Genomic DNA, 71,802 nt, shown 5'->3' with positions numbered 1-71,802 from the left:
GACACTGTGTTGGGGGCCAGGGGAAAAAATAAATTTACATTTCAAATTTGAATAAATTTACGTAAATGAATATATTAGAGATGGAACATATATGAATGAATGAAGGTCTTGCAATAGCTCAAGACCTGTAAAACACCTTGCACAAAGCAAGGCCAGCCTTTCTTTCACTGCTGCATCACAGATGTGAAACAGCAAGCAGTGGATGGAGCCCTCATCCCACAGTTCACACGAGAGGCCAAATACTCACCCTCATGCTGAAAGCAGTTGTGTTGGGCCAGCACAGGCTCCAGCAAGTCTCTAGAGGGCCATAGGCTCATTGGAGACTGGGGGCTCCCCACGGACCAGATTAGGAGATCCTGAGGGCCTCAAATGGTCCCCAGGCCAGGGTTTGGGCACCCCTGTTCTAGAGGTAGCCCTATTTTCCTTGAGAATTAATTAATTCAGGATAAATGCAACTTGGAGTATCTGTTGAGGAAAATTCTGGATAATGACAGTACATTTCTATATATGCTATATATGCAGTAGGCGTGAGGGGGCAGGATGATAAACGTAAGAAAAACCAAGTATTAAAAGGCAAAGAATGCTGATCTGTTTAAACCAAAAAATACAACATTCTGGAAAGGTTTCTCCATAGCAGAGACGGTTTCTCCTTGTCATTTGGCCCTGGGCTAATCCTCCTTAGCTTCCTCCTTCCTTTATTCTGTCATTCCTCAAAATGAATGAGATGTTTTGTGAGAATAATGCAGAAAAAAATGTTTCATTTACAACCATTATTTTGTAACTTCTGACAGCAACACTTGCTAGTCTGTAATATAGTTAGTGAAAACCAGCTAACCAGTCAAAATTATGGCTGCTTCTAAAGTTAGGGTCTTATGAACTGTGTGTATCTGAAGGCCTTTTTCAATAAAGCAAGCACAACAGAACCAGGAGTTTGAAAAATTGTTGTAGGTTTTTGGGGGGGCTACCATAACAGAGGAGTGATCTGAAGAGACCTTCTGGTAAGCGTATACTTCTCTTTGTGCCTGAAAATCCAGGAAAAATGCAATGGTCCTGAAATGAGGGATATCCATTGTGTTATGCATAACATATTCACAATATATGCTGCTATATTCTGGAAAAAAAGACAGCCATGTAACATAAGGAAATCCCTTTGCATTGCAATAAGCAACATTTGATCATCCTGGTGACTAGAGTGGAATTATAGAACTCTTTGAAAGTACGTACCTTCCCCTAGATACGAATGGAGGTCCCTGAAGTACTGTATAGTGAAATTGGTATGTTTGGAGGACTCTGCAGAAAGAACTGCATTAATTTCCAGATGGGTATGGATCCTGGAAACATCTTCTTAGAAGCAATAGTTGCAGATCCTCTTACTTCTGACAGTGGCGTCACTAGGGGAGTGCAGGCCACACCGGGAGATGTGCACGGGGGGATGCCACTACTGGCCAAAATTTTTAAAATCTTAGTATTTTGGAATAATACCATCATGTTATATATCGTTCGATGCATACTTTCATGAGGAACATAATGAGACAAATGATATTGAAATATCTCTATTCTATCACAAGTTATAGCAAAAAAAAAACCAGGGGGCAGGGCAATAGTGCATTACCATGCTACCCTCCGAGAGCACTGCCCCGCCCACTGCAAGGGGGGAGGTCCATCATGGGGGTGACAGGGGGTGGCAGGAGGTCTGGCTCAGTTGGTAGAGCTGCCGCCTTGTATGCCTGAAGATCTGAGGCTGCCAGTTCGAAACAACCAGAAGTACCCGAGAACTGACACGCTGATATACTGATGAGCTGACCCTCAGTGCCAGAGAGGAGTTGCCGTCTAGTGGAGCATAGGAGGCAAAGGGCCAGAGAGAGGCCAGACTGCGAAGGAATCCAGCTGCAATGAGGAGTTCTATGAAAGACTAGAACTATTCGATTGTAAAAATCCCTATGGAGGTTCAGAACAGCCTGCCTATGTAAGCCGCCTTGGATTAAAGTCTGAGGAGAAATCTGATGACCAAAGAAAGGCAGTATATAAATACTTGTATAAATTTAAATAAATAGGTGACGCGCTGGCATCCTGCACTGAGTGATGCAAACCCTAATGATGCCACTGCTTCTGGAGGCTACCTATAAAATCCTTGGCCAGTCTGAGTAATGTAGTATTGCTGACGCAGCCTCTGCTGCACTCTACAGGCTAGCTGGGGACCAGGCCGCCAGGGAGAGTTAAGCAGGGATGGGAAAATCCAGCAGGGCTTGAGTCGAATCTAGAGTCACCGCCTCCCATGATTTGACTTGAAAGAGTCACAGCAGGGGCAATTTCCAAGTCACCAAGTCATCCCTTTGTGACTCTAAAGGACTCAAGTTGAGTCGTGTGTCCCCCTAAAAAAGCCAACTGCGGAAAAAATGGGGCTGCAGTTGGGCTCTGTGCGTGTGTGAGAGTGAGAGAGAGTTCATTTTAAAGACTCCCCTGTTGCCCCTTCCCATCTGTAAAGAGAGCAGGAAGGGGTAGGAGGGACTGCGAGAGAGCAGGTGGCAGAAGTGGCAAGAGGGAGCGCGGTCACATGCAGCAGCTTCGAGGCTTACCAGGATGACCCAATTCTTGGCAGCTCTACTCAGCTGTAGTTCCACTACAGCCAGTCATTCAATGAGGCTTCCTCCCCTCCTCCAAGTAACAATGGAACCATGCCATGCGGTGGAAAGCATGGTCGCTATGAACTGCCTCCCTTCCGCTCACTGGGGTTCTGCAGCCAATCATAAGGCAAGAACCCCCTTGGGCTCCTCCTCCTGCATCCAGTGATCATTTGTTTCTTTCTTCCTTCCTATCAGAGACCCACTCCTGCTTTCCCCTTTGCAAAAGCAAACATTAACCCCTCCCTGCCTCCCGGCTGGAACTTCCCTACTGCTCACCTGGTCTGAATGAAGGCCCCACAAGGTTTTTCACACCATGAAAACATTAAGCAAGCACACCCAGACACAGGCAGACTCGAGTCTGCATACATGGGGATTGAGAGCTGAGTCAAGAGGTCCTGACTTGAGTGTTTTTCAGAGCCTTGTGCACGTGTGATTCACAAGTCAATGAGTCACCAAAAAAGTGCATTTTTGCGACTCGAATCCAAGTCACTGACCCAAGTTCCCATCCCTGAAGTTAAGTAAAGAATTTTTTTATTTACCCCCTCCACTGCTTCCTGGTACCCAATGGGCCTATGCCTGTTATTTTGATAATGTAAATATGTTAGGTCCAAGAGGATGTGTGGACAGGGGCTCCAGACACTACTTTTGCCAAGATCTGCCCCTGACCCACCCTCGGCCCAGTTCAATCCCTACCCTAATCCACCCCTGCCACCACCTAACCAGCTCCAGTGACCTGTCTGCTGTCACTGTCAGCCACTGTCAGCATGAGGCTTACTGGCTTCTGCAGTGTTGGCAGCAAGTCACCCACATGTGTGGGCGGCAGCAGCAACAGCAGCAGCAGCAGCAGCAAGGAGAAACCCCTCTGATGTTGGTAAGTTGGCAGGTGGGTGAAACAGGGCAGGGGGTGGGTGGATCAGAGTGAATCAGGGGAGGGAAGGAGGTATGTTGGAGGTATATCCTGACATAAGTAACTTGAACCAGATACTGTCCCCTCTGGAGTCTCCCAACGTGCCCCCTTTGTCTCCTCAGACTTGCATCTGCTGGTGCAGGTCTAAGGAGACCTACTGGCAATAGAGGAGCTTATGGAGGGGTCCGTGAAAATATTTTCCCTTACCTCTTCTAAGCCACCTGAATGGCCTCCTCCACACACCATAGCATGCAGCATAACCTGTTTTGGTGTGCTGCATGCTATGGTGGGGAAAGGGTAGGATTTGGCAGTTAGATTCATGTTTGAAAGAGTTTGATAGGAAAAATCAATGTGTGAAGAAAGTTTTATGAAATCCTTCTCTGGAAGGATTAGAAGTGGTTGAATGGCCAGAGTAGGTTGTTTATGGAGAAAAAGAAGCACCCATAATCAGAGTGATGGATGAATGGAAGAAACAGACAGCGGAGGCAGGTTAAGGTGGAGTAAGGTGCATAGAACTATGGGGAATTAATAATGCTAATAACTCTGTCTGTGCATCTGATGTGAAAATCGTTTGACGAGGCAGTAAAGAGCATTTCCGTCATTTTCACACACCATGGAGAGATTATTATGTCTTCATTACAGCTGCATATCAGATAGTAGATGAGGTTGTGTTAAGCTGACTTGTCAGGCAACTTGATCTTGTAGAGCCATCATACTGTAGTTAAGCAGTTGGTTTGTGTTGCTTCAACTATTCCACCTGCTGTACCTCACTACTTAGTAAGTGAAGCAAAATCTTTGGAGTTTTCTGCTGCACAGAAGCACTGGCAAATACCACTGTACCAGAGTGAGATCTAGCTTTTTGCCATGCTCCAGAACAGTGGCTCCTGTTCTTTTTAGCATTGGGACCTACTTTTTTAAACTCTCTCTCAGGACCCATCTAGGTTTACTAGACTTTTTTTTAAAAAAGGAGATCTAGAAAGAAATAATATTATTTATAAGTAATGATAACCAGAAAAAAGACCCTCAGACATTTCTCTCCCTGTATTTACAGATGCTTGCAAACTGTAGGAGTTGAGCTTTTATCAGGGTAATTAGCAGCTACAATATCTGATTTTTTTGAATAGCCTCAGGACTTGAGGCAATTAGTTATCTGATCTTTCTATCAGCCTTTGGTGACCCACCAAAAATCAAGTTGTGACCCACCAGTGGGTCCTGACCCACAGTTTGGGAACCACTGCCCTGGAACCATCAGCTGATCAAAACCCACAGGGGGTTGGATACATGGAGGCATTAAGCAGTGGCAACCCATAATTAAAGGTCCTTAGTTAGAGCTGGCAAACATTGCAAAGGAGCCCTCTGCAAGAAGGAAGAAGGCAGTAAGGAGAAAGGAGCAGTTTGCTGGTTTGTGGACAACTTCCAGGTAACAAGCCATTTATTCCAGCAATGGAACCTTAAATAGCAGTATAAACTCTGTAGGCTGCTTTAAGCAAATTCCTCCACATTCTCCCATACACTGGCTCTCCAAGTTGCAGTCAGCTGCATTAGTGTTTCACGCAGATGCAGTATGTCCTTTGGTGGTGCTTTCACTCAGGCATGGTAGTGCTGGGCCAGTAACAGCTGGTAGTTTTAAGCTACGTATGTTCTGAATTCCATACTTCCTGAAACCAAACCAGTATGTACATGGGGGACATGCTGTACTGTCTGAATCTCCTAAAGAGACACTGCCTGACCTGCAGACAAGCATAATTTGACATTCTGTCTTCTTTTGGTGGGTCCACCTGGCATTCTAGAGAGCTGAAATGTGGTGAACATGGTAGCTTGGACAGCTGGTAAGGCAGCTACTCAGAAGGTTCTGTTTGCCCACTTGGGTGGTCTGAGTTGCTGGTTCCTGGGAGCAAGATAACTTCTTCTCATCACTGGCATCCTTCAGTCTCGGAAGACTATGGTATCGCGCTCTGAAAAGTGGTTCTGGAACAGCATCTAGTGTGGCTGAAAAGGCCAATTTGGATGTGACAATCCCTTCCACACTTGGAGCAAATGTAGTCTGTCCCTAGTGTGTCTCCCTGGCTGTGGGCCTTCCTTCTTTGCCTCTGTTGGGCAAGTGTCTCTCCAAACTGGGAGAGACCATGCTGCACAGCCTGCCTCCAAGTGGGACGCTCAGAGGCCAAGGTTTCCCATCTGTTGAGGTCCATTCCTAAGGCCTTCAGATCCCTCTTGCAGATGTCCTTGTATCGCAGCTGTGGTCTACCTGTAGTGCGCTTTCCCTGCACGAGTTTTCCATAGAGGAGATCCTTTGGGATCTGGCCATCGCCCATTCTCACGACATGACGAAGACAATGCAGGCGTTTCAGTTTCAGCAGTGCATACATGCTAGGGATTTCAGCTCATTCCAGAACTGTGTTGTTTGGAACTTTGTCCTGCCAGGTGATACCAAGGATGCGTTGGAGGCAGTGCATGTGGAAAGCGTTCAGTTTCCTCTTCTGTTGTGAGTGAAGAGTCCATGACTCGCTGCAATACAGAAGTGTACTCAAAACACAGGCTCTGTAGACCTGGATCTTGATATATTCCGTCAGCTTCTTGTTGGATCAGACACTCTTTATGAGACTGGAAAACGTGGTAGCTGCTTTACCGATGTGTTTGTTTAGCTCGGTATCAAGAGAAAGAGTGTCAGAGATCGTTGAGCCAAGGTACACAAAGTCATGGACAACCTCCAGTTCATGCGCAGAGATTGTAATGCAGGGAGGTGAGTCCACATCCTGAACCATGACCTGTGTTTTCTTCAGGCTGATTGTCAGTCCAAAGTCTTGGCAGGCCTTGCTAAAATGATTCATGAGCTGCTGGAGATCTTTGGCAGAGCGGGCTATGACAACTGCGTCTTCGGCAAAGAGAAAGTCACACAGACATTTCAGCTGGATTTTGGACTTTACTCTCAGTCTCGAGATGTTGAAGTGCTTTCTGTCTGATCTGGTCCGGAGATAGATGCCTTCTGTTGCAGTTCCAAAGGCATGCTTCAGCAGGACAGCCAAGAAAATCCCAAACAAGGTCGGTGCCAGAACACAGCCCTGCTTCACTCCGCTTTGGATGTCAAAGGGGTCTGATGTGGAGCCATCGAAGACTACAGTGCCCTTCATGTCCTTGTGGAAAGACCCAATGATGCTGAGGAGCCTGGGTGGACATCCAATCTTGGGGAGAATCTTGAAGAGGCCGTCCCTGCTGACCAGGTCGAAAGCCTTCGTGAGATCTATGAAGGCTATAAAGAGTGGTTGTTGTTGTGCTCTGCATTTCTCCTGCAGCTGTCTAAGGGAGAATACCATATCAGTGGTGAACCTATTGGCTTGGAATCTGCACTGCGATTCTGGATAGATGCTCTCTGCAAGTACTTGGAGCCTCTTTAGTGGAACTCGGGCAAGCAGTTTTCCTACAACGCTAAGGAGAGAGATGCTGCGGTAGTTTTTGCAGTCGCCCTGTCGCCTTTGTTCTTGTATAGCGTGATGATGTTTGCATCCCTCATGTCTTGAGATACTCCACCTTCTCTCCAGCAGAGTGAGAATTTCATGCAGCTCAGTGGCAATTATCTCTTTGCAGCACTTTAGGACCTCAGCAGGGATGCTGTCTTTCCCAGGTGCCTTACCAGAGGCAAGGGAGTCCAGGGCCACGTGAAGTTCTTCTAGGGTTGGTTCACTGTCAAGCTCCTCCAACACAGGCAGGCACTCAATGTTGTTCAGCACTTCTTCGGTAACTACATTTTCTCTGGAATACAGCTCAGAGTAGTGCTGCACCCAGCGTTCCATCTGCTGCGCCCGGTCCTGGATGACCTCGCCTGTGGCAGACTTCAGCGGTTCAGTTTTCTTCTGTGTTGGAGCTATAGCCTGCTTGATACCATCATACATCCACTTGATGTTGGCTATGTCAGCTGCTATCTGTATCTGGGAACAGAGTTGGAGCCAGTAGTCATTAGCACATCTCTTGGCAGTCTGCTGAACTTTGCTGCGAGCAGCTTGGAGGACCTTCAGGTTGCGCTCACTGGGACTGGCTTTGTATGCTGCTAGAGCTCTCCTCTTTTCCTCAATGACTGGTGTCAACTCCTCGGAGTGGGATTCAAACCAGTCTGCTGTCTTGTTGGTCTTCTTGCCGAATACGGACAAGGCAGTGTTGTAAACAGCATTCTTGAAATGTTCCCATCTGTTGGATGCATTTGCATCAGCCGGGCCTGGAAGGATTTCCTCAAGCGTGCCTGCAAATTCCTCCACTTTTCTCTGATCCTGGGTCTTGCTGGTGTCAAAGCGAGGTCTTCCTTCCCTTTTCCTGTGGTACAGTCGCTTTGTTCGCAGTTTCACTCTGCTGCACACCAGGGAGTGGTCAGTGTCGCAGGCAGCACCCTGATAACTGCGTGTGATCTTGATGCTGGGAAGGCTGGAGCGTCTGGTGAGAATCAGGTCGAGCTGGTGCCAGTGCTTTGACCTTGGGTGTCTCCAAGAGACTCTATGTTGGGGCTTCATGTTGAAGAATGTGTTGCGGACACAGAGACCGTGATGACAGCAAAACTCTAGCAGGCATTGGCCATTTTTGTTCATCTTCCCAGTGCCAAACTGACCTAAGCAAGTGGGCCACAAACTGTGATCAGCACCAACTCTAGCACTGAAATCGGCAAGGCTGAACAGTGGCTCTTTTCCGGGGGTCTTCTTGATAGTGGTGGCCAGGTCATCGAAGAATTTGTCTTTGGCTTCTGCTGGAGATGACAGAGTCGGTGCATATGCACTGATGAGAGTGATAGGTCCTGCTGATGAGTGGAGCTGCAGGGACAAAATTCTTTCACTTCCCACAGTAGGTGGGATGATGAATCCCAGCAGGGTATTTCTGACCACAAAGCCAACACCATGTTCCCTGGCCTCGTTTGGTGGTTTTCCCTGCCAGAAAAATGAGAAATTTATCTCCTTGACAGATCCTGAATCTAGCAGCCTCATCTCTTGGAGGGCAACGATGTACGTCTGCAGTCTGCTCAGCTCCATGTCGATGACAGCTGTTTTGCGTGTGTCGTCTATTTCTTGCAGGTCGTCAGAAAAACCAGGTGTCACTGCCTTACGTTCCAGGTGCCCAGCTTTAGGGCAGGAGTTTTCTGTTGCCTGGTGCAGAGTTGTCGATCCACTTGTCGATTTTCACCCTAAACCCCACACACCCCGTGAGGTTAATGGGCCATGGTGAGGCAGCACCTTACTGGCTGGGGACTGCCCAGCTTAAGGCGGGAGGTAGCCGCCCAATGGGATGCAATGACCTCTCCCACCATCAGAAGCAGCCCCTGGCATCATGCTCTACGCCAGTCGAGCGAAGACTTATAACCAGTAAACTGCTGCTTCCTGTGTTGTGCCGACGTCGTATGGCGAAGTTGGAGTGTCCTCTCCAGTGCGCGAAGCCTGGGTAAAGTAGGTATGGAGGATAGGCTGTTACCCATGTAGCAAATCCCCCCCTCTCCATGTCGCTGAAATGTTCCAATGGAAAGGCAGAAGCCAATACGGTTGGTTCCAGCGGCGTTGCAGGAGTTGCCAGACTGTCTCAGGGACTCCAACTCCTGATCTTACCTCAAGGTTGACTCCTGAAGCCTTTTCCATAACTGGATATAGCCACAAGGCAGTGGTGGTTTGAGGTCAGAGTTTCCTTCTCTTAGATGAGCTGCCTTCCCAGGCTGACGAGTCCCATCTACCTGGTGGCTGTTCTTCTATACAAAACAGATACAAAACTTCTTCTATACAAAACAGATAATGTTGAGGTCCACTAGGAACATGTGAGTTGTCCAGCTCCTTGACCTCTGAACCCACTACCGAGGGCTGGGGATGAAATCATGCCTTCTTCTGAATTGATGCCTGGATTGTTGGTCAAGGCCATGGTAGTTGGACTTTGTAGTGTGTGATTGCACATTGATTGAACACTGAGTGACAATCCTGCCTTTGCTATCATGTAATGTGTGACTGTTCCAGTGAGCAGTCTTGAACAAGTAAGAAGATCTTAGAAGGGAAAGGATCAATAGGCTGTCTTGAGGGTGGGAGGGGCCGTTCTTCTCACAACACGTAATTAACATGGACTTTGCTGCCACAAGGTGACAATAGCTATTGGCTTAGCTGATTTTAAATGGGGATTAGGCAACTTGACAGATGATAGGTTCATCAAAAGCTATTAGTCAAGAGAGCTAGAGGGAACCTCTATGTTCAGATGCAGTAAGGCTCTGAAAACCAGGTGCTGGTGACAAACATCTGGGCTCTTGCACCCTGCTTGTGGGCTTCCTGGAGGAATTTGACTGGCTGCTATTGGAAGCAAGATGCTGGACTAGATAGGTCCTTGGTCTGATCCAGCAGGACTCATAAATTCTTAATGGAGCATTCCGGGATCAATCCAAAGCAGGCCTAGCCCTAGCTGAGATGGTGTATGATGCAGCACCCAAATTTTCTCCCCCCTTTAAAACATGTTGAGGGTATATCTATCTCAAACCCATTGTCATCACTACCATCTCCTTGCCCATCCAGCTGCTTCTTCAAAGCAGCCTGGGAACATTCTGGGAGTGCAAGAGGAAGTCCCCTTCCCAGCTTACTCAGCCAGCCTGTTGAGAAAAAGTAACTGGAGAGCCAGGAGGAAGTGGTGCAGCAGAGTGACCCTCTTTCAGTCATCTCCTGGAAGGGGAGTTACCAGCACAGGATTTCAGAGCAGCAACACTGAAGGAAGAGTAGAGAAGATTATTGCTCCAGTCTTCTTCTCTCTCACTCTTATCAAGTGAGATGAGGATCAGAGGGCAAGCTGCAGTGGCTAGATGGATGGTGGGCTGGACAGTTGTGTGGTGCAGGGCACTCCACCAATTCACTGCCTGCCCCAGCTTGCTACTCAAAGCAGCCACTTTACCTGGCCTCATGGGTGGGCCAGCCGTGGTCAAAAGCATCATATAGCTGAGCTGGGAAAGACCCTCTGTTGGAATTCTTGGAGAGCTACTGCCAGCCAGAGTAGACACGGTCCTGACCCAAATGATCCGAAGGTCAGAGATAGTTTAAAACAGCTTCATCATATCATCCAATTCCTGCTGCACAGCAGGACCATCCAACCACACTTGTCCCAGATCACAGGTTGCCCTTATGCATTGTAATGCTGTCATTCATAACCTCCCTCCCTGGTTCCTTGTGGGCATGAACTGGATAAAAACTACAAAGTATTGTACTTGTTAAAATTGCTACGAAAATTAGCCACTGCCAGTCCCCAGTGTTCAGAATATTGACTCAAAATATCTCCTGCCTGCAGCTTCAGTTCCCATCTGTTAGAATTTCTTTGCACTCATGCATGAAGTTGTCTCTGTTGCTTGTTGACTGCTTTCCCCTGGAAGCGGCTCTCATGCGTTCCCTTCTTGTGTTCCCCTTTCATGTCAAGACTGCTTTGGTGCTTGGGTGGGGACAAACGTTTATTGATGGTGCGGCAAGAGTATGTTTCAGTGCTTTTGTGACTGACTGTGAGAGCGAAATTTGAGCAGAGCGAGAACTTAAACCACAACAGCTGGAAAAGCAGGCAGGTGAATTTTAAGAAGCTCCCATTGATTTGTGGCAGCTTGAGCACTTCTATGATGGGGGGGGAGTCCAACTACCTGTGCCAGTAGTTAAGGTCCCACGCTTAACCTGTGGTCCTGGGCTACACTGCCCTTTTTCAGATTGCTATCTTTGCCTTTTTCAGATTGCCAGCTTAGGATAAACTGGTTTTACTAACTAGGAGCCCAACCAGAACCACCATTAAGAGTAGATTTCTTTGCGTGCACTTTAACTCCACAGAAGTTGGCATTGTATGGTGTTCATTCAAAGATACATCTAAACCAGGGGTGTCAAACATAAGATCCGGGGGCCAGATGCGGCCCATGGAAGCTTTTTATATGGCCCTCAGGCTTTCAGCTGCTGAGTAATGCTGAGGTGTTACTGCTGAAAGGGCAGCCCACATGAAAATTGGGCTCTCCCATATCGTGAAATATGATCAAGATTTGTATAGTTTTTCTTTTGTTATTTGCAGCTAATGAGTTCCTAAGTGAGGAAAAAAGTGTTTATTTTTGGTTATGACCTGTTTAATGACATCACTTCTTGCCTAATGACATCACTTCCGGCCCTCATCATGCATCATGAATGCTATGTGGCCCTCCGTATGAAATGAGTTTGACACCCCTGATCTAAACTCTTCTCAGTATTTATGGTAACATAGTTATATATACTATGTCACAGAAAATCAGCTGTAGCCTGGTGTTGGTAGACATAATCCCAGACATTTGGGGTTACGGAGACTTCCGGGGACAATCAGGCTTCGTCCCAACCTCAGGCGTGCAGCTCCTCAGCTGCCCGGGTGGGAAGTCTTGGGACTGGAGGACATCATCCTGGAGAGGAGGGAAACAATCCCCTAGGGGGGACCCCTTCTCCAGGGGATGGGCCCGTATCTGAACGCACTCAGGATACTCCTCGGCGGGAGGGGGGCCAGGGGCTTCTCGTAGCGGGGGATTCGATTATTAGAAACATAGAGAGGGGGGTTTGCGACGGATCTGAGGACCGCATGGTGACTTGCCTGCCTGGTGCAAAGGTTGCGGACATCACTTCTCGTCTAGACAGGCTAGTAGACAGTGCTGGGGGAGAGGTAGCGGCTGTGGTGCATGTCGGCACCAACGACGTGGGCAAGTGTAGCTGGGAGGTCCTGGAGGCCAAATTTAGGCTTTTAGGCAGGAAGCTGAAAGCCAGGACCTCAAAGGTAGCGTTCTCTGAAGTGCTACCTGTTCCACGCACAGGACCAGCTAGGCAGGCGGAGATCAGGGGTCTCAATGCGTGGATGAGACGGTGGAGTAGGGAGGAGGGGTTTAGATTCGTTAGGCACTGGGGAACGTTTTGGGACAAGCGGGGCCTGTACAAGAGGGACGGGCTCCACTTGAACCAGAATGGAACCAGACTGCTGGCGCATAACATTAAAAAGGTGGCAGAGCAGCTTTTAAACTGATCCCTGGGGGAAGGCCGACAGGAGCTGAGGGGCATCCGGTTCGGGACTCCTCATCCCTATGGGATGAGGATGGGGAGGTTAGAGAACAACAAGACAAAGGCAGAGTAGGAGAAGAAATTGGGAAAGGTAGCGTGTTGGGATGTGATAGACGGTTTGGCACAATGAGAGGATGTGGGGACAAAGGAGCGAATAAGCAGCCCATCCTGGGGCATTCCGTGTACAAATGCTTTTATGCGAATGCCCGAAGTCTACGAGCAAAGGTGGGAGAACTGGAATGTCTGGTGACAAGGGAAAACATTGACATAGTGGGCATAACGGAAACCTGGTGGAATGCGGAGAATCAGTGGGATACCGCAATCCCGGGCTATAAACTCTACAGGAGGGACAGGCAGGGGCGTGTTGGAGGTGGGGTGGCTGTTTATGTTAAGGAAGGGATAGAATCCAGCAAAGTAGAGATTGAAGGTGGGTCCGACTCCACCGTAGAATCTCTGTGGGTTAAATTACCAGGCTTGTGCAGCGATGTAATACTGGGGGCGTGCTATTGTCCTCCAGACCAGAAATCGGATGGGGACCTTGAAATGAAGAAACAGATCAGGGAGGTGACAAGGAGGGACAGGGTTGTAATCATGGGGGACTTCAATTATCCTCATATTGACTGGGTCAATTTGTGTTCTGGTCACGATAAGGAAACCGGATTTCTTGACGTGCTAAATGACTGTGGCTTAGAGCAGCTGGTCACGGAGCCCACCAGAGGACAGGTGACTCTGGATTTAATATTGTGCGGTATGCAGGACCTGGTTAGAGATGTAAACGTTACTGAGCCATTGGGGAACAGTGATCATGCTGCGATCCGTTTTGAACATGCACGTTGGGGGAAGAATACCAGGCAAATCTCTAACAAAAACCCTTGACTTCCGACAGGCAGACTTCACCTAAATGAGGAGGCTGGTTAGAAGGAGGTTGAAAGGGAGGGTAAAAAGAGTCCAGTCTCTCCAGAGTGCATGGAGGCTGCTTAAAACAACAGTAATAGAGGCCCAGCAGAGGTGTATACCGCAAAGAAAGAAGGGTTCCACTAAATCCAGGAGGGTGCCTGCATGGCTAACCAGCCAAGTTAGAGAGGCTGTGAAGGGCAAGGAAGCTTCCTTCTGTAAATCGAAGTCTTGCCCTAATGAGGAGAGTAAAAAAGAACATAAACTGTGGCAAAAGAAATGTAAGAAGGTGATACGGGAGGCCAAGCGAGACTATGAGGAACGCATGGCCAGCAACATTAAGGGGAATAATAAAAGCTTCTTCAAATATGTTAGAAGCAGGAAACCCGCCAGAGAAGCGGTTGGCCCTCTGGATGGTGAGGGAGGGAAAGGGGAGATAAAAGGAGACTTAGAGATGGCAGAGAAATTAAATGAGTTCTTTGCATCCGTCTTCACGGCAGAAGACCTTGGGCAGATACCACTGCCCGAACGGCCCCTCCTGACCGAGGAGTTAAGTCAGATAGAGGTTAAAAGAGAAGATGTTTCAGACCTCATTGATAAATTAAAGATCAATAAGTCACCGGGCCCTGATGGCATCCACCCAAGAGTTATTAAGGAATTGAAGAATGAAGTTGCAGATCTCTTGACTAAGGTATGCAACTTGTCCCTCAAAACGGCCACAGTGCCAGAAGATTGGAGGATAGCAAATGTCACGCCTATTTTTAAAAAGGGAAAGAGGGGGGACCCGGGAAACTATAGGCCGGTCAGCCTAACATCCATACCGGGTAAGATGGTGGAATGCCTCATCAAAGATAGGATCTCAAAACACATAGACGAACAGGCCTTGCTGAGGGAGAGTCAGCATGGCTTCTGTAAGAGTAAGTCTTGCCTCACGAACCTTAAAGAATTCTTTGAAAAGGTCAACAGGCATGTGGATGTGGGAGAACCCGTGGACATTATATATCTGGACTTTCAGAAGGCATTTGACACGGTCCCTCACCAAAGGCTACTGAAAAAACTCCACAGTCAGGGAATTAGAGGACAGGTCCTCTCATGGATTGAGAACTGGTTGGAGGCCAGGAAGCAGAGAGTGGGTGTCAATGGGCAATTTTCACAATGGAGAGAGGTGAAAAGCGGTGTGCCCCAAGGATCTGTCCTGGGACCGGTGCTTTTCAACCTCTTCATAAATGACCTGGAGACAGGGTTGAGCAGTGAAGTGGCTAAGTTTGCAGACGACACCAAACTTTTCCGAGTGGTAAAGACCAGAAGTGATTGTGAGGAGCTCCAGACTGGCAGAATGGGCAGCAAAATGGCAGATGCGCTTCAATGTCAGTAAGTGTAAAGTCATGCACATTGGGGCAAAAAATCAAAACTTTAGATATAGGCTGATGGGTTCTGAGCTGTCTGTGACAGATCAGGAGAGAGATCTTGGGGTGGTGGTGGACAGGTCGATGAAAGTATTGACCCAATGTGCGGCATCAGTGAAGAAGGCCAATTCTATGCTTGGGATCATTAAGAAGGGTATTGAGAACAAAACAGCTAGTATTATAATGCCGTTGTACAAATCTATGGTAAGGCCACACCTGGAGTATTGTGTCCAGTTCTGGTCGCCAGAAAAGACATAGTGGAAATGGAAAAGGTGCAAAAGAGAGCAACTAAGATGATTACGGGGCTGGGGCACCTTCCTTTTGAGGAAAGGCTACGGCGTTTGGGCCTCTTCAGCCTAGAAAAGAGACGCCTGAGGGGGGACATGATTGAGACATACAAAATTATGCAGGGGATGGACAGAGTGGTTAGGGAAATGCTCTTTACACTCACACATAATACCAGAACCAGGAGACATCCACTAAAATTGAGTGTTGGGCGGGTTAGGACAGACAAAAGAAAATATTTCTTTACTCAGCGTGTGGTCGGTCTGTGGAACTCCTTGCCACAGGATGTGGTGCTGGCATCTAGCCTAGACGCCTTTAAAAGGGGATTGGACAAGTTTCTGGAGGAAAAATCCATTATGGGGTACAAGCCATGATGTGTATGTGCAACCTCCTGATTTTAGAAATGGGTTATGTCAGAATGCCAGATGCAAGGGAGGGCACCAGGATGAGACCTCTTGTTATCTGGTGTGCTCCCTGGGGCATTTGGTGGGCCGCTGTGAGATACAGGAAGCTGGACTAGATGGGCCTATGGCCTGATCCAGTGGGGCTGTTCTTATGTTTCTTATGTTACTCAATTCCGGGAGCATCAGAAAACCAAGAGCTTTTCCAGCAGCATAGAAAACCAAGGGCTTTCGCATGGCAAGTTATGTGCAAATCCATTTTCAACAGTTCTGCATGGAATGTACCCAATAAGCTGATGTCTCCCAGCCACAGGTATCTTTGCCATCCCCAGATGGGGAAGCTGCAAAGGTTCTGAATTCATGTTTACAATTGGTGAATGGCTGGATGTGGGCAAAGAAGATGAAATTAAATCCAACAAGACAGAGGATCTCCTGGTCATTGGTTCTGGCACAGAATTTAGCTGCAAGTGCTTGACTGGCACACGATACTGTGATCTATTCTAGCTATTGTTGCTCTTTCAGCTGCATTGGTTACCAGTGTGTTTTGGGGGCATGACTCAAAGGCTGGTTATGACCATTAAAGCCCTAAATGACTTGGGACTGTCTCCTTCCATATGAAGCTGCCCATCCCCTAAAAACCTCTGGGAGGGCCATGCTGCTTTCTGAGGCTTGACTGGCAGTGACTCACAGGGGAACCTTCTCAGTGTGGATCTCCCTCCCACATGATATGAGGCTGACTCCCTTCCTGTCTGTATTCCAACAGAAATTAAAGATGCTCTTGTTCCAGACCAGTCTATTTTTTGCAATGAGCCATGAGCAGCCGGCTTCACAGGCTTCGCTTTCCCGAAGTCAGTAGTTTGTCATCTAGGAGAGGATGAGGGTGCACACTTTACCCTCTGGCTGTTGCAGGCTGAGGTGCAGCATGTCATAAGAACAGCCCCGCTGGATCAGGCCATAGGCCCATCTAGTCCAGCATCCTGTATCTCACAGCGGCCACCAAATGCCCCAGAGAGCACATCAGATAACAAGAGACCTGCATCCTAGTGCCCTCCTTTGCATCTGGCATTCTGACATAGCCTATTTCTATGGGGGGGAGTCCGACTACCTGTGCCAGTGTCCCATGCTTAATCTGTTGTCCTGGGCTACACTGCCCTTTATCAGATTGCTATCTTTGACAATAAGCTTAGGATAAACTGGTTTGACTAACTAGGCGCCTGACCAGATCAACAATTAAGAGTAGATTACTTTGCATGCACTAACTTCACAGAAGCTGAAGGCTATATTGAAGGTCATACAAATTGAAGGTCATATTGAAGGCTATTTTCCAGATAATCCAGTGTCTGCCAGGAATTCTGAATGCCTAGCATGAATCTCTAGCATGAACCCTTCCCAAACAAGTGTTATAAGGAAGAATAAAATGTCCTTAGACCTGGAAGATCCAGGTTTCGAATCCCACCTCAGCCACGAAGCTTTCTGGGTGACCTTGGGCCAGTCACTTTCTCTCAGCCTCACCTACCTCACAGGGTTGTTATGAGGACAAAAGGAGGGAAGCAACTGTGTACACGGCCCTGAGCTCTTTGGAGGAAGGGCGGTATAAAAATCTGAAAAAAATAAATAAATAATAAAATAAAAACAAACATTTCTTCTCCCTGATTCTGTCTAATCTTTTGGGTATTCTTATTGTTTAAAATGAATGGCAATGCCAACTGCATTTGTCATTGGTAGCCCAACTCTGCATCCTTTCAATAATGGCAATATGGGGGGCGGAGAGATATAGAGGTATGTAAGGCAGGGCCTGCTTGGTGGCGGTACTTATATTATGGAACTCTCTCCCTTGAGAGGCCCATCTGGTCCAGTCAATGCCCGCATTTAAGTGGGCAGTGATACCTCACCCAATGTGTCTGGCATTTTATTGGTCAATTTGTGTTTGATTGACTTGCTGCCTTTAAAAATTTGTTTTCAGTGCCTTGCTTTGTGCTTTGCCTTTTGAGCTTGTGTTTAATTGCCTGCTTTTAAATGATTTTATCTTTATTTACTATGACTTTTTTTGCTTTTTAAAAATGTGTTGGGCACATTGATGAGGTTTTCAGTGGGATGGCAGGGCAAGATATAAATGTCTTTTTTTAAAAAAAAGAAAAAAAAGAAGGCAAAATGAATGTTCAATTGTAGATGCAAAAGAGGGCAAATACATATCTAGACCTGAGGGAACTGCCTTGCTCCACTTCCGAGTCTGAGGAATAGTTCTCCACTGTGTGCCTCAGCTTCCCACCAGTTGACAGGAGACGTTCTTTCTTAATGAGGTCTCCCTAATTTGGGAGTACTTTTTTAACCCAGAGGGATTTTCCATGTTTTCGTCAGAGAGTGATTACTAGCTGTGCTGTGCAAAATTTGAGAAGCTAAGCAGGGCTGTGCTTGGTTATTAGCATGATTAACACTGAATACATTCATGGTGTCTTTCTTCTGGGCATCTGACAGGGCAGCATAAATGCCAGTTAATTGTTGTTTGGCTATAGAGACCACCTAAGGGGAAACCATCTTATGGAACATTGTGCATCTTGTCCCCTGCAAGCCTCAGGCAGGCATATTTACATGAAGAATATACTCTTTCACTTAGAGATGAGTAATCCGGTTTAGTAAAGTTGTGTGGATGGTTTGCGTCTCTTAGCTGCTAGTCAGATTTCATTGTTGGCATTTGGGTTTCTGAAATGTCCAAAAGTCCCATTGCCTGATTTGGTGTCATTTAGATGCAAAGGGCAACCTCTTCTTGAGGTGCAGATAGCCAATGCTTTTGAAAAGCTGGAATAACAAGACTCCATCCTGGAAAATGGGTCAAATCTTCAGATCTACCAAGTCTGGTTTTAATAGTTCATCTAGTTTAATTACACAGTCCTACAAAATCTTTAAAAAAAAAAGTTGCCAAGGATGTTTGAACAAATTTAGGATATATTTGGGGTGCTGAATCCAAAAAATGGCATCTGTTTTGCCTGATTGGCTCCAGCTTTGGGGGTACAGCATAGTCACCTTATATGCTGATTCAAGCACTTCCTTGTGAGGAAGCTGATGCCATGCCTTCCTTATGAGGAAGCTCCTTGAATCAGCATATAAGATGGCTATGCCATATCCCTAAAACTAGAACCAGTCCAGCAAAACCGATGCCATTTTTTGATTCAGCATCCCAAATGTACCCACTAACTTTTAAGACAACAAAATGTGTGTAGATCTTTGCTATTCTAGGACTTTGCTTAACATAATTAGGCAGGCTGGGGGGTAGAAGAGAGGAAGGTGAGAAATACTTTTTTACTCTTAGTAGCTGTGTAAATAACTGTAAGTGAATGGTGTATAAACAATCAGAGTCCAAGGACTTTAGTGAGTTGGTATATGTATAGAAGAGATATTCTTGTATAAGATGCACTTGCTATTATGTGGTTCATATTGTTTACTGCTAAGTAGGTCTAGGTGGCTGTCTAGAGCCAATGCAGCAAATGTCACCTTTGAGGCTTATAGCAGACTTGGGGAGTCAGTGTAGAATTAAAGGGATAAAACCCTTAATATCTGCATTACAACCCCAATTAAAGTTGAACTGTGCAATTATTTTAAGATTTTAAAAATTCCCAAGCATTATGAGAGTATGCACCTGATGACATGTCTAGTTTGGCCACTAGGGCACGTTTTCTTAGGTCTGAATGGATGAGACTTTCTCTTGTGAGCATCGATGTGGTGTGGGGAAGTATTTCACTTCCACCACTCAAATCCACAGGGGGCTGAATGCCAAGGAGATGCAAAACCAGCCAAAGAATCCTGGCACCTCCAGGAGGGGACAAGCAAGAAGTTTTGACATGTATGGGCAAGTAGTAGCAGCTACCTGAAGGGATGTAGTCTAGAAGACCCCTATCATGGAGTGAGTGGCTGCAAGGGCCAGTTACAGAAGAGAGAGAGAGAGAGAGAGAGAGGCTCCTGTGGGATTTGACAAAGTGCATGGGTGTAATGGGTGAGGAAAACAGTGTGTGTACAGTTGTAATCTTTTGCCCAGGGTGTAGTTAATCTAAGGCAATTTCTGCAGAGATTAAGGAACACTTTCCCCCCATCTGCTCCACCCTCTTGATTTTTCTGACACAGAACAAGTGCTACTATTGAGCCCTGATGGTGTAGTGGTTCAGGAATTGGATTTTGACTTGGAAGAGCCAGATGCAAGTCCTCACTCAGCCATGAAGCTTCCTGGGTGACCTTAGGCCAATCACTCTCTCTCAGCCTCATCTACCTCACAGGGTTGTTGTGAGGGCAAAAGGAGGGGAGGAACTATGTATATCACCCTGAGCTCCTTAGAGCAGGGGCACCCAAACCCCAGCCCTGGGGCCGCTTGCAGCCCTCGAAGACTCCCAATGCGGCCCTTAGGGAGCCCCCAGTCTCCAATGAGCCTCTGGCCCTCTGGAGACTTGCTGGAGCCGGCACTGGCCCGCCGCAACTGCTCTCAGCATGAGGGCGACTGTTTGACCTCTCACGTGAGCTGTGGGATGAGGGCTCCCTCCACTGTTTGCTGTTCCACATCTGTGATGCAGTAGCGGCAACAAAGGAAAGGCCAGCCTTGCTTTGTGCAAGGCCTTTTATAGGCCTTGAGCTATTGCAAGACCTTCATTCATTCATATAAGTTCATCTTTAATATATTCGTTTATGTAAACTTATGTAAATTTATTCAAATTTTAAATGTAAATTAATTCTTTTTTTCCCCCGGCCCCCGACACAATGTCAGAGAGATGATGTGGCCCTCCTGCCAAAAACTTTGGCAGGGCACCCCTGCCTTAGAGGAAAGGTGATATACAAATGTGAAAAATAATAAATAAATATTGTATGCCTTCCAAGGGTGCAGAAAAATGGCTCTCCTTCTTCTGTAGTCTTGCAGTAAGGGCTTAATTCCACACCTTCAGGGAATGACAAAGTGCTATGTCACAAAATAGTACAAGAGAACTCTCTGCAAAACTCCTTCAGCCACCATCAGTCCACCAGCCTCTGCATTCTTTTTAGACTCATGAGGTGCTGCTGTAGAAGAAAATGGCTACAGGTGGAAGGGTTACAAGCTGACATGACCCTCCCACTCCCCTCCAATCACCATAGTCATGGCAACGGTTTTGCCTCTAGGAGCATGGCACACGCCTATCACTTTGCAGAGAAAAAGTCTCTGAGGTGCCCAGGAGGTGCTCTGGGAGGAGAAGGGAGTCAGATTCTGGACTTTGGCTTGCCTTTGGCCGAATGCCAGCCTTGCCTTGGTTGGCATCCATGACAGCACGGTAGGTGGAATCTGTGCAGGCTGGGGCTGTATTAGGATTTCGCAATCTGGGAGGGAACAAAGCTGGGCGGCAGGGTGGCTGCGTGCCTGTCTTGTTCTTTTTCAGTTTTCTGCACTTTGTTGACACTGCCAGACCAGGCCAGAGAGTCGGGGAAGCCCAACTCGCTGGGCAGGATCAGTGTGTAGTATAAAGACTGTTGTAAACAGAGAAAGGGGAAGCGGGTGGCACTGCACGCAGCCATCTCTGCCTCCCTCAGCCCCGGAGGCACCGCACCCATAACTGCTTTTGCGAGTTTATGCAGCTGACAAGGTTTGGGGCAGGGCAGGGCAGGGCAAGGCAGAGTCAGTGCTTGCATCCTTGGAATTCCACCTTAAAGCCACCACTTGCTAAATGCCTTACCTGCTTAAGGTGGAGCTGGCTGACCTGCTCTGCCTTAAGGCCTGCCTCCCTGCTGATGTCAGTTGTTAGGGAGAAGGGTGTAACCATGTAGGTGTGTTACCTACACACGCACAGCGAGAGGAGACTCCTGCCCTAGGAAACCAGCTCGTGCTCTGAGGAGAGATGGCGTGGGGTGGAGAAGGGGACGTCTGTGTGCTCTGAGTGAGGAGACTGTTTTTGAAAGAACTGCCCAGCTTAGGTGGAGGAAGGGCCTGACAGACACCTGGAATCACCTGTGAATACGCACTGGATTATCAACGTGCCATTTGGTATACCTAGGCTCAGAAAAAAAGGTGCAGCAAGAGCTGAAGGGCTCTGGGAAGCCTCTGAGGAACTTGCCCCAGTTCAGACAAGGCCTCAGTGTCTGGCAGGGTCAATCTGAGGAAGAGCCAGGCTGTTTAACATACCCCTTGCTGAGCTGCCATGCAGGAAAGTAACTTCTTCTTGTCGGCTCTGCAGCCAGAGGACGGCGTCTGCTCCTTGGCACTACCATCAGACCAGCAGCTGGACAGGAAAAACAAGGAGGCGCAGGACAGCGAGCTGTTCAAGAATGCCCGGGTTCAGGAGCAAGTCCGCTTGCGGATGCTGCAGAAGAGCCAAACGACCCCCAGGACCAATGGAGCCTTTCTGAGCTATGCAGAGCTGAAAGGTAGGCAGCCGGGTGGTGGGAGAAGGTCTGACAGTGGCAGGTTGGTTGGTTGGTTGGTTGGTTATGCTGTCCCTTTCCAGAGCGGAGGGTGCAAGAGGTGTCCTCACTTGTTTGTTCAGGTGTGCCACTGTGGCACAGGCATAATTGTACAGGGACAGCAACACTTGAAGGATGAAGAACTTTGGATTGATCTGATCAGGCATTTTTGACAGTATCAATGCACAATATTTCACACACATGAGAGAAATCTAAACAGTGTCCTTGTAGAGGCAAGTCAGTGTTACCACCACTTAGCCAGTGAGAAGGGGGCTGAGGCTGTGGAAGGCCACCCAGTGAGTTTGTGAGTGAAGTGAGATATGAACTAGGGACTTCACAGCTCACACTCTCAGTTGTCACAAAACCACACCAGCTGCTTTCACTGCTATGTGATTGCCCCTTATTCCCTCCTTCTTATTGTGCCTCAATTTTTCCTGACCTGTAAAATGGGGATGACACCCTGCTAACAATGGAGCTTCATTAATTTGAATGGTTTGTAAACATGGTACAGAGGGAGAATGAACTGTGGAGGAATGAGCTCAGCTTTTGATGATGCAAATGCTTCTTCCAGGAATATGCCATGTGGGGGTGGCAGGCTTAGTCAGTGTTGCAAGTTGATTCCAGCTACTATGTTGTGTCCTATACAGAAGGAGAAGCTGTTGCCAACAGTTTTGAAGGCAGCAAGAGTGGGTGTCATTGAGACACCTCCCTCTCTGGGAAAGTATTGTGAACCCTTTCAGAGGTCTACCCTGGCTCTCAGAAACTAAAGACACCAGAACCAGTCAAAGATAACTCAGCACTGATGATGACTAAGGCTGCATGCTTTCCTGGGATCATGCCCCACTAAACACAATGGGACAGTATTTCTAAGTAGACATACATACAGTTATGCTGTAAATGAAATGGGAGGTTAATTCTCTTCTTTTTTTACTCTGTATATTCTATAAAACATGAGGAAACCCCCCCCCCCCGCACACACACACTTTGACTAAGGCTTTGCTTCCTTCTGCTATTCATAAAACAGTCATTCTACCAGGTTCCATTGTTCCTGTAATTACATTATGCTACCCATATCAGGCTACACTAGTTTAGGTTGCCACTCCCCAGCAGATCTGATTCTGTGGACATATTCTCTAGAATACATATTCCATTTTGATTTAAAGAAATGATTAGTTTAGCCTGAGGGAACAAAGCCACCAGCCTGTTCCCTGGATTCATTATACTGTCATGGGCAATAGTTGCAGTCTGTCTCTGGTTATATTCTCCATCCACCTTGTATGTCTGTCTATAGCTAGTATAACTTGCTGAAGGAACAGGAGGGGCTGCTTCCAATGCTAATTGGTTTGTTTTATTATCACTGTATATTAGCTATTTAGGACAAGCTTATAATATGAGGCTGCAATGTGAAGCAAATTTTTCAGGCAGTTGGTCGCACTAAGCTCAATGGGGCTTACTGCTGAGTGAATGTATTTAGAGCTGGGTTACAAACTGTGAATTAAGTGAAACTGGCAGTCCAATCCTATGCATGTGTACTTAGGAAATTCCTAGGCACACTAAGTTCAACAGGACTTATTTTCAGGTAAGTGTGCTTAGGAATTACTGGGCAGAGTCCAGGGCAGAGAGATGAGTATGTGCATTCCACAGTCTGCTGATCACTAACTATTTTCCCTCATTGGATCAGGGAAATTGGATACAGTATATTCTCTTCTTAATGGAGCTAAAGGGCTGGGGATAAGAATAGGCCCTCAGTTTGGCTGTACTTGTCGTAAGAGGTGACTGAACAGCCACCGGGTAGATGGGACTCACTAGCCTGGGAAGGCAGCTCATCTGAGAGAAGGAAAACTCTGATCCCAAACCTCCGCTGCCTTGTGGCTACATCCAGTTATGGAAAAGGCTTCAGGAGTCAACCTCGAGGCAAAATCCGGAGCCGGAGTCCCTGAGGCAGTTCATGGCTGAACACAGTCATGTTCTGGCAACTCCTGCAACATCGCTGGAACCAACCGTATTGGCTTCTGCCTTTCCATTGGACCATTTCAGCGACGTGGAGAGGGGGGATTTGCTGCATGGGTAACAGTCTATCCTCCATATCTACTTTACCCAGGCTTTGCGCACTGGAGAGGACACTCTGTTCCAGAACACTATTCAGAGTGCGATACCATAGTCTTCCAAGACTGAAGGATGCCAACAAGAGTGGAGCTAACATCCTTCAGCAGTAGGGTTGTCACTTTTATTTTCCTGACAGAGGCTCTGTGCCTTTAGCTGCTGTGTAATAGGCAGAAACATAACAGGTGTAATATTCACTGCCACAGCCTCACTGCTCTGAGAAGCTGCACCTGTTGAATGCCTGTTGAATGACAACTGATCTTTATGCCTAATAAAGGTTTGATTGATTGATTGATTGACAACTGATCAGGTACTAATAAAGCCACAGAGCCTGGCGGGGAAGAGCTGGTATACCTTCCTTAAAAAGATTACAATCTTGAAATCCTCCCACTTTTGTAACATGTTCCAGTCATTACGATGTTGCTACAAATTACTATGTTCTGCTCTGTCACCCCTTGAAATAGTTACGAAGCTTGGAAAGAGTTAAGTGTGCTTCTTTTTAACATATGATGACTTAATTGCACTTTGGTCGCTTGTTTTTCATTTGGAGACCAATATTGTAATTCAGAGATTAGGACTGCAATCCTGTACAAACTTTCCTGAGAGTAAGCACCACTGAACACAATGGAACAAAATGGGACTTACTTCTCAGTAGACATGTATAGGATTGTGCTGTAGAAGAAGTTGCTTCTAATTTATGACCCCCAGTCAGACTGTAACAAGTATAGGCCTGTAAACACCCTGCCAACAAAACCGCGACTGGCGTTCAATATTGTACAGTCTCCTTGGCTGTTTCTTCACTGGGGTCCTGGCCTTGCAGCAGGGACTGAAATTTTTCCACATCATTTAGGCTTTGTTTTGGTTCTTCCTGAAAATCTTTGAAAAGTTGCCTCAACTGCCTCAGTTTGATTAGCTGAAAATGCTTCCTGGTAATAAGCCATTTGTAACTATTATTCAACCTCTTACTACAGAATGCATGTACTGAAGGGAACCACACAAGAGCTGATTCCTCCCATCAGAACATGATAGATCCTCTAATTTAAATTGGGGCTAGATGATGCATTGTTTCCATGTTGCTATGGAGGTGTTCATTTAAGACCTAGGTTTTGCATGCATCCCATTCCAATGGCTTCTCCAAGATGACCTAATTTAAGTCTCTTAATTGATTGTTTCCCAACCTGTAAAATAGGACTAGCCACATTCCTGAAATGAGTCACAATGACAGCTAACTTGATTAATGTCTATGCAATACTCAGAGACTGCTGGCTGGCAGCAGATCCGTGGCGCTGGATTGAGTTACTGTGAATCCTTTGAACTGTGCTTCAATTAATGCTTCATCACTAGAGGGTAGGCAGCTCCTGGGCACACCTGGAGCTCAGTTTATTTGTTACTGCTCCCTCCCTTTGATCTACCACTTCTGAATCTATAATTAGAGTCAAATCCCACACCCTGCCCTGATATGTCTCTCTGCTGTCCCACAAGATACTGTCCTGTAGCATGACAGGAGGAGGATGGTATTTGTTTCAGAAGGGAGAGGAAAGAACAAAAAGGAAGTCCCAGATTCTATCCATAATTCCATCATTAGGCACGTCTCAGTGCAAACTATCACGTTGTATGCTGAACTTAAAAAGCAGCAGTATGTTGAGTCAAGTTGATGTCCTGGTTTGCCCACGAATTCACAGAGATTGGACACCAATTCTGAGTCAGACAATTATTCTGAATCATGGTATCTGCAAAGGCACTTCTGCATAAACCACCCCCATCTACCTGCATCCAGCTTTCCTAGACTTAAATAAGAATTTGTTTATTACATTTTCATCCCTTGTTTTTTTCTGTGGAACAAGAGGAAAGATGTAGGGCTCCAAAGCAGTCACTCATCCAGGCGCTACCCACAGCTTTAATAACATTAATGGAGCATATACCTTTAAGTTTGCCCTTCCTTTGACAGAATGCTTTGTCTTTAATACTATGAGGTGAAAATTCAGCAGGGGCAGCTTTCCCAAATGAAGTAGGGAGGGATCAATTCAGTCCAACAGTGGTACTTTCCACTGGAAGGGTTTGAGTTTGGGCACTGCAAGCTGCAAACAATGTTGTTTGGGTGCTCTGAAATCTGATGTGGCAGAAGAATGAGAATCAGTAGGGAGGCTCCTTCTCATTCCACTACCATATAGTTTATCACCATTTTCTCACTGCTTTACTCTCTGGCTTGTAAAGCCAAGATGGTGATGGGGTCAGCAGCAGTTTACAGAGCTGGTTGAACCACCCATGTAGGAAGGCACTACCTTGAACAAGGTGAATCTGCCAAGAAAAGCCAAACCAGATGTCAACAAGTATCTGTCACCATCTTTCACTTGGCAGTGCAGTGATAGAGCAAGGGAAGAAGGCTGGGGGTCATGGGGTAGAAACTGCTGCAGGGGAGTCAGGAATAACAGTAATGAGAAGACAACCTGGAGCCTCTTGCCCCCAGATAAGCCCAGCCAAATCTATGTTACCATAGGTAATGTGCTGTTAACAGCAATGATCAAAACAGTCCTGGGCTGAACATATGAACGTAGGTCTGAACTCCTTTAACTTTGCTCCAGTGTTAGTTCAAACAGGGCAGTTTTGTACTTCATTATAGTTTTTTTCTTATTGGTCACAGGTGCCTGTGGCTAGCTTGTAATCAAGCACACTTTTGGAACTGTAGAATATAAATAAAATATATAAATATTAATAATGGACAGCGACATTTTTACCACTTCACTCTTTCCTCAGTAATCTTCAGATCCTTGTCATACCAGAATAAACTTGGAAGTCAATAAAAAAATCATTTTGAAGACGGCTATTATCCTTCTGCTGTGATTCATTTGCACACTTCCTTCCCTTCTTGCTACAGCCTGCTCTCACCCTGATCATAAGGGTCATTATTCTGAGATTTTTTTTTTAAGTGGCTGCCTCTTGTGCTGATGGGATTTTCCCCCAGTGTTTTTCAACCCCCCCCCCCCCAAAAAAAACCCCTTCTCTTTTTCTTGCTTTAATGGCTATGACTCCGGAACTTGTGGTTGTAACCAATTCTGCCTCTGGGCTTTTTGTGCTAGAAATCTCTGCAGCTTCTCCCTCCTCTTTGCACTTGTTGACATCAGTCTGTGCTGGGAAAGGGAGAGTGATGAGGCTGGAGAATCTGTTAGATACTGCAGAAGATGGGTTTGGAAATAATTGCAGTCATTTGGATTGGGACTAATGACTACATAAATGTAGTCATGTCATCATTAGGCTGTAATCATCCAAGGATCCACAGCTTCAAGGCCCTAGCTGGATGTGTGGGGTTAGTGGGAGGGGGCAGGAGACAAGTACAGGTTGAGTCTCATTATTGGTTGAGTCTCATTGAGGGTTTCCTTCCCAGAACTCACATGGATGGCAAAAATCACATTAAAGCAAATACATTTGAAAAACAATGTCCCTTTGCCAGGCAATTTAAAAACAGCCTTGCTGACCTTTGTAATGTAAGATGGAGTCATTAAGCAGACAATCCATCAATCAGTCTCTCCAGGCGCTTAGAAAGGCTTAACTCCGAGCCAGTGAGCCCTCCCTTCACCCAGAGCAAAGTGATTATCTTTCTTTCACCTGCTCAGGGGGAAGGGAGGGTTCTAAGTGCCTGAAGAGAGAATGATTGATGGATTGTCAGCCAGCTGCCCTCTCTCACATTAACAAGGCTATTTTTAAAGGACTGTTTTCCTTTAATTTAAAGGAAGCTTCTCATTGCGTTGCATGGGTGAAAAATCCATGGTTAATAGGTTATACCTGTAATTGCTTGCATGACTGTCTCTCTACAACAGTAAGAAAAGCAGTTTTTTTAAAACTGTGATTTTAAAGGGATGATTTCCCCCCCCCCCTTCTCCAGGGATCAGCACATTCCTTCTCATTTGCAGTGGCCATTTTGTTGAGTCAAATCCGTGTATAAAAAATTCATGCATAACAAGGTTGGACCTGTATATAGCTTGCACTGCTGTTTGCTACAAACGTATCTGGTCCAGCCATGGAGAAAGCAAGCATATTTGACCTGTAACTGAGCTACTACCCTACTTCAGAATATCAAATGTCTCCTGCTGATGCTGGGTCTAATCTCGCTTTGGAGATGTTCACTTGGTTAATACAAGCATTTCATCAGCTCGTGGCTCTCCTTTCTACTTACAGAGTCACATTTTTTTGCCTCCTCTGTACTATTCAGTGTTCCCCTTGGGAATCAATTAGTTTACCCAAAACCTTTTTCATATGACCGTGTGTGTACCCATGCATGCATGCTAAATTAACATTTCCTTTTATTGTTAACAGTTGACTCAATACTTCTTTGCTGTGCACAAAGCCACATGTCTAGCCAAACTTTTTAAAAACACAACCTATGTGCCACTGTTTATTATTTTTTTAACATTCAGACTTATGAAATTTGTGGTTTAATGCAGGGATTCTCTCACTCTCCTGAGGTAAGTCTTGGCAGTGGAGGGGCAATGCAGCAAAGGGGAGGGGGGAATGCAGCAATGCAATCCCCAGGATTGTGCTGCTTCTGGGAGGTAGGGACTTCCTTGCACTCAAAGAAGGCAGCAGCAGGCTCCCAGGTGCAGGGATCCTCGCAGAAGCCACTGCAGGGCTTCTCAAGTTGCAGAGACTATCAAAAGAATGATTGCAACCCACTTTGGGTTTCACAATTGCAAACTAGAAGTGACTCACAGTCGTTCTTTTGACAGTCTCCGCAGCTTGGAGAGCCCTGCGGAGGTTTCCATGGGGCTCCCCACATCCCCAGGAGCCTGCTGCTGTCTTCTGTGAGTGCAAGAAAGCCCCTGCCCCCCCCCCCGAAGTGGTGCAATCTTGGGGGTCATGTTGCTGCGTTCCCTCCTCCCTGCCCCTTAAAGGGATACAGGCAGGGGTCCTCAGTCCTGGGCATCGTGACACCCCAGAACTTCTGGTAGTGGTTTATTATTGAATTTATATATATTTGGAGGCTAGACTGTTGCTTTGCAGGAATGCCTGCTTAGCCAGACAGCTTTAAAGGAAGCCAGCCAGTCATTTTTAAGTCCCATTGATTTGAATGGGCAGGAGATAAGTGTGTGCACTAAATTCTCCCATTGGAATCAACTGAAAAACATGCTTAATTTTGACCCAGTGACATTCAGAATGGGGAAACAGCCACACAGCATATTCCCCACTCATCCCCACAGGCTGCCAGCTGTTCAGGAGGAAAAAAAAAGCATTCTGTAGTAGTAGTAGTAGTAGTAGTAGTAGTAGTAGTAGTAGTAATAATAATAATAATAATAATAATAATAATAAATAATTAATAACTTTATTTTTACCCCACCTTTCTCCCCGAAGGGACTCAAGGCGGCTTACAACAGATTAAAAACATAATTTAAAACAAATAAAAACATATTAACACATATCATAAAAAAAAACAGCAGTCAGAATAAAAACTAGGTAAAAAGAGCATAGAGCAGCAGCAAGTCATAAAAGAATCAGGCCTGTAAAAAATATTAAAAGATGTTAAAAAGATGTTAAAAGGCGGAGAACTCAGAAGGCTTGTTTAAACAGAAGGGTCTTCAGGCCTCGCCGAAAGGTCTCAAGAGAGGGAGCTCAAGAGAGGGAGTCAAGGGGAAGGGAGTTCCATAGTGTTGGTGCCACTACTGAGAAGGCCCTATTTCTTGCTGCCGCCCCATGTACCTCCCTAGGTGGCGGCACTTGTAAAAAGGCCTTCTCTGATGACCTAAGAGGACGAGCCAGATTGTACGGGAGTAGGCGATCTCTAAGATACCCTGGCCCAGAGCAGTATAGGACTTTAAAGGTCAACATCAGCACCTTGAATTGGGCCCGGAAACAAATGGGCAGCCAATGCAGTCGCTGGAGAAGCAGACTGACAGAGTCGAACCGCCTACCTCCAGTAACCACACGGGCCGCCGCATTCTGCACTAGTTGCAGTTTCCGAACTGTCTTCAAGGGCAGCCCCACATAGAGCGCGTTACAGTAATCTAACCTCGATGTCACCGAGGCATGGATCATGATAATGATCATGCAGAAAAGCTAGTGATCAGTTAACTCTTTTCTTCCTTTTATCTTAAATAATAATAGTCCATGGGACATCTTTGTGAGTGAGAATTCCACTGATGGCTTTTGGCACAGGTTATAATAATTACTGTGAAAAGTGACTTCAAAGTTGGGGAAAAATAGGGGCCTGTGTATGCTTGTGAACTGTTTTGGGGAAAAAAAGGGGCAGAGCGCCCCTCCCCCTGCTTTCTATTGCACTGTTATCTTCATCGAGGGATTCTGGTTTTTCTTTACATTCTCATGTCTTCAGTGGTTAAACTACAGCAGACCTTTTCTGGCCTCCAGATCCATAAGAGGCATTGCAGGCCATATCAGGTGAGGCCAGAGTCCTTGTTTGGAAAGCCAACCACCGACTCGGTAGGGGCAGCCTCACCTGTTTCTGAGCTGAGGAAACTAGGAGGGGCATTGTCTGGACACATTCCAGACGGAGGAAAAACAGTGACTGTGTGTAATTCATGGTTCCTTTCATGTCAGATGTTCTCTTTACCTTACATGATAAATATGAATCAGAATGGAGGGAGGGAGAGAGGGTTGCTGTGCTAAGGTATTCATGGTTGTGGGTGCTGAAACACTCATAAAAATGACTGACTCCCTGTAGTAGCCAGAGGCAGGTATAACACAGAATATTTTCCCGTGTGTCTGTGTGTGTGTCTGTGTCTGTGTCAGTCCTGACCGACAATATTCTGTGTTCTGCTGCCCCTAGGCTTCCCCATATTTCTATCAGTGCATCTCATATCTGTCTTGGGGTAGACCAACCTGGTGAGCAATTGCATTGCTCAGTAGGCTGGAAGAGTGTACAAAGTGAAACTGAGGCTATTTTCCTGACTATAGCTATCAGGGATCAGCAATACATGGCACTAGCTGAGGTTGCATGCCCGTTCAGTGTTTCTTAACTGGTGGTATGCATTCCACCAGTGGTACTTGAGGTGGTGTCTGGTGGTACTCACAGGATTCCCAGACACCCACCACTTGGCAGTGAGACCAACAAACAGCAATAGGAGGCTTGGCTCAGAAAGCAGAGCTCCAGTGCACACTTCTCATGTGCTCAAAAGCCCTCCAATCCACCCTGAGCCTATTACCGGTGTTGTCACATTGCATCTAGCTTCCCAACCCATTATCACCAGTTACTTCTGGAGGTACTTCTAATAGGTGGCCTTGCCAAGTGGAGCAGAAGGGGACAAACTCTGAGAAATACTGAGGACCCATCTGGCCAAACTGACCCCTGGACACTAAGTAGTGGAAGTGCCCAAGGTATCAAGGGAGGCAGGTGGGCCAAGTACAAGCCCACAGTTACCTGACATTGGTACAGATGGCCAGATATGCATTCAAACTCCAGAAGTTCTTGATTGCAGTCTTGGTGCTCACACATATGTGCACCTGTGCACACATACATGCATGCATGCCATGGGGAATACTATCAGCAAACAATACAGAGGAAGAAGGAGCCCTGTGGTGAACACAGAGTGATAATATGATGCAAGACTGGACTGCCAATGACATCCCTTTCTGTTTCTGATCCTGTAAGAGCCATGCGCAAATTTTTGCAAATTCCAAAGTATTCATGAAGTTCACAGCCCTGCATTAAACCAGATTCCCAAATGTGACACATCTACTGTATTCTGTGATATTCTCCTGGCCTGCTTGAGCACATTTCTGAAGTCCCATCATCAAATGTTTTTGTGTATGATTAGTGAAAACTGCACATATTGTAAATTTCTGGCTGTGTCTCTCAATTATTATTATTGTTGTTGTTGTTGTTAACAGTATTTATATACCACTTTTCAACTAAAAGTTCACAAAGCGGTTTACAGAGAAAAATCAAATAACTAAATGGCTCCCTGTCCCAAAAGGGCTCACAATCTAAAAAGATGCAAAGAAATACCAGCAGACAGCCACTAGAACAGACACTGCTGGGGTGAGGTGGGCCAGTTACTCTCCTCCTGCTAAAAAAAGGAGCACCCACTTGAAAAAGTACCTCTTACCCAATTAGCAGGGGTACCTACCAGTTGTCACAAGTGAATGGACAACTGTCTGAATGTGTCAGTCTACACGTCTAGTCTACATTCCCCACTTATGAATTGGGATCAAGGTCTTTTTTCCTATAACTTCCTCTCTCCCCAGTTTGCATTTTTTGAAAACAAAATTGAAGAAGTGATAGGATTCCATTTTCATTTTACATTTAGGACAGGTGCAGGTGACAAATCCAGCCTTGGATAGCGCAAGCTCTTTAATACTTAGCATTATTATAACACAGTACCTGCTTTACATATGAGCTCACAACATCCCTGCAGTGCAAGACCCATGTGGGCCAGCTGCAATAGCAATGACAACTCCAATCTGGTCTGAAAATTTTTCATTGCTAGGAGATAGTAGAAAGAGCATATGGTTGGAACAGTTATTATAGTAGCTGTGTTGCTCTTGAAGCCTGGCCTATTGTATGACGGTGTAACCATAGATGCCTGATATCGGTGCTGTGATTTTTCCCATCCAAACATTAGCGTCATGCTCCAGGTTAAATAAATTCCTTAGATTACACTTTAACCCTCTGCTTTTAAACGTATTTGAACTCTGAATGTCCCTGACTTTACACTTACACAGTGCTTGAATGCACAGGTCAGGATGTGGGCAAAGGTGAGGAGCTGAATGAATGTGTCTTTTGTCTTCAGGCTTGGCTCAAGAGTGTAACCAGAATTTGGTGTCATACTTGTGAAAACCGATTTGTCTGCTCTTATCCCTGTGTGCTAAAGAGTCTCTGATTAGCATATGGGTCATTCAGAGTCCTCCCTCTACCATCCTCCTCTCCCACAGTGATCCTAAAATGAATATTTTGAGGTGCCTTAACTACCACTTCCAAACATCTGAATTTTATCTATGTGTAAGATGGGGTGGGAAAAGGAAATGGCAGCTGCCAGAGGAAGCAAGAAAGGGGGACAGCACTGCCAACTTGTGAGGCTGCTATTCGAGCAGGTTTAAAAGCTGAGCTTAGAATGGGCCTGATTTTTCAGAACTTCCTGACATAATGAACAGATCCCTAGCAACAGTTGTTGCTATTACACTTACCCAGTGAATCCACTGAGTAGAAATTTGAACTCTGGTTCAAACACTACCCATTTGCTAGTAGTAAGAACTAAGGAAGTTCAAACTTGGCAACTGAAAGTACTTTCAGTGAATTAATTTTTTGCACCACCCTGTAGTAAAGGTCTCCTCTTCTGCCTGCCAGACTTCTAGGGTTCTTATCAAAAGGCAGACATTAGCCTCCCTCATCTGATTGTGATAGGGAAGACAGGAAGAGAGTGAACGTGAAACCAAATCCATTCATTCAAATGGTTTAAACAAGCAGGTCAGTTTAAAAACCAGATGGTAGCAATCCTTCAGGGATTCAGAGTGAGGACCATATCTTTCAAAATTAGATGCAACGGCTTATTTAATAGTTCAAAGATTACTTTGCAGCACCGCAGATACTCACCTATAAGTCGATCCCACAGATAAGCTGAGGGCAGGTTTTGAGCCAACAATCATGGGATTTTCTATGACCCTCAGATAAGTCGGGGGTTAAACTTAGGGGGTGTCTGACTATAGTTTTGTCTGATTTTACCTGAGGCCAGATCCTGAAAAATAACCCACCACTAATTGTTACCTAAAACTGTAGTCTCTAATTTATTAAAAACATAGTAAAGGTCATAAGATACTTTTTTATTCTTTTTAAATTCTGGTCTTCATCACCTTTTTGTAAGCACTATCAGAGTAAGTGCACTGTAAACAACATACCAGTAAAACAGTGGTTCCCAACCTGGGATTCATGTACTCCCAGGGACACTCAACAGGACCTTTAGGGGTACTTGAAAAAGAATGGAATAATGGTAGAAAAAGACAGGTCATGCTCCAGAATGCCTTGCAAGACAGGAATGCCTTGCAAGGACCAGCAAGGCAGGAAGGGAGGTAGCTAGTTGGCTGTGAAAGCCCCACCAATACCTAGTTTTTGGTCATCAATTCATGTATGAACCAGTGATTGAAAACCAGCACAGTAAAAAAGCTGAAACATAATATGGAAAGTGATTAATCACCCAGAAATTCTCAGCACACTTCTGGTGCAAAACAGTGCAAAGGCAGAGTCTTCTGTTCTTCAAACAGATAAAAAGAGAAAACACTGTGATAAATACATGAAGTCGGGGCTTTCATATAGAGGAGATGAGGGCTTGTATTATTAATTACAAACATTTTGCTAATATGAAGGGTCCAATTTATGGAAATGGGCTGCCAAGGGATATGCAAGTGAAAAAGGTTGGGAACCACTGCAGGAGAACCATGAATCAAATCCACCTTTAAGGTGTCTGGTGTGTTAAGCCAGAGGCTCTACGTACAACATAAAACCCATAACACATAAATGGGAATGTGCAATTCAATTCACAGCAGAGAGATGCAGCTGCATATATTTGCACCCCTTTTTACTCAGAAGTAGACCCATTGCTTTCCATGGGTGTTATTCTTAAGTAAGGGTGCATTGAATTGTAGCCTAGGACTTTGCTTCAAATGGAAAGGATCCCATCCTGGTGTTTCAAAAAACAGACCTGCTTTGCAAGCATTTGCCAAGCAGAACCAGGCTGCAGCAGAAGGAAGGAGAATAAGCGGTTAACAAATTGCTTCTAAGGAGCTGTGCCTGCCTGCTGCTTGAGAAACTTGGCGACTACCTGCCTGCTGCCTGAGAAAGGAAATTGAAAGGCTTTGTCCTCTGATTGATAAGGCAAAGTGATAATTGGAGCTTGATTACTTGGCAAAAATTTCACATACTATACGGTAATTATTTTATTCTGGAAAAGTCACCCACACCATGATAGCAAAGCAGCGAAAAGGCACCAGGCCCAAATGCGAAATGGTGTAAGCACTCTGGGCCTAGAATTACCAACATCTTTTTGCTTTTACAGAAATTCACCATGGAAGGGTCTGATCCAGTTCTGGCTGGAGGAGGAGAATGGTTAACTTTTTCCTCTGTGTTGTTTTCCCTCTGAAAATCCCCCCCCCCAACTGTTATTTGTCCTGATTGGAAAAAAATTAGGTGCACACATTCATTACCTCATTTATTTTTACGAAGGAAATATTTTTGTAAATGCAAAACTGCTCTGAAGACTGGGGCTGATCCAGAACAATTCTGTGTCTCTGGATATAGCATCATCAACAGGGAAATGGCAATGCACTCAAGATCTAGCTCCCTAATACAACGTTTCCATTTGAAGGTAGTCACAAAAACATGCTCTCTCCAGTCATGCTACATGAAAGACACAAGTTAGAGGTGGTGGTTGTCAACCAAGGAGTGCCACAGGCCCAGCTGGGACTTCTGTAGGATTGTAGAATGACTTGTGTGGATGAGCCATTGCCTTCTGTGTCCTTTGTGGGATTGCAATGTATTTCTTTTTAAGACCACTTGGCTTGAGGTAATTTTCTTAAAAGATCACAAGAGGTGTGAAAAGAGGTGGTTCTCAGGGGAATACAAGCTTCCCATGTGGCTGCTCTGTGTTGGGACATGTAGCTTTGGTTTCTGCAAGTAGTTAGACACAACAGTGGTGCTGGTGAGAGCTGACTGAAATGCAAACTTTCTTGAAAAGGCAACATACCTTATCTTTTCCCCTGATGTTATCCTTTTTATGGCAGTATGTCGTTCCTGATAAGGGGAGTTCCGCTTGTTCTGGCCAAAATAATTCTGGCTCCACCCTCTTCACACCAACTCACTCCTGTGTCTCCCATTCACACAAACCATTTAGCACAAGAGTATCAGACAGAAAATACAGACATTCCCAGATGTCATGCCACATGCTTTCCACACACCAACATTGTTTGTTAAGTATTAAAAATGTTATGTTAGTGCTGTGAAAAATGCTTTGTAGAAATGAAATCTGTGATAACAGCTGCTATTCTGTTCCAAAAAGGGGGGATGGGGAGGAAATACAAATGTAGTATTAGTCCCACCTTGAGTCCCCTTTCGTGTGGGGGAAAGGTGGGATAGAAGGAAGGAAAGAAACTTTTGGGTGCCAACCAAGCAGTGGCCCAGGGGCCATATCGAAACTGACCGTCTGTTCCAAATAAGACAAAAACTGACACTGAATGCAGTGAAAAGTGGACTGGTGGGGGAGGGGGCATGAGTGGCCTGTCAATCACTGGATCTTTCAGAGTCTTCAGAAGGGCCCCCCCACCAGCCGCAGACCATCCAAATACTGGACGTTGGTTGAGCGAAATGTCTGGCAGATTCTGTTTCAGGCATCACACTGTGGGACCCACAAATGTTTCCCCCTACAGCAAAGCAGTCACAATGCACCCACCATCCTCTTCCCAAGGAGACTGTCACATCTTTAGGGCAGTATTTAATTTATCTTCTGTGTTATCCCACATTACTTCTCATTCACAACCCAACATGTTGGGTCCTGCTGGTGAATCTGGTCTGCAACAACACTTCAGTGTTCATCTGTTGCGCTGCCTGACCTACATACTCCAACTGTCCCTCCTTTGGAGGAACAGCCCCCCTTTCTGGTGCCTGATTCCCCCCCCCCAATCTTTCTAAACCTCCTTTGGTCTCTAGAGACAAACCTTCATCTCACCCAGGCGGCACCTGGCTTCCATGAACAGTTTCTTGAGTGAATTCTGTAAGAACACGTAGGTAGAATATTTGCTTGCATAACTTTGTTCTGGGCTGGCAGACAGATGTTCACAAAGCCTTTTTTGTTTATAAACTTTGCCCCTATATTTTTTTTTTCTGCCTCAGAGATGATGATCTACAGACACACAAATGATTGCACCTGGTAACGGTATCTTTAAAAATTACTCTGATGCTGGATTAGTAAAAGTACTCAATGATTTCTTATACCTTTTCAAAAGGACATTTTCACGTTTCTTAGAATAATTTGTTAATAAGATCAAATGTGGGTGGTGAGGTTGCAAGTCCATACATAACAGGATGTCATGAGCAAACCCCTCTGTAAAGGATCTAGCTGCTGAGATTAGCCTAGGAATTGTTTCACTACATGAGATGTGTGAGACTCAAGTGACTATATAATTATGATCAAACTAAATGTGTTAGTCTCTCCTCCCTTGAAGTCCAATACTGGCCTACAAACATCTCCTGGTGTTGTACCATTTCCATTCTGGACTCTCTCATAGCTTCGCAAAGACATGTCAATGTTCATCTCTAGCACTCCCTTGCCCATTATCTTCTACCTGTCTCTCCTTTTGAGAAACGCCCTCATTCCCTGGTCCCTGTCCCTGGTAAATAAGTGCCACTATTACTGTTGTTTAAGGAGTCTGCTCCAAATTGTGTGAGTTGTTTGTGTTGCCATTCTCCAGGATTCAGCTTTTAGTTCTCTGAGTGGGGCATGGGTGTGACTTGGTTCTTGTGCATGCACATGCAGTGATTGCTCACATTCGCCAATATACACTTGCAACCGCACACACTGCAGCTGTCGTGGCATATTTTAAACAGGTGATCACATAGTGTAGGACAATCATGTTGTTCTAGGATATCTTTTACCAAATAAACGATCACTGTCTTGGGATTTAGATTAATGAACTTGCAGTATAAATGAGTACAACATGCAGGAAGCAAAACACAGCCTTTAGCCCTCTGTAATACCAGAGGGGGTGGGAGTGAGGTCACCGTGTGAGCCTTTCTATGAAAATAGGGGCATGTCCTTCTTTGCATCTATAAAAGTGGCAAGGTATAATTCCTTCCATCCACCTCCACTGCATACTTCTTATCTATACAGTATTTTGAATTCCAGGCATAAGACAACTTTTTCAGCACAGAAGCCTGTTTTGGAAAGGATGATCTGCTGGAGGAGTCCTGAGACCATGAGCTGCAGTGCAGGAGTTCTATGATTAGTTCTCCCAGCTTCTTCTTCTAACTAACATGTAGCCATGGGGACTGCTACTTTCTTTACAACACTACGGGCAGGTTAACTCTTTCTCTCCCACCCTGCTGTTTTCTCAGTCAACATCCCCACCAGCTACCTTAACCCCTGCCCAGGAAAAATACAGTTACTCTGTGCACCCTCACTCCATGCAAGTAGCAACTGGGTTGGTTGTGATTTTTAGCAGGGAAAATGGCAGAAGAACAAAATCTGAATTTGTCCTTGAGAAAATTGCAGGCTTCTTATCCTATATGGTCCTAAAGAAAGAGAGTAGTTCTAAGAAGGTTTCCTTAAGTTCCTTGGAGGAAAGATGAGATACAAGTGTGGCAAATAAATATAGTTCATGTATAGAGGACTCTGATTGCTGCTAGATCTTCTTTCCTCACAAGCTGCAGAGGCAGAATGATCTAGCTACCTTTGTAAGTAAGGGATAGTTTTACACCATGTTTTACAAAGCTTGTTTACACCATGTTTACATCAAAGCTTGTCCGCTTCAATGGCCCCAGAACCATTCTCATGGGCTGGAAAGGATTTGTGAAATAAAGCTGTATTGATGATTGATTATCATTGATGATAAAGAAGGAAATCCATACCTCCAACCAAATATATTAAAGAGCTACAATCTGCAGTTTTGTGTGAGTGGTTTTAAGCCCGGTCTGGGTCTCCAATAGTGGAAAACAAGACTCATGTGTCATTAGGCCTGTTTGGCAAACAGTGGCTAACAACCAGTGCTAGCTCATCTATGAGGCTATGAAACAGACTGAAATTCTATGCATACTTTCCTGAAAGATCCATTAAAGATAATGGGACTTACACCTGAGTAGACAAGCCTAGGATTGTGCCTGCAGTCACCTCAGGCAGCAGTTTAGCGGGGGAACTTAGTGTCCATCTCTGCTTGCCTGCTTGCCTCCACTGTTCTTCATTGCACTCCCTGGATGGGAGAAGGAAGAAGAAGGAGACAGATAGGAAGAGGGAATGTGGAGGGGAGGGAGTATAGAGCTCAGACATTGGAGAGTGGGAGGAAGAACAGAGGCTGGCACATCATTGGGTGGGGGGCAGCATTTGGCATGCCACCACAGGCGTCAGGATGTCTTGGGCCAGCCCACCTAGCAATACAATCCTATGCATGGGGCTTACTCCTAGTAAGTACAGTATGTTTAATATTGCAGCCTAAATTATTGTTCTTATTTACTTGGGGTCCTGTTTAATCATTGCACGTGCCTAGGAAAATTTTCAGTTTGAGGAGCTCCACATTTGTAACATGTATCTTGTTGAGTTCCACAAGTGAGGACATCTACAAAGACAGAACTTATTTCCTAATCTTCTGGCAGGATGGGCGAAGTCTTGCTCCGCCCTACTTTTTTGCACTTCACAGTAAGGGAACAATATATTTTTAGGGAGAAGAACCCCAGGGTTGGAGTTCTGAGCTGTGCTTTAAACACTTGTTATATGGGCATTCTCAAGAGCGTGTTGTTATTGCCCAGCTAGATCTTTATTGCTCTAGGCCCTCAGAAGGGTTCACTCATCCTTTTAGTGCTGACATCATAAAGTTGTTTCACTGGTGTCACATTAGCACACACTTAGTGCGCAATCTGTGTTTGCACAATCTGTTTTTCACTCCTATGGCAACTGCTTGCTTTGGTTTCAGCTGCATGTAATAATTTGTATAACTATTAGCGCAATCCAAACCTGTACTGGAGCAGGCAAACCAGGAGGCTTGTGCTGCATCCAACACAGGTTCGTTGGCTGCAGCGGCTCAGGCAGGGGCAAGGGGAAGTTCTTGCAAAATATTGGGGTTAAGCCAATGATGGGTCTGAGAAGTAGAATAAGAAGTAGCTGCTTCCTCTCCTGGAACTGAGCATCATGACTGTTTATGTAGAAATCTCCTTGCAGCTTTGGAGATTCCATGGTCGGAGTTTTAAGCATTAAATAACATTTGCTGCTATTTGACATTAATATACCACATCTACCTGCAGTGCCAATGTAATGTGACCTCATGTAATGTTGCATTAGTCTAGCTAGTCAGTTGGCATGCTCTGTGCCAAACATGTAAAGTACTGGTAAGCCTGTCTTAGGAGCAAGCAGTCAGTGTTCAAACATCGGAATTCCTTGAAAAAAAGAAACCCAGTGGACATACAGGCGCATACAAATTCAGTATTAGGGCTACATCTCACAGCGGTTCTCATGTGACATCAGCAGTAAACTGCCAGTCAATTGACTGGCAGAAACTCATCCATAAGGGCTAAGATGTGTGTCTCGGTCTGGTTCTTCCATCAGTCAGGGCCTGACTGGTCAGTCAGTGTTTTGTTTGTTCACGTTAAGAAGCGCTGCATGTTTTACACTATTTTTAATGAAACTGTATGTTCTACAAACCCTCATAAGATGGATAAAGAAAAGCACTGCCTCTCCCCTTTTTGTCACAAAAGCAGTTGGGCAGATTTGAGATTTTAAAAAAACTCAGCGTTGTCTTTGGACTGAGTGTGAGTTCACCCAAAACATTCCACTTGCTGGATTTTGACTTGGGTTTGCACAGATGACTGTGCAGCTTCTGACACACCATCATTCAGCAGCAGCTTGGCTGCACTGAGAGTTGTCCCCTCCCTTCAGCTCTCCAGGAACTGTGCCAGGTTACAGCTTTCTGAAAGGCCCTTTGTTACGAAACCATTAAAAAGTGTTTTAATATTTATTCAAAGGATGCAAGGAGGAAAAAAAGGAGTGGAGAAAGTTAAGGGAGAGGCAACAAAAGGAGCAGAAGCCTATTCATTTGTGGCAATAAGGGATGTTTGGCACACCTGTTGGTAAGAAGGGAGAATCAGCATAGTTAGCAGGAGAAAAAGGAAGCACCTCCCAGGTGAAAGAGTGACAAAACAGCTGGTTTTTATACCTTGATATGGTGCCAGGCTTTTGCTTGGCATTTCATTCAGAAACTGTGAGTTGAGAGAGGGGTCAGGGGACAGCTTGCGTAGACTTTGACAGAGGGCGCACACCCTCCAAAGGCCTACCCAATCAGGCAGGCCCCAGGACCACAAGCAGTAGTTGCACACATTGGCTCAGAGACTCAGGTCACTGCCACACCCTGCATCCCCATCTGTAAAGGAAAGGGTTTCCAGAGGGCCTCTGGTGGATGCTTCCACTGGATGGTGGGAAAGGCAAGAGGACATGTTGCCACTGCCACTTGTCATGCCACTGGTAATGAACCAAAGGGAGCCCAATGCAGGGTTGTGCCCCAAGGCCTTGAGCAGTCTGGTAGCTGTGCTGCTGTGAGTGCAGCACACCTCTAGGATGAACATGTGGGTTCCTTCCTTTCCCAGATTCCTTGCACGAGTGTGCAGATTCAGCCATGCATCATGCCCAGTCAAAGCTGATATAATGTGGCTGATCTTAATAGAGCAGCAAATGAATGTGAGCATGGTGCACTACAGGAGCAGTGCAGCTGCAGGAGGAGGATCAAAGCGTTTGGATTTGCTGTGAAGGTTTGGATGAGGCCTGATTTTTTAAGATGGATGTTGGTGCTTTCAGGCATCATGCTTATCTTGCCACACAATGCATGTGGCATCCATAGAAAGTCACTCCTATATTGTCTCCAGGCTGTTTCAACAGCCAACTCCCATAATGCAATTGTTCTTCTCTGTCATGTTTCCTTCTGCCTATTGTTGCCTAAACAGGCCTGTGCATCTGAACATGGATACCTTTAGTAATTACCACACTTCCAATGTTTAGTCATGGTGGAGGAGTAGATAACCTTTCCAGAGCATTTCCCATTTATTCTCAGAAAGCAAATGGAGGTGTCATTACCCACAAGGCACCACGCTAGATCACAATACAGTGTGTTGTGGGATTCTATCCAGGAATGTGTGCGTGGGTAGACCATGAACTACCAGATGTTACAGTTTGATTAAAAGAGCATCAGAAAACCATAAATAAGTGGATTGCAGGAAAGGAAGAGCCAAATGCCTGAGTAGGAGATGACACTCACACTTCTCAGTCTTGTAAATTTAAAATGGAGGATAGAAGTCCTTTAAATGGATGTCAAGCAAAGACAAAAATCTCTGGATATGAGAGATACAAGTAGCATCATCCATATCCCTATTAAAATAAGATGAATCGACACTTTAAATTAGTTCGTGGGGAAAGACAACTAAGAGGAAGTGTGGTGGAGGTGTCATGAGTGGTGTTATAAGAGTGGAGAAATTTTCTACTCTTTCCTGAAAGTGCAGAATCTGAAGTTTCCCAGTGCAATGGGCTGGAATGAACATGCAGGATAGATGATCTTTTTTTAGCCAATGCTGAATTAATGCACAGAATGTCTTACCATGAGGTGTAGTAATGAATACCAGAATAGATTGCTTTTGTTAGTCGTTACCCATGATTGCAAAGTGTAGCCTCACTGTTGGAGACAACATACCTCCAAGTACCAGATGTTGGAGATTAACAAGAGGGGATGACTATTGCTCTTCACATAAGTTTGTCAGAGGCACTTGACAGCTACTCCCTGGAGGCAGAATGAATGATGGACCTTTAGTCTGAGCCATGTTGTTGGCAACCTTCAGTCTCGAAAGACTATGGTATCGTGCTCTGAAAGGTGGTTCTGGAACAGCGTCTAGTGTGGCTGAAAAGGCCAATTCGGGAGTGACAATCCCTTCCACACTGGGAGCAAGTGCAGTCTGTCCCTGGTCTGTGTCCCTGGCTATGGGCCTTCCTTCTTTGCCTCTTTGCCTCAGACTGTTGGCAAGGTGTCTCTTCAAACTGGGAAAGGCCATGCTGCACAGCCTGCCTCCAAGCAGGCCACTCAGAGGCCAGGGTTTCCCACTTGTTGAGGTCCACTCCTAAGGCCTTCAGATCCCTCTTGTAGATGTCCTTGTATCACAGCTGTGGTCTACCTGTAGGGCACTTTCCTTGCACGAGTTCTCCATGAGCCAGTGAGTCAACTTATTATGGAAAGCGATTACTCTTTGTACAAGATGAGATCTTTAGAAGATGTACAAGATGTACATCTTTTGTACAAGATGGATCTTTAGAAGAACCAGCAGCTTCAAAGATGTTAAAGCAGGAGTGCCAGGCTAAGGTCCGTGGGCCAGATACAGCCCATGGAAGCTCTAACCTGCCCATGTGATAATAGGGCTTTCCTAGCACTACCCTTTCAGCAGTGCTGCTTCTGCTGAGGCACTGGGAGAAGAGATGGAAGGAAGCCTCATAAGGCCAAGGAATGCTAAGGGGGAAGGGGCAGACCAAGAGAGGTGAGAGAGGGAGGTGCCGCCAAGGTGCTAGGAGAGCACAATTATCATATGGGCTTCCCTTTGAGCAGCGACACTTCTGCTGAGGCATCACTTTGCAGAGTACCTGAGTTGAAAAGTGATGCCTCAGCAGAAGCTGTGTGGCTAAAGGGCAGCTGCGTGATAATTGGGCTGTTCTATATCTTGAAAATACAATCAAGGTTTGCATATTTTCTGTCATTTGCAACTAATGAATTCCTACGAGAGAACAAAGTGCTTTTTCTGGCCATCATCTGCTTAATGATGTCATTTCCTGCTTAATGATGTCACTTCCAGCTCTCAGCAGGCTCCATTAATACTATTTGGCCTGTTGTATGAAATGAGTTTGACACCCCTGTGTTAAAGAGTACTTATTCTATGAAGCTTTAGGAAGCCTGGTGGAAGCCACAAGAGTGTTCTGAAATAAGGTACATTCCCCAGCACACTCCTCAGAAAGACCAGGACACTTTGAATGTTAGCAAGCTTTTCCTTATGGTGCTAGTAGATGCCTCAATGGCCAGGACAATCATAAGTCATGGTTATTGGTATCCATGGGATCTGGTCTCAGACTCCCCCCATGGATGTTGAATTTTGCAGATAAACAAATCCACAATAGGCCCCTTTAAGCCCTGCAGAAGTGACCTTGGAACTCATGTAGAGCCATGGATGCAGAATCCACAGATATGAAGGCCCCACATGTAGTTAGTAAAATGAGGTATAGCTTTAAAAATTAGGTTCAGGTTAGGGATCCTTGACAGATATTGGATATTTGTCTAGGCAGCAACAATGCCAATATGCATTTAAAGACTTTATTGGATAACAAAGACAGTCATCGCTGCCATGCAGTGAGGAAGAAAGAAGGCCCATGTAATTTTAGACTGAATTTACAGGAAGATTCATATCCAAGAACCCAAGAAACAATAAATAATAACATTTGTAAGCTCTCAGCTGGAGAAGTTGCTTGGTCTTAATTTAGCCCTCTCAGTCTTACCCTGAAACAAGGGAAATAAGCATAGGTGAAAATGCCTCTGAGCAAGGGCAGATTGCACCCCCCTATAACTAAGTACCACTAAGAGTTCCCACTCATTGTGAGGAAGTTCAGACTAAAGTCCATTTGTGGTAGATGCTTTAAGGGGCAGCAAGACTAGTGATCAGGTAAAAAGAGAACTCTGTCCAAAAGGCAGGATCAGAGAACAAATGGGTGTGTATAATATCTGCTGGCAAAAGTCTAGGTAGGCAAGAAGAAAGGTAAAGCAATCCAGACACATAAACAGCCCCATTTCAGCCTGAATGTCTAGGACTGAAGGAGGAAGAGGTGATGTAACTTAGGGAGTTATTTCAGAGCTCTTTGGAAACTAGAGCGCAGATAGATAAAACACCGTGAGTCAGTGTCTAGATGGTGCGTATTCACTGGGTGAAATATTCTGTTGCTGTCACTTGCCTAAATTCCTTGGGCACCCTTAAGGTATATGCCTGCAGACTCATGTTCTGCTTTCACAGATGGCTCATGTGGCCTTTCACCACACAAGCTGTGAGGAACTATTTGGCTTGGCCCAAAATACAGCTTGCAGATGGCCAAAATAGCTGAATGGAGCCTCCATGTAGAAAGGCAGTATAGGATCCCAGGTTCTGACAACATGGCTTTTATTTTGTGCCTGGCTCATCTGGCAGGCCACTGCTAGAACCAGAATGCTGGGCAGGTGGATCTTTGGTGTATTCAAGGAAGGCAACTCTTTTTGCAGACTCACCTGGAATGCGTCCTTTATGCGAAGGAGCCATAACTCAATGGTAGAGGACACCAGGTACATGTCTGCTGTTGTAGGCTCAGGCCCAGCTTCTATGCTTACAGGATCTAGAAAGCAGGGCTGGGAGAGAAATTGATTCAGAATAGGAAGCACTGAACTAGGTGGTCCAAGAGTGTGACTTGTATGTGCTGGTTGTCATTTGCCAAGGCCTTTGCCAAGGCCTCCCTGCAGCATGGAGGAAATCAAAGTCAAGATTTTATTAAGGTAGAAACCAAAACCAGTCACAGTCCTAGAATCCCCATCACTTTTCCAGAAGTTTGAAGGGTTGATGTCTGATATCCTCAGCCAAAATGAATTTTAGACTTAATTTACAGGAAGATTCATATCCAAGAACCCATGAAGGGTGGCTGATATCCTCAGCCACCTTCCAGATTTCTTCACTTTTAGCCAGGTACTCTTCCTGCTGCCTCTGCTGCTGATCGGTTTGCCAAGTATTGTACCATATTCCTAAGTATGCACCATACATTGTATCTCCATGTTCTGCAGGTGGAAACACGTCCAATGGCCAGTTCAGCACTCTCCAGTCGCAGTTCAGCTCCAGATCCCAAACAAATGGGAACGACCACAACGGTTCTGTAAGTACATGGCCATGCTAGGCAAACCTTGTTAGCTCTGGCACCGATTCAGTTACAGCATTGGCAGCACTATTTATTGATGGAATACCAACGCCAAAGGAATCTGCTCAACAGTGGTGACTCCTTTCATAGGGGACTACAGCCTTGCTGGGATGATGCCCATAAACTATATCACACTGCTTTGTCCCGGCAGGACAAATGATGATGATGTCAGGACAAATGATGTCAGGGCAACTGTGCTGATTCTTAAGGCACTTTGCAGAGCAACATAGACATTACTGAGAACAGTGTCTGACCTGCAAATTCCATGTGGATGGGGTTGGGGCATATCAATGACTCACAAATGGATCGTGTAAAAACTCCCCAGCTGAACTTATAACTGTGGGTTGGGGTGGAGGGTACAGCATGTAACAGAGGAAACCACATATAATATGTCTTATGTAAGCAGAACGAATTTACTCTTGCATGAGACTGCACTCATTTGTTTCTACTCTCTCTTTTGTCTGCCACCTGCAGCTATACCAACCAGCTGGAAAGAAAGGTTACAGCACTATGAAGACTACTAGCTGGTCTTCCCGCTCAGCAGTGGACCTCAGACCCAACAGGAGGGTGGCCACCATTGGCAATGGTGTTGGGCCAAAGGGTCCAGTTTATGGCATGAATTATGCTATGTCATCATCTGCCAACTCAACCGCTCGTCCCAGGTCTTTCCATGAACGAAACTACCGGGGCCGCCCAAACTATGACACCATGTCTCTGCACTCCCTACGTCTGGCAGATGTACCTGTCAGCCCTGGCGGTGCAGATGACCACTACAGTCTGGTGTCAGAACAGCTGGACCCACTGGCCCAAGCAACTCTCTACAAAAATAGAGGAAGTGGCGGCGTTCACAGATCATACACCTTTGAAAGGCAGATGAGTGCTGGCTCGAATGTTGGCATGAAGGGGCCCATTGATTGGATGGATGGGGTGGAGGCACCCCAGAACAGGACCGTCATCCGTGCACCAGCCATGCGCACTTTGCAGCGCTTCCAGAGCAACAACCGCTCTCGCCTTAGCAATGGCTCCTTCACTGGCATGTCAGCACAAGGAGTTGGGAACTCCTATGCAGCTGTGATGGAACGCAGTTCCCGTGCCCCTTCTGTGCGGAGCTTGACTGAATCCAATCACCACTTGCAAGATCTGCGTGCCATTGACATGTATGATGGTCACAACACACTGACTCGGCAATCCTTCTCCGGCGGGTGAGTGGGCTGTGATGAATTTACTGGATGGCCAAGGGATGGGGGTGCTCTGTTGCCAGCCAGCAGACCTGATCTCACAGAAGAGAAGAAGTTGGCATTTTCCCCCAGGGATACTGAGTCTCTAGTTTCCAGGATGGCCTTCCTCCTCCATTTGTACCATCTATGCTCTTAATTAGCCTTGTCTTTGAGGTGAGATCCTGATTCCCACTTGTTGTGTCCAGTGTAGTAGGGAAATACTGTCACTCTCTGGATTAGGCCTTTGCTACAGTGACAAACCAGGGAGAGGGCAACCCATCACAACGGATAGTGCTGCAAGGGAAATGATCAGGTTTATACTCTGAATGCCCTGTGATTTCTGAAGCTTCATGTTTGGATGCTGTGAATACCAAAGTGAGAACGAAGACAATGTGGCAACCCCTCTCAGCAGGTTATTACTAGCTATGTGACTGGAGAAATATAATATTTGCATAATAGATCTTCACTTTTTAATTTCTGTGTTTCCCTTTTTGGGAAATATATCCTCAGTGGTGTAGTTAGAAGGGGTGCAAAGCACTAAGTTTTGCAGGGAGCCTCTCTGTGGTGTGCAAGAGGCCTGTCCCCTCCCCTTTGGAGCCATTCTGGGTGGGGGGCACTCGTCTCCGTTTTACTCCCCCCCCCCCAGAATGGCTCCAAGGGGGAGGGGCTGCTTACACGCTGTGGTGAGGCTCCCTACACAACTTAGTGCTTTGCAACCCCTCTAGTTTCACCACTGTCTGTCTGCCTTGTTTTTCTTCCTGAAGTGACTGAACCTGCAGGATTGCTCTATAGACTGAGTGCTGGGCTCTCTCTGTTATCTGCATCCACTGTGAAAGCACAGAATTTGGGGGTCCATTCTGGAGCTTTGCTGTCTGAGAACTTCCAGTCTCATTACTCTGAAAAACCCTCATAGCTTCAGAGGGAAACTTGGCAATGGTAGCATTATGTTGCAGAGGTTCAGAAAGGAGATTACAGCTGAGCAACATCTGTAGTTGTGAAGGAGAATTTAGCGCTGTGCAGGACTTCTTACATTTCTTGCATGTCTATTGTTTTCTGCCCTTGGTCAACCAATTCTATTTTTCAAGCCTGTCTTTTTTTTCTGCCCTCCTTTTTCTTTTGTGGCAAACACTTTCTGACTTGCCAAAATATTACGTTCTTTGTATAATACCTCAAACATGCACACAGAATAAATTACACAAAACAATTTACTTAATCAGTGTTTCCATTTTTGTTCTTCAAGTACTGTATAGATTTGCAGAATCTTAGCAAAGCTCTATGTAGGTGAGGGAGTTTCCTGACATTCTCACAAACTTGGTCCTGGTTTTCAGGTTTGATGACATTGACCTTCCCTCTGCGGTGAAATACCTGATGGCCAATGACCCCAACCTACAGGTTCTTGGCGCTGCCTACATCCAGCACAGGTGCTATAGTGACAATGATGCCAAGAAACAGGTGAGGCAGCAGAAGGAGGAGCAGATTGCCAGGGGAAGCTGGGAACTTCCTGTCATGCCCAGTATCTGAGCCTGTTTCCTGATGGACCAGCAATGCTTATCTCTTTCCACATTGCTGTGTGGTTCCTCTGTGTGGATGGAGGTTATCTGGGCTGAGAAAGGGCAGGTTGCCTTAGTTGGGGTGACAAACTGAACATTAGGGAGGAGCAGGTGGAAATATGCTTTGAAAAATTTATGTCTTGCCATAGGCTCGAAGCCTCCAAGCTGTGTCCAAGCTGGTCAAACTCTTCAACAACTCCAACCAAGAGGTGCAGCGCCACGCCACTGGTGCCATGCGCAACCTCATCTATGATAATGTTGAGAACAAGTTGGCATTGGTTGAGGAGAATGGCATCTACGAACTGATGCACACTTTACGTGAGCAAGATGATGAGTTGCGCAAGAACGTCACAGGTAAGATAATTTTTCATAAGGTGAGTTGTGGGGTAGAGTTTTGGGGGCAATACTGCCTGGGAACTATGGTATTGGCAACCTTCAGTCTCGAAAGACTATGGTATCGCGCTCTGAAAGGTGGTTCTGGCACAGTGTCTAGTGTGGCTGAAAAGGCCAATCCGGGAGTGACAATCCCTTCCACACCGGGAGCAAGTGCAGTCTGTCCCTGGTCTGTCTCCCTGGCTATGGGCCTTCTGTTTTCTGTTGCATGGTGCAGAGTTGTCGATCCGCTTGTCGGTTTTCACCCTAAACCCCACGCACCCCATGAGGTTAACGGACCGTGGCGAGGCAACACCTTACTGGCTGGGGACTGCCCAGCTTAAGGCGGGCGGTAGCTGCCCAATGAGATGCAATGATCTCTCCCACCGTCAGAAGCAGCCCCTGGCGTCATGCTCTACGCCAATCGAGCAAAGACTTATAACCGGTAAACTGCTGCTTCCCGTGTTGTGCCGACGCCGTATGGCGAAGTTGGAGTGTCCTCTCCAGTGCGCGAAGCCTGGGTAAAGAAGGTATGGAGGATAGGCTGTTACCCATGTAGCAAATCCCCCCTCTCCACGTCGCTGGAATGGTCCAATGGAAAGGCAGAAGCCAATACGGTTGGTTCCAGCGGCGTCGCAGGAGTTGCCAGAACGTGACTGTGTTCAGCCATGAACTGCCTAAGGGACTCCGGCTTCTGATTTTGCCTCGAGGTTGACTCCTCGAGAGCCTGGGAACTAGGGACTGTTAAAGGAAGCTATAGTATAATAGTGAAACAAAGAAATCCATACTGTTTTAGCCAGTGTGAAAACACACAGTTTTATAGACCGTCTCCTTAAAGCCTGGTGTTCAGAAGCTACTCAGTGTTTCAGTTTAGTTTAGGCTTTTGTCAGCAAAGTAGAGTCAAGCTACACATTCTATCTGCTGCAGTGATGCTGCCTGGAATGACCTCCCCATGGAAAGGCATCCCCTGCCCCACCACTGTATCTAGGTGAGCTCACTTGACTCAACTGCAGGGACCAGAGCCATCACATCGGGAGCTTTCTACCTCCGCTCAGTAGCATTGGCTGCCGCTGGCAATGGAAGAAAGATTCACAATATGATAACCCTAGTTCATGTGGGGAGTGGGCAGATATTGCAATGTGCCAGGGTGAAACTATTTTTGGTGGCCTCTCCATGGCAAACATACTGTGTGGTCCACACATTATCTTACTCCTATATTTCTTACTCTCGTGTTGGGAAAACTCAGAGTTATTTATGCATGCAACTGCCTTTAATTGGCATCTTCAGAAGATTTGGAATGTATGCTTCATTACAGCAGGACTTTTTCAGATATCAGAACCATCTGTAAGAGTGCTATCCTGTGTATAATGACATGTGGCAGGAAAGCCTTAGGAAGAGGGTTGGGAATTGCATACAAAGAGAAATGAAGGTACTTGTCAGAAATCGCCTAGCAGGTTAGTGGCAGAGCTGAGACTAGTGACTCTCACCTTTCAGAATAGTAGCAACTCCTAAACACCCCAGCTTTCTCCAGCACTCTTCAAGACTGGAATGCTGCTCTATTCGTAAAGATAACTTGGAATAGCCCCAGCAAATCTTAGTGAAAAGCAATGCTATAGAAAGCAGGTTGTGGCTGGGGTGGCTGGGGAAGGGGATGTAGGAATCTCATAGGCAAAGCGTTTACTCTTTATATTATGGTGCACAGTGAAAGGAGATAAATACATTCTGGCGAGGGACCTGGGGTGGAAACATGGCACAAGGCCAGTGTGCAGAGCGAGAGCTTGGGCACTGAACAGTGCTATCCAGCAAACAGGAGAGATTACATTTGCTTCTATTACAAAAGGCCCGTTCTAATCCTGCCCAACAGGCTCTGATTGTCTAATCTAATACCAGGGCTAATGGGAAAGTTAGGCCCAGGAGCTATGATGCAATGAGCTTTAACGCTTATTACAAGCGTGATGGAGTCTGTGAAAGTGGCTTTAGCTGAATACAATCAGAGGATGGAGAGAGTAATCCCCAGATAGCACAGCCCAGGGCACACCACATTCTGAGTCTTATGTTACTGGCACATGAGGAGCCAAAGAAGGAGAGTGTGGCAGGCTAGCTTTCTTTCTCTCCTCCAGAGTGTGGCATTGAGATTGAGCTCCCACCTTTTGCCATCCACATGGCAAATACATATGTTTTAAGGGCATGTCTCCTAATCTCTCCTGTGTACAAGATGTCCTACTGAGGCACTGCATATACTATAGATCAATGTTTCTCAAACTGTGGGTCAGGACCCATTAGGTGGGTAGCAAGCCAATTTCAAGTGGGTCCCCATTCATTTCAATATTTTATTTTAATCTTTTAGACTTGATGCTACCATAGTATGTGACTGCATTTGGGGAAATGTTATAAATCTGTCCTTTTAATGGGCTAATGTGTATATGCTTTTAACAATTATAGTAACTTCCTCCTGGGTAAGTGTGGGTAGGATTGCAGCCTAGGATTGTTAAAAATTTCCTGCTTGATGATGTCACTTCCAGTCATGACATCACTTCCGGTGGGTCCTGACAGATTCTCATTCTAAAAAGTGGGTCCCAGTGCTAAAAGTTGGAGAACCACTGCTGTAGATATTTGTAAGCTTCCAAACGCAATCAAATATTGAGTTAATGTATTTATTGATTTATTTTTCCACTTATCCCAATGATATAGGATGAATTGCAAAATGGTGCAAGGATTACTTTCTAAATGAAAGAAAACTTTCCACACCATTGCCTTCAATAGTTCTCTTCAAGTCACTTGTAAAAACCAAAGTATTTTTCTCCACTAATATATAATTTTAAAATGGATAACACTCCAGCCACACACACGCCCACAGACACCCCTTTTATCCCCTATATCACCTTGTTGTTTATTCAGTCTCCTTCTCACCCTCCCCCAGAACAATAATGCCCTTTTCCTATTTATGACTTAGTGCTCCCAAACTACCTCTAACTTATACAGTGTGCACAGATATTTTTGTTCCATCAGCAAATGAATATTGGCTACTGGAAGTTCAGTCTGAACTCTTGTTAACTTAACCTTTAAAACTCCTCATCTGGAACAAGTGGGCGACCCTGTAACTCAAATTCTGATGGTACTGTCATTTATCATGATTTTCTACAGTCCTGAGCAGAACTTCCCCACTTCCTGTAGTTGTTTCCTTACGTTGCTGATTCTGTAGCTTTATCTCTCTAGGTGACCTTCATACCTTGCCTTTGGGGGCCTTCATGGCAAATGTGGAATTTGCAATTTACTGCTCCTTTGGAACTACATCCCAAATGTCTTTTGATGCTATCTGGGCACACATGAGGCGGGGGACATGATTTAGGCCTCTTAGCACAAACATCTACAGCCTCATTGACAAAAGCTGGGGAACTGGCCCTTTTTATCAATCAGATGAGAGTGTCCCTTTTAAGGAAAAGAGAAAAGAGCAAGTTGGTCTGGTCATAGCTAATCAAGCTCAGAGTCCATGTGAAAGACATGATTCTGTCAGCGTGACAGTGGAAGAACCCCAACCTGAGGAGCTACACAGGGAAGACGGGAGGGTGACACATGGCTGAGCCTGGGGCTGTCTCACTCCAACAAGTACATGTGATTCAACCACAGGTTCTTCTCTGTAAAATATCTCAGCAATGCTTAGAGTTTTACAGGGCTCGGATTTATACAAGTTCTTACATGGCCTTGACAAAGCTGTTGTCAATCTGCTTCTTTCTCCTGCTCTTGGAAATAGATACCATATTTGTCAGAATGCTGCTAGGGCTGCTGCATGATCTCATCTTGTTGCGATCCTTTTTTACCTAAAGCTGTTAAAGTATAGAAGTCTAAAATATGGAATACTTTGTTTCATGGCCCAACCCAGCCATAGGCTCCCAAGGTGGCCCTGGGCAAGTTACCCTATGTTGGGCTCAGCCACAGGGACTTTTTTGATATGGGGGAAGCCACTTTGACAATTTGCCATTATTCAGCATAAGAATAGTAGTTCGTGTGATTGCTCCAAAGCATCTCCTAACAGTGGGTTGGTTGTGGCACATCCCAGCCTCAAGGCATGTTAAGGAGAATTTATAGAACTGTGCCAACAAACTAGCATTGACTTCACTGTAGTGACTTCACATCATGTCAAAATGTCATGTCTTGTGAACTGGGCCTCACTTGCTAGTCTGTAAAGCTGAGATATTAATATCATCAAGTCATTGTGAAAACAGTCAAGATAGAGATAGTGAAGCACTTTGTGCAATTCAACCCTGTAATGAATATTTGTAAGAAATGGGGGCCACCTAGACACACTCCTATCATGAAAGTTTCTCATGGTGCTGTGAATTCCAGCATGGAGGAGCAATCCCTCTCTTACTGAGTAGCACATTCTTTAGCAACACTCTCTGATTCCCCCTATCCCATTGCTCTGCAGGCATCCTCTGGAACCTGTCCTCCAGTGACAACCTCAAGGACCGTCTGGCACGTGATTCTCTGGAGCAACTCACAGACCTGATCTTGGTCCCTCTGTCTGGTTCAGGCAGTGCTGCTCTTATCCAGCAAAATGCTTCAGAGGCAGAAATCTTCTACAATGCTACTGGCTTCCTCAGGTAATAATAATATAATAATACAGGTATTTCTATACCGCCTTTCTTGGTCCTCAGATTTCTCCTTAGACTTTATTCAAGGTGGTTTACGTAGGCAGGCAATTTAAATCCCCGTAGGGATTTTTACAATTTGAAAGAAGGTTTCTATCATTCAAGAAACCACAACATTCAGATGTTTCTTTCTTGATCTGGTCGCACATTCTGGCCTCCATCCTCCCACGCTTGTCAGCTGCTTCAAGGTCGCTCGATGCCGGTGGCCTCGAACTGGCGACCTTCGGATGTTATCTTCAGGCAAATGGAGGCTCAACCTCTAGACCAGACCTCCTGCCCTAGGTACCTAGGACTAACTAAGAAAAATGCCTGCTCTTTCCTGATGAGACCTGTTCCAGAAAGTTATTCATGGTGGAGAATCTTGGGTGCCACCTTACTGAGCAGCTCTGGGCACCATTGCTTTCCCACTTGCAAAGCTTCCCTGCCTGTGGAAAAGTAGCCCATGTTGTAAGATGGCACAAAACTCCATGGAGTTTCTTATACGTAGAGTATTCACAGACAGCCTTTGTCTTAGAGAATTGCTCATTCTGTCTCAGTCGACTGCAGAATCGACTGAGTCGACTGCAGTTCTGCAGACTGCAGAACTGAGAATCAGGTCAGAATCAGAGATGGGAGGAGCCTATTAATCAGCACATTGCACTTCTCTCTGACCAAAGTCCACACTGAATCAGCATTTTTGATTGAAGTAGACACTTATTAGTGGTGTATGTAAGTGGTTGCTAGGTCTGAAAGTCAGTCTGCTTGGCTGACAATGCAGCTTCGTGGGTGAAGATATCCTTTTGCTCCTTGCACGGATCTAATCTATCACTGTGTCCAAGAGATACCGGTCAATTTCATATTCTCTGATCCACCCCCCACTTCCACATCAGGGAGAAACATTTTCCTGATATAGGATGTCTCCCTCTGAGATACCTGATAATGCCTCCTGTCTTCCTTTTTGGGAATGGAGGGGGGTACACATTCGTTTGGCCTTGGCTTTTAGGTGTGTGTTGACAGAGATGGAAGGTGCCAGACTGAGAGAAGATGGTTCTTCATGCCTTTGTGTTTCCCCTGTAGGAATCTCAGTTCTGCCAGCCAGCAAACCCGGCAGAAGATGCGCGAATGTCATGGGCTGGTGGACTCCATGGTTAATTACATTAACAGCTCTCTGGAAGTGGGGAAATCTGAGGATAAGGTGAAGCTTCTCCTTCATATTGACTAATGTAACATTCCATGCCATTGGGGGGGGGGCATTGCTATCTTCCAAGACCAAGTTCTCTGACTACTTTCTGTGATTATTCTTCTCTTGAAAACAATAATGATATGGAATGATTCCTCCATAAATATCATGTTTTCATTGTAGTGCACTCATCATTTCTTCTTCTTAGGCTGAGGTTGTGTTTTGGTTCTTTAGGGTAGGATTTTGGGCCTGAGCAAGTTGCTGAATTGGACTTGTATTTCTTGCAACCTGCCCAGGCCTTATGATAGTAGAGATGCACCTGCAATTTAGACCCTTGCCCATGTTCGAATCTAAGTTACTCTGTTGACATGAAGTTCCTGAAGCCATATTTTTCAGGGTGAAAATGCCTAAGATGCTTGTTTCTTAAGACATGTTAAGCGTAACATAGGAAAGACAAAAAAAGTATCTGTTGCTGATGAAGAAGATTCTCTGGCTTAGCTGTGGGAGGTGTGGCACATTATTTATCTGAGAAAACTAATAGTAGGTTGATGGTATGCCTCAGGTTGGATACATCTGTGTTACTCAAAGCACAGAGGGCCACTGTCCATGTTATTTGTCCTCTTCTTAAGAAAAGTATTGGGAAGCAGTCCAAAAGACACAGACAAGTCCTTTCAGATGTGATTCAGAAGCTAACCAAGGTCTTTCACCAAGCACATACTAAACCAATCACAGCCACCTGATAAGTGCATCAGTTTGGTGCACCCATTTGTTGCATTTATACCTGACATTTTTGGGTGTGCACTTAAAACATCCTCGGTGCACAACTGAAAACGTAACATGCTGGGGTCCTTATTCGCCTGTGAATATGTATCTTTTAAACTCTCCAGATCAAAGTTCAAATATCTTCAAGAATAGAGCAGTGATATGTGTGCCAGAGTGTTAATCCATTTCTACCCAGCCCACAGGTGTACATGTTTGATCCCTGTTGTGTATATGCAATGTTGGGCAGAAATGACTTAACCTGACTACTCACAAGCTAGTAAGACGTGCACCATGTCTTTTACCTCGGGTCTTTTACCTACATCCTAAGAATATAGGAGAGGCAGCCCGGAGAGACAGCAGCAAATTGGTTTCCAAACAGCAAATGACAGGCACATTCTTCTATGCCTGGACTCTGCCAGCTCTACACAGACTCTGAGATGCTGGGTTGAGGGTGCTGCTTATGACAGAGGTGCCAGAGAGGTGCATCTTCCTAGTGCCTGGCAGGAACTAAGCTCCTGCTATTAACTAGTTCCTGGCAGGAACTAAAGTCTCCAGCCATTGAAGCAGCCTTGATCCTCCAGCCCGTGAAGACAGCTAGTGAAGATGCTTGCTGTAGGCTGCCTCAGGCACCTTTTTTGAAATGGCAAAACAGAAAGCATGACTTAAATAAATATGTTTGTAAGAGTATTTTAACTACTTTATACTGGGAGCTTTTCCAAATTTTTGCCCGAGGCAGTCTACAGCAAGAAATCAAATACAGTACAAATCAAAATACATAAAATGCTGCTGTTACAGACTACAAAGTATATTGTCTTATAATACAACTCAGGTCAGTCACTAAAAATTACCACCAGAGTCTTTTAAGAGAGAAAAAAGAGATGCTTTGCAGTGAAAAATATGCTGTCAGTTGATGCTTTCTTCTGGAAAAAAAACAAAACCCACTGTTGTGGTCCCCACAGAGTGTAGAGAATGCTGTCTGCGTACTGCGCAACCTCTCATACCGGCTCTATGATGAGATGCCACCTTCCTCACTCCAGCGCCTGGAAGGCCAAAGGAGGAACGATGGGGGAACCATGACAAGTGAGCTGGTCGGTTGCTTCAGCCCACAGAGCAAGAAGGTTCGAGAGGTGAGAGCCGGGAGAATGGCATTATGGGAGGGGCATGGATGGCAGGCAATGGCTCTCATCCTGGAGAATGGGAAATTATAGAGTGGAGATAGCTCAAGTGAGCTCATGGATGGAGTGGGGTATTTAGTTTGACTTAGAAAATTGCAGAGTTTCACCAGCATCTTATGTCAGTGCCAAGACTCAGCCCTGCAAAATATTAGGTAAGAGTAAACCATAGTGCCCCTGAGCCTATAGATTTTCCTTAGTACATAGTAATTATAGTGAGTCACACATCAGAGAGTAGAGGGAAGGATTTCCAGATCAGTTGGAATGAGTTGTGGACCTACCAGTAGCTCTGATGGGGCAAATGCCCCAGATGCGAACCTCTAAGACCCCACGGAAGCCTCTCTGAGGCTCCCAATGGGTTGGAAACCATGCTTCCAGTTTTCCGAAAGCACGGTTTATAGCATCAGGGAACTTCAGAGATGCTTTCCTGGGTCGTGGGAGGCTCCATGAGCCTCAGGTGAGTGGAGGGTGGATTTTCATGTGCAGGGTCAGCAACAGCCTATGGGGGGGCGCCATCATGGGCCTTTGCCTCAGACGCAGGTCTGGGGAGGTCCGCCACTGGTGGGGATTATTTCCAGACAGACTTGAGTCCAAGTACCTCTTTTCTAGAATTTAAATATGAGAGCTGTAAATTGTTTTTCAAAAGGATGAGGTTGATCTCAAGGAGACCCATAGATTTACCAGGAGAGGTGGTGGCTCCTTCCATGCCAACTCTTGATTGGCAAGAGTTAGTGATAGGATAGAGGAAACACATGAGATCCTGAGAATAAGATCCTGAAAGGGAAATGCGGAGCGTTCACTGGGTCAGAATGAAATAGACGTAAAATAAGGGGGTCTATGGGATTGTAGCTGTGATGTAGGATTAAGCTGAGGTATCAAGGAGATGATGTGGTTAAGGTAGAACAAGGTTCCCTGGAGCTTCATAGAACATTCATTGATTAGTCTCTCTTTTTGTCCGCCAGCTCTACTTGAACTCAGATATTGTAACCTTCACAGAAGTCTCCAAGGATCCCAAGGGAATGGAGTGGCTCTGGAACCCCCAGATTATAGGAGTCTACAACAGACTGCTACAGAGATGTGAACTAAACAAGCACACCACTGAAGCAGCCTCTGGAGCTCTTCAGAATATCACAGCAGGAGACCGGAGGGTAAAGCCAAGTGCATGAAATGTCCCACTTAAAGGAGTCTGATACGCCCCACTTAGGCTCCTGTTTGTCCTAGGGTGCCTGGTGCATGCGGTGAGAGGGAGGCTCAAGATGGGCATCTTCAGTCCACAGTTTAGTTCTTAGGTTGCAGACTCTGAAGGTTTGCTGGGAACTAAATTAGGCATGTCAGATGAACCGGCCCCTCAGCACTGGTGATCTTTTCTGTCTATTGGTGGAGTGCTGCCAAGGATTGTTGTGAATCTGGTCAAAGGATGAAGGACGTGAGTCTCCAAGACGATCTCCTGCCTTGTCTTATGAGGCTGTGATCATCTGGGATTGCCCCATCTGAGCTTGTGCTCTGTTAGCTAAGATAAAAGCTTCTTTAAAAAGTCATTCTTGGGTGGAGGATGATCTCTAAAGAAACATTTCTTCCTCAGCTCTACCTGCCTTATCTTGCATGGACATGAACAGTGGCTGCTGTGAAAGCAGGCACCTCCCTGCTGCAGAGGATGTGAAGAGGGGGAATAGAAAAGGGGAAACAAATAAAATCTACCACAGGGTTAGAAAGAGATGTCTGCTGGTGCTCTGTCGTCTGCTTGAAGCCAGACTTACAGTAACAGAAAAGATTAATAACAGGTAGTCCAGAAGTTAAGTGGGCTGACGGATCAGTTGTGGTCCATACGTATCTGCTGTGGGCATATATATCTACTTGGATGTTTTGAAATGGTTCAGAGAGAGGAAGGTCACCAGATAGCAGCCGCAGTTCTGTGCTCTGCTTTGTTGAGCCTTTAAGTTCAACGTGAGAAGGAAAAGTCTCTCTTTTTCAGTGGAAAAACTAACATGCTTCTGTTCTGCACAGAAAGCAGTGTGGAAAGCATTCCTAGAGAGGCATCTTGAAAGCAAGACTTTGTGCAATGCAAGCTTATGAGCTGGATTTAGCAGTGGCCTGAGGAAGTGAGGGAATCCCCTCCCTTGGACCCCAATACTTCATTGACTTGACTGACAAGTCGTCATGATGCTGACTTGTATTCTGCTTCTTTGCTCATTGCAGTGGGCTGGAGTCCTCAGCAGAGTGGCTTTGGAGCAAGAGAGGATCTTGAACCCTGTGCTGGACAGAGTCCGCACAGCTGACCACCACCAACTTCGTTCATTGACCGGACTAATCCGCAACCTGTCCCGGAATGCCCGCAACAAGGACGAGATGTGTGAGTACCGCTACAGTGGGAAAATGTGGCAGAGGACACCCCAGCAGGCTCTGACAGAAAGCCAGAAGGCGGTGGCTTCCAGGCCAGACAAATATTTGAATTGCTTAATTCACACTGAGGCTCTGGATGAGATTCCTTGTACTTGTAGTCCTGTCCTTGGTGCCCTGCATCACTGACCAGTTTTGTTTTTGATTGGCAGCAACAAAGGTGGTCAGTCACTTGATTGAGAAGCTCCCTGGGAGTGCTGGTGACAAGTGGCCCCCGACTGATGTGGTGGTCAACATTATCGCAGTGCTGAACAACTTGGTTGTGGAAAGCCCCATTGCTGCCCGAGACATCGTCTACTTTGATGGCTTGCGCAAGCTGTTCTACATCAAGAAGAAAAGAGACAGGTTTGAAATGCCTGGAGCTCCTTTCCCACCCCCACCCACTGAATCCACTAGTGGAACTCCAACATTCAGATGCGTTTACGTGGAAACTCATTTTCAGGTCCCATAGGGTCTCTGTGTCTTGCTGCATCATTGCTAACAGGTGGAAGAAATTCTGTCATCCCTCTTCCCCCCCCACCAGTGGCATCACTAGGGGAGTGCAGGGGGTGCAACCCACACAGGATGATGCACACGGGGCGGGGGGTGACCAAAATAACTAAAGTTGTGGTTTGCAGGAATAATACCTTCATGTTATATACTGTTGAATGTGGAATTACAGCAGAATGCAATGAAAAGAACTGGAATGAAATGTCTCCTTTCTAACAAACATTATGGCCAAAAAACCAGAAAACAAAAATGTAATTATCTTATGTAACTAAAAAGTATATTTCCTTAATTCAAAATGGACCGATGAGACTGATTGTTCGAAGAGCCAATGAGATGTTGTTATGACACAGCATGGAACCAATAAGGTGTTAGTAAGGTGACATCCGGGGGAGGATACCAATAGTGACCAAAATCACAAAAATTATAGGCATAATACTATCATATATACCATTTAATGCATAATTTACAGCAGAATGGAAAAACCCATGTTGAAATATCTGTGCTCTATCAAAAGTTATAGCAAAAAAAGCCAGTGGAGTGGGGCGATGGTACATCACCATCCCCACCACCCTGGTCATTGCCCCGCCCACTGCATGGGAAGAGGTCCATCATGAGGGGGATGCACTGGCCTTCTGCACTGGGTGACACAAACCCCAGTGATGCTACTGCCCCCCATCCTGCATCATCATTCATAGTTGAGCCTGAAGTTTGTTAGAACCTCCAAATTGTTAGAATCCTTTGTGGGGCAAAGAGGAAGGCTGGAAAGCAGGAGTAGATTCTCCTTGATGCACAATCCAGAGAGCAAGTCTGACCTGGAAGCTTTCATATGACTCCAACCTGATCACATGACTCATATATAAAGGTTCTTTCAAGTAATCAAGAGGTTTTTGTTGCTGATCTGACTTGCTAGCTCTTCTATAGCTAGAGCTGGGTGGTAGTACAAAGGCTGAATCCCAGCCTGCTATCCCTCAGCCTTTAGTTTCAGGACCTGATGTGTGCTGACGTCCTAATACTGATGCCCATTTTAAAAATGATTTTGGAGGGTTCAGAGAGCACACCATCACTCTGGAAAAGTCTGCTGTGCATAAGAGCAGTATGCAGTATGTATCGGAGTCCTTGCTGTCCTGGGAAAGCAGTTGGTAGCGTTTCTGTTTCTTCACATCTGGAGAGCCAACTCTGCTAGTGCAAGAGCATGCATAGTCCCATATCGCACACCTGTCTGGCCCAAGTCCCCTTAATGGTGCCAGTGGGTCTTTGGCTTTGCAAAAGTGTCACAAGTCTGTTTGGATAATACATGCCCTTTTGTAAGGAGAGAACCTGTTTAATCCAGAGGTGCAGTCTGATCTTGGGCATGTTTACTCAGAGATATCTGCTTGAATGCAGTAGGGCTTAAGTAAGTATGCCTAGGATTGCAGCCTTTGCCTCAATGAGTTCAAGAAGCCACCTGTTATAAAATCATCTAGCCGTTTATTAAGGATGAGCATACCTGTGTTTCAGTGCACCTTGTAATGTGTTCTCTTGTCCGGCCTTCCCTTCTAGTGCAGACAGTGAGAAGTCCTCCAGAGCTGCTTCCAGCCTCCTGACTAATATGTGGCAGTACACTAAACTTCACCGGGATTATAAGGCGGTATGTTTCTTCCTCCTGCTCTTCACTGAGGGGAATCAATTGAGAACTCACATTGTTCAGTGCAGAGGGGAGGCATTGTTGCCCTTCAAATTCCTATATATACAAGAGTATGATGCTAGAGTTCTTCTGCTCCTGAGGCCTACACCTCAGAAGGGGATCAGTTTACCGGGGGGGGGGGCAGTGAGTGGATTCCTGATTCTACCATTTGGAGGAGATGTACTTCTAGTTGCCTAATTGCAAAGGAGAAAAGGGTTGCTACACAGCTTGCCATTATGTGAAAGAGCAGCTTTAAGCGGGTGCATGACACCTGCAGGACATGTTGCACCAGCAGAAATCCCCTTTCATTGTTTACAGTGCAGAAGCCCTACACTCCTGCAGCTGGACAACCTAGTACTCCCTGGGCATGTGCTGTGCTTCTGGTTTAGCACTTCAGTATTAAATGGAAAACTGACACATGGATGTGCCTCTGCTAGTTTACAAATCACAGTATTTGCCATTTCGGCTGTATTCAGGGAGGGATAGTAGATCCACCTGAACCAAGCAGATGCCTCATCCACAGCTTCACAAGCCACAGATTGTATGCAGAATGCATCTTCTCGTTCGGCTAGATAACTACTGTTTATTTTAGGACTTCCCCTTACTTTAAATGCTTAGACTTTATTTAAGAACTTTCCCATCTACTAGAACTGTAATGGGTGATCCTTCTATCAGAACCCAGAAATTGAGGTGCTTCAGCTTTGCCTGCCAGAGGCATTAGAGAAGATCTCATTAATGGGAAAACCAAAAGGGCACCTCCAGTTGCATCCTGCTTCTCTGAGGAATCAAAGTGTTGGCATCTGCATGGGCAGGGGCCTTAATGCTGTGGGCATTGGGTGGGCCACCCAATGACATGTCCCTGTAAAAAGTTCAGTTTTTTTCTGTTTTTACAGAAGGGCTACCGAAAAGAGGATTTTGTTGGTCTGTAAAGAAAAGGGTTTCTGAGGCTTGCAGAAAAGACTGTTTGGCCCTAACCTCCAGTCCATGAAAAATGTTCCTGAAGCATCATTACGAGCTGTGGCTTTGCTCCATGCAACTTCCTGCAACTTTTCATCAGCCTCAGGCCAGTCGGGCTGAAGTGCCTTATTTTTTTCATTCATTATTGTTTCTTCTTCAAGACTGTTGGAAGCACCTCTTCCTTTGCCAGCCATCAGACCTCATACTAATGTTTCTAACTGAAAACCCATGCATTCACATCAGGGCAGGTTCCCAGGACTTCTCCAGTCAGCAGAGAACTCTCCTCCTCATCACATCGCCTACAGGAGATGGCTATGGGTCCATGGCAGTCCTTGGAATTCATGGATACTGACGTTACAGCAGGACTTTCAGCCTTGTGCCATTCATGCATTCCTTTCAGGAACCCTTCTAACACTCTTGCTATCTGTTGCTCAATGCTTGTCCACACTGTGTTTTGGCTCCCAGAAATGATCTGCTTGCTTTCCATTAGATCATCTTATTTTGGGGTGTAAATAGTTGTTAATGTTCAATAAGCCTATACAATAGGATGGTAGGGAAAGACATTTTGTTCCTGAGGTATTGGATCCGTGTTCATGAACTTTTGAGAGATAAATAGTTTTTAAAGTTGCACTGACACAAAACGTAAGGTTAAGTGCCATGGAATCTGGTGGTGGATTTTTCACTTTATTTTCTGTGAATTCATAGTCAGAAATGCTGGGGATCCTAAAAGACACAGCCAGAACTTCCTGCTGCTACACAATTATTTAGCTCCATTTTTTTCCTGGCTGTTAGCTCTATAACATGGGGGGGGGGGTGGAATTATAGAAAAACTCTGCTCTTTGATCAACTTTGCTGTGATTGGTGCAGATTTGTACTTTGGGTCTTGGTGGGAGGATTATCTTGGTGGTGTAAAGTGCCTGGGAGTCAACACTGATCTGCATTTGACAACAGAATTAAGTCATAGAACACAGTCCAAAGTACTTGGCACATAGCAACACCCTGTGCACCTGCTGCTGTGTTCAAGAAACCATCCCTGGAAGCAATTTGTGTATAGAAACATCTGTAGCTTAGATGAAATAAATACCACCAAAGATGGTCCACATCAAAAGTATGATAGCACTGATTGCCTATTGAGTGAGGGGATGACGACTCATGGCTTCGTCCCTGATTACTCTTGTTGCTTCTTCTAGCAGTAGCCAACAGGTGGGGGGGGAGTATACATATGTGAAACAGGAGCACCACTTGCATGTTCTGGTAGTGGTGCAGTGGGGTGTCCACTGCAGCCTGTTGGGTGGAATTTCCCACATATAGTGGAAGTGATAATGCGGATTACCCTGTTCCTCATTTGGATTGCTCTTCATTGGAGTAAAAACCATGCCATCTAACTACACGGGCAAAATGGTTGCTGTGACATCCAAGTTTAGTGCACAACAGTGTCTGTATTGAAGATTTGTTTCCAAGACAAAGAGAAAGAAGCCAGCTATTTGCACGGAATGCAAAATGAGGGAGACAGCAGGGCTGGCTGCACTGGACAGAGCTTAAGATGTTTATTTGGACAGGTATATAGGTATACACATTCATAGTTTAAAGTGGAAAGGACCTGAAGCCTGCCAAGATGGTTTGTCTGCATTAAAGCAAGATTCTCCTTCGCCAGCCCTATCAAGTTATGACATGTTAAGCAGTGAGAATAGTAACAAGCAAGATGTTGGGATAAATGTTTAGCAAAATAGAATTACCTTGAGTATGGAAGTTGTGTTTTGTTTTTTTAATGAAAACTAACTATATTTTAATCATAGTACAGTAAGGCCAGAGTATGAAATACACCTTTACTGTGTTCTAGCAGCAGAGCTACATCACATCTGTATGTCAGCTCACGGAAAAATGGCTTATTTTCTCCGGTTTAGCCCTGAAATAGCTAGGAGTCCTGTTGCTGTAACAAAGGGACTGTGCTGACAGCCATACGGTATGGCAGCCTAAAGTTCCCCTATCTATGCTGATAGGACAGGCCAAAGGTGTTGGATCTGGTGCTAGTCCCACCATAAGCATTGATAGAAAGTTAATGTGCCTTAAGCTGATGGAGCTATTTTTTTTCTGCCAAACTTAAAGAGCCCATGATGAGCACTCTGTGACTGAAAATAGTTGAACACCTATGTTGCTTTTCTCATGAACTGGTGGCAACTCCTAGTATCCACCCAGATCACAGGCAAACATGCAAACAATTTGTCTTATTATAGTCCTGTTGTATTGGCCTTCGATTCTAGTGGGATTGCTTTTTCTCTTTCGACACAGTTCAGCATAGATAGGAGTGTTTGTTCAGCAACATGGGCTTAAGGGAGAGCAGCTAAAAGGTGAGTAGACTCTCATGTATATTTTGTATATAGAAAGTTTTTTGTTCTGTATAGAAGATACATTTTTTAAAGGGCTACTTCTTACAGCACCTTCAGTGATCCTGATGGCTCAGCTACCTCTGTGTTGGATTAGGAATCACAATTTAGCAACTAAGGGCACAATCCTAACCAACTTTCCAGCATTAGCATGTACCAGTGGGGCACATGCTGCATCCTGCAGTTGGGGGGGGGGGGAAGCACAGAGGCCTCCTCAAGTTATGGCAATGTTTATTCCCTTGAAGTTGCACTACCCTTATGTTGGTGCTGGAAGTGGGTTAGGACTGCACCCTAAAAAGCAGAACTCATCTTAAAGGACGATGTGATCTTGCTTTTGTAAAAGAGGCACTACCTTTAACTTAATGAGAAGCGGATGCAGTCTCTGGCCTCTATGGGTTCCCCAGCACCTGACCATCTCATTTTCACAGCTGATCATCTGTATATAAAACTGTATAAGGGAAGGCATTTCCCTTAATTTCTACATTGGAAAAGTTGCACCTACTTTCTAGGTCTCCATTTCTAAGCATTAAAGGAAGAAAGAAGCAACAAATCCACTTTAGTGTTTAGTTAGCACACCATTTTGCAAGATAAGCAGGCAGGTAAAACTGCTGTTCATTTGCAGCTTTTACTGATCTTCCAGTCTCTGAGATCCAGCTCTGCTCACCTTATACATCCCTCTTCACCATGTTATTACACTGGATATTGAACTTAATCCACCATTTAGGTGAAGTTACTTTCACAGAATGCACTTTTTTTTCTTTACAAACAATTGATGCCTTTTCCTCTTTCGCCTAGAGCAGGGGTGGGCAAACTTTCAACTTAAGGGATCCTGGACCTTTAACAATTGTATAGAAGAGGGAATTTCAGCAGGTGCAGCTTGTCATCTCTCAGATGACAAGCTGCACCTGCTGAAATTCTCTCCTACATAATTGGGCCAAGGAGAAAAAGGCATCAATGGTTTGTAAAAAAAAAAAAAAAATGGGGGTGGGGGAATGCTGTGAAGATAACTTCTCCCGAACAGTGGATTTGCCTATGCATTTAGTTAAAACACTGTAATCAGGGCAGTGAATAGTTCTATATTTAGGCAGAGACAGATCTTTTTGAAACTATTTGAGTATCCTAAAAAATCTTCACCTTGCCTGGTTGAAGATCCTGGAAGATCCACGGCTGTTTGCTTGCTTTCTGAGAGGAGAGATGCATTAGTTTAAGTGTTCTGTAAAAAATCATGAGAGTTATACAATTCTGTTAGAGCAGCCACTTTCAACCACTGTGCTGTGGCACACTGCTGTGCCTTTAATGCTCTGCTGGTGTCCTGTGGGAATTTGGGGTACAGTCATTTATTAGTAGGGCCATTGGCCTACCCCACCAACAGCATAGTGTGCCTTGTCAATTGTCAAAAAAACTGATGGCGTGCCTTGCCTTGACAATTTTAGTACCTTGTCAGTGTGCCATGAGATGAAAAAGGTTGAAACTCACTGTGTTAGAGGAACACACTGCAACCAATTTAAACTTGTGGATTTGCACACAACCCTCAGAGTGACCAACTGCAGAAGACCAAAGGGTCTCTATAGCCTTAACAGATGTATTGAAGGAATGCCAACCAGTTCAGCTTTTTTTCATACCTGCCTCTGGGCCCAATCCTATCCAATTTTCCAGTGGTGCTGCAGCTGTGCCAGTGGGGCAGGCACTGTATCCTGTGGTGGGCAGGCTGTCAGAGAGCCCTCCTCAAGATATGGGAACATTTGTTCCCTTACCTCAGGGGTGCACTGCAGTTGCACTGGTGCTGAAAAATTTATGGTCTTTTATACCAGCCATTCTCAACAGCAGCAATATGGTCACCAGGGGGGCCCCTGGCATATATGAAGGGGGCCACAAACTGAAAACCAAAAAAATAATAATAAATAGTCTTATGTTTAACTGCTTGTGCTGTATCCTTGTTTGAAAGCGGGGTCGTGGAATGTGAGAAGAACCCTAAGGGGAGCAAAAAAAAAAAAAAAGATTGAGAATGGCTGTCAAAACAATGAAAAGCATTGGGTACTTGTCCTCTGTTGTATCTAGTTACTTAGAGTTCTGAGGACCTAGACCCTGTTCTCATTGGCACACACCCTGAGCAAAAATATCAAGATCATTAGTAAAGCAAAGCATCTTCCATAATGCTCAATTTTGTACTGACCTCAATGCACACTCTTTAAACCTGAGCAGATTCATTTGTGTGACTATATAAATAAAGGCTTTGACCACTGACTTGACTAACTTGTTGCTGATGGCATATCTTCACAATATATTTGCAGAAGTGTATAAGTTGAGGGAGAGAATTCAAGGAACTGTAGTTCTGTGAACTGGATAATGACTTTCTCTTAACAAAATTTGCAGTACCTTCATCCAATAGTGAAGGGCAGAATTGTGTGGAAGAGAATTGTGCAGAATTGTGTAAAAGTTCATAACTTTTAAAATGGCAATTATTTGCATTCTATTTTTTAAAGCTCAGGATCAGCAGATCTAATTGCTAAGGCAGCAAATGATAGTTAAGCACTACTGGCCAGTAGAAATGTCATCATTACAATTACCCAAGAGAGGTTTTCAGGTGGCATAGTTAAAGAATCTTGCCTGAAGACAGTAAACTGCCAAGGATACTGGATATCTGGCCAACCTCTTCTAGTAAGTAACCTTTACAAGGTTCACTTTTTGTCATTACACCAACTGGGCCATAAAGAGACCAACACCAGCCTAGACTTTCAAAACTCTGATCCATAAGAAATGTTTTCCTAAAAAATTTAATTAGATGCCCCATCTAATTAAAGAGTCTAGTCTCTCTCTTGTCCCATCTTCGATTATTTCTGTCCCCAGTGACACTGAATGGCTAAGGTTCCCATTCCAAAAATGCTTCTTGAAAACAAATCCAGCCTGGGAATTACTTCCAAGCAAACTAGAATAGGATCAAGAGGTAAGGTTCTGTAACATGCACTCAGAAAATGCTGCCTGGCAAGGGAAGTAGTTGTCAATGTTCTTTATTAAGAACCCAAATTATCATCCCAGTGGAGCTTTGTCTAAGATATGGCTTCCATGGCACTGGTGTTGCATCTTATCATATTTCCAGCAAGAACAATTGCCAGGTATCAATGCCAGCCAGTTATCAGTGTCCATTTCTGCAACTGCAGAGGTGCCAGAAATAGCCGAGAAGTCTGTCAAGCATGTTACTAGGTTAAGTCCCAGCTTGCTAATCTAGTGCTCCAACAGCATCTGAGAACCCATTATGTGGCCACTCAAAGACAATCATTCTTTGCTAAAAACTTCCCTTGATCTTGAATATTTTTAAAAACTAAAGATATTCACCATATAAATATTTTTGTAAGGCACTATTATCTGTAAAATAGCCAGGATTGGCCAAAACTCCCTGCAACAATGACAGTACTGAAGGCTGTTTGCGGGTTTTTGTTTTAGGATTTTGAAACTACCCAAGCAGATTATCCTTGTTAAGGAACATCATGCTATTGAAAGCAGTTTGTTTCATAGGAATAATTCCAGAATCTTTTACATGTCATCTTCTGTTACTAGGCAGTAGAAGTCTGTCCTTGCTCCATAGTTGCGAGATCCCAGATCAGAGATATCTATCTCATTCTTTTGGTTTTCCCCAAGCTGCACTTCTTCCATTAACCCAAGTGGTGGGCCATCGGGGCCACTCATTCGAGGAGGAGGTAGGTGGTTGAAGATGGTCCCTTGGATTCCTGAGGAATAAGGAGGAGGAGATGGCATCAATCAGTGGGGAGAAATAAGAGGGAAGATTGAGAAAAATACAGCTAAAGCAGTTGCAGTGCTTTAAAACAACTCAGAGCCCAATCCTAAGCATGTCTACTCAGAAGTAAATCCCACTGCAGTCAATGGGGCTTACTCCCAGGAAAGTGTGGATGGGATTGGGCTGTCAGGCTGCAATCCCAACCACACTTTCCTGAGAGCACCATTGAACAAAATAGGACTTACTTCTGAGTAGACCTGGTTAGGATTGTGCCCTGAATTCACTATTGCTCCCACAAGCATTCACATTAAGATCACAAATTTATAATTTTCCAGTTTGGTACACAAGTTTGTCCAGCTCACAACACTTGGTTATATTAGAAATAGAGAATTGTTTCTCCAATAAGTTCTCTAACTCAGAATGTTAAATGAGATTCTGAGCATGTACAGTTGGCATTCAACATACCAGGTGTCCAAAGCTCCTTGCTTTGTAGTCCCATGCACAGGAGTGCTTTAATTACAAAGACTTATTCTCCATTAAATTCTTGTGAACTGTGTGATTGACAGGTAACTTTCTGTTTATTGCATAAAATAGACACGTTTGCCAATCAAAAATTGATTGACTCCATGTTTTATGTAGCTGCTGTCTCCCCAGCCAGTTCTAAAACCTGCTCTGGTTCTTAGTTGTGTTTGTTTGGAAAGGGGCAACTAAATTTCCAAATTCTCTCCACCACCGCTGGTGCTAGGGAGGGGGGTGCAGAACAGGTGAAACTGAACTACAATATAATAATGTTCATGGGCACCCCACTATCTGTGCAGTGCTGCACTGAACCAATGAGAGCTTGCTCATCATGCAAATAAATGATTCAGAGCACAATCCTATGCACTCACAGCACTGGCAGGTGTCGAAACATGCCATAAGGCACTTTGTGACTCTGCACAAGCCGTGGCTTCACTAAGATTCACGTCACCCAGTGCGAGAGGCCTGCGCATCACCCCATGCAGTGGGCGGGGCAACGCCCCAGGTGGTGGGTGTGGTGATGTACCATCGCCCGGCCCCCACTGGTTTCTTGGCTGTACCTTTTGTTAGAACACAGATATTTCAATGTGGTTTGTTTCATTGCATTCTGCATGAAATTACGCATTGATTGATATATAACATGATGGGATTATTCCTCCAAACTCTGATTTTAGCGATTTTGAAAACTTGTAGAGTCACACACACACACACACACACACACACACACACACACACACACCTGTGTCAACTTACTAACACCTTATTGCAGGGGGAGGATGGAACAGGAGGTGAATCCAGCCTGGGAGGGGCGGGATTGGCAGAGGCCTCCTCTTCCATATTGTAACCCTCTTCCCAAACCAGGCAGCCCTACCTGGGCTATTCCACTATTAAACAGCTGGCAGAGATCCGAGAAGCCCCTAGAGCTGGCTGGGTGTTACTCAGGGTAAGGGGATATATAGCTCCAGCCGGCTCCCAACTAGAGCTGGAAACAGTGCAGGCCAGGTTGTCTGGCTGCACCAGCGCTAGTTAGGATTGCGGTGCCCACTTTTGGATGCTGGGAGAAAAAGCACCACTTGGATACAGAAGTCGGAAACTTCTCCAATCAGCATAGTAATACTGAAGTGTATCTGTAACAGGCAACAGAGAAACTGAGGAGCGAAAGCAGAGCGAAGACACCTTCTAAGCTGGGTGAAAACACTTTGATTCATGCAGCTTCATCTCAAGTGAGACCACTTCAAAAAAGTTAGAAATTATTAAAATTAGATATTAAATAAAAATTAGGCTCTTTGTGTGAGAACAGATCATTTCCTTTGCAAGCCAGAGCACAAGGAGCCTCCAGCATCCCGGCCTGCTGCTGTAAGGAGTCAAAGAAAGCTCCTCACAAGGTGCAGTGCATTACCATGCAATGAACAATGCCTGTTAATGGCACTGAACGCAGGCCTTCAGCAAAATAATCCCAACGCTGCTGTCGCAACTAAAAGAAAAGCCCAGCCAAACCCATTATTTACTCCATTCTTCTCTTGACAATAAAATCATTGAATACAAGCAAGCCGAATTTTCTGTTGCCAGTCACTCGTAAATCTTTTATGACCACTGAACTTATTTTGCTCCTGTTACTAAAATTAAAATGTATTGCTCAGCAAGCTCAGCCCACGTTAATGACTCCCCATTGCCAGGACCTGTTTTCTAAAACCTTTGGGGCCAATGCCCACAAGTGCACTTACCCTCCCACTGAGCCACCATACAGCTGCAATTCAGTAAGCTTAGGAAGAGAGAACTAACCACATGCCATTCAATTTCAAGGTCTGAGGATGGAAAACTGCCTTTGGCACATAAAACACATTCTGGTTTCAAACCCTTAGAATGGTGACCCAGAAGAAATCACCTCCAATCAGTTAGTGGGGAAACTAACTAGTTAGTGGGGGAAATCCAATGATTTCCCCCCTACCTACCTGAGAGCCAGTGGGGCATAGTGGTTAAAGGGTTGGACTAGGAACAGGACTCAAATTCCTATTTGGCCATGAATCTCACTGAGAAATCTTTAGGCTGAGAGACTGACAAGGCTGCTCAGTGAGATTCCTGGCCAAATAAGGATTTGAATCCTGCTCCTACCTCACAGAGCTGCTGGAAAGATAAAAAGGTGGGGGACATCATTAATTAATATTTATACACCACTTTTCAACATAAAACACCATAAATATTTGAGTATAAGTCAATCTCACAGATGAGGGTAGGTTTCGAGCCAAAAAATCACGGAATTTTCTATTGGACCCTCGGATAAGTTGAGAGTTAAACTTAAGGGGGTATGAGTATAGTTCTGACTGATTTTACCCAAGGCCAGATCCTGAAAAATAACCTACCAATAATTGTTACTTAAGAACTGTACAGCCTTTAATTTATTAGAAATATAGTAAAAGATCATAAGATACATTTTTTTTATTACCTTTTTAGATTTTGCTCTTCACAACCTTTTTGTGAACCTTGTCAGAATAAGTGCACTATAAACAATATACCAGTAGCACCATTCATTAATCAAATCCTTCTTTAGCGTGCCTGGTATATTAAGCCAGAAACTCTACATACAACATACAACACATAATTGGGAGTGTGCAATTCAATTCACAGTGGAGGGACAAGCAACAAGGAATGAGCATGAGCAAGTGCAGCTACACATAGTTGCAACTCTATTTACTCAGAAATAGATCCCATTGTTTTCCACGGGTATTCTTAAGTAATGATGCACTGAATTGTAGACTTGGACTTTGTTTCAAATGGAAACAAGGATTACAGCCAGCTGTTCAAAAAACCAGACCTCTGCCAAACATTTGCAAAATGGAATGAGAGTGCACAAGGGTCTGCTGAAGAGAAGGAGGCTTGCTTGATTTAAACGGAAGCCTTCAGACCTGGCTTTCTTTTATTCCTCAGGAAGAGAATAAAAGGTTAACTTTGGCTGCAGCTTGCCCTGTAGGGGTTGCTGTGGAGACTAATAGCCCTCTATCTTGCATTGTCCTCTTGCTCTCCTCTGGGCGTTTTTAGTGGAACTTGCCTGAACAGCCGTGACCCCTGAGTGACCTCACAGATAAGGTGAGATTATCT

At 45.3% G+C, this 71,802-nt stretch overlaps 2 protein-coding genes across 2 annotated transcripts in view; one reads left to right on the top strand and one right to left on the bottom strand.

Annotated features, from left to right (window-relative positions):
- The first annotated feature begins 21,683 nt into the window (after nt 1-21,683).
- PKP3 (plakophilin 3) lies at nt 21,684-62,042 on the top strand. Its single transcript, XM_066638029.1, has 13 exons — nt 21,684-21,909; nt 45,553-45,641; nt 46,158-46,885; nt 48,229-48,352; nt 48,600-48,804; nt 53,249-53,423; nt 54,528-54,645; nt 56,352-56,519; nt 57,527-57,712; nt 58,761-58,914; nt 59,114-59,306; nt 60,990-61,077; nt 62,007-62,042. Exons 1-13 carry the CDS (start codon nt 21,684-21,686, stop codon nt 62,040-62,042), a joined length of 2,490 nt encoding a protein of 829 aa, XP_066494126.1.
- A 5,943-nt stretch (nt 62,043-67,985) lies between these two features.
- Nucleotides 67,986-71,802, bottom strand: part of SIGIRR (single Ig and TIR domain containing) — a 23,494-nt gene continuing 19,677 nt past the window's right edge. The window contains exon 10 of the mRNA XM_066611169.1: nt 67,986-68,179. Coding sequence (XP_066467266.1) covers nt 67,986-68,179 — 194 coding nt within the window. The remainder of the gene's footprint in view (nt 68,180-71,802) is intronic.

Source organism: Tiliqua scincoides, chromosome 1 (genome assembly GCF_035046505.1).
Source record: "Tiliqua scincoides isolate rTilSci1 chromosome 1, rTilSci1.hap2, whole genome shotgun sequence".
In the NCBI taxonomy this organism is placed as follows: Eukaryota; Metazoa; Chordata; class Lepidosauria; order Squamata; family Scincidae; genus Tiliqua; species Tiliqua scincoides.
The sequence above is the reverse complement of the archived record's forward strand: the minus strand, read 5'-3'. Positions and strand labels throughout refer to the sequence as shown.

What these genes read in the sequence shown, in the direction of transcription:
- PKP3 (XM_066638029.1), top strand. Translation starts at nt 21,684, where the DNA reads ATGCAGGAAAGTAACTTCTTCTTGTCGGCTCTGCAGCCAGAGGACGGC. An exon ending in TGGGGAAATCTGAGGATAAG is followed by an intron (nt 54,646 to 56,351) that starts GTGAAGCTTCTC and finishes TGGTCCCCACAG; the next exon opens with AGTGTAGAGAATGCTGTCTG. An exon ending in TCACAGCAGGAGACCGGAGG is followed by an intron (nt 57,713 to 58,760) that starts GTAAAGCCAAGT and finishes TGCTCATTGCAG; the next exon opens with TGGGCTGGAGTCCTCAGCAG.